The 60,948-nt window shown below is 38.8% G+C and overlaps 2 protein-coding genes and 1 long non-coding RNA gene across 5 annotated transcripts; 1 reads left to right on the forward strand and 2 right to left on the reverse strand.

Moving 5' to 3' along the window:
• Positions 1–8,081: 8,081 nt before the first annotated feature.
• LOC145775333 (SWI/SNF-related matrix-associated actin-dependent regulator of chromatin subfamily B member 1-A-like) lies at positions 8,082–28,839 on the reverse strand. Of its 3 annotated transcripts, XM_082586608.1 has the most exons (11): positions 26,130–27,087; positions 21,077–21,257; positions 20,612–20,723; positions 19,878–19,931; positions 19,002–19,134; positions 18,317–18,457; positions 17,845–17,972; positions 17,021–17,190; positions 16,362–16,552; positions 15,614–15,745; positions 8,082–8,500 (listed from the first exon to the last, which is right to left on the reverse strand). In XM_082586608.1, the coding sequence occupies exons 2-11, from the start codon at positions 21,176–21,178 to the stop codon at positions 8,470–8,472; spliced, it is 1,194 nt and encodes a 397-aa protein (XP_082442734.1). In that variant the 5' UTR covers positions 21,179–21,257; positions 26,130–27,087; the 3' UTR covers positions 8,082–8,469. The 3 variants fall into 3 exon arrangements, 2 of the variants coding, with proteins under 2 accessions (XP_082442734.1, XP_082442735.1); XM_082586609.1 differs by lacking the exon at positions 19,878–19,931; XR_014290147.1 differs by lacking the exons at positions 8,082–8,500; positions 15,614–15,745; positions 16,362–16,552; ... (5 more) ...; positions 20,612–20,723; positions 21,077–21,257 and adding an exon at positions 25,944–26,029 and having other exon boundaries at positions 26,130–26,203; positions 26,384–28,839.
• A 3,384-nt stretch (positions 28,840–32,223) lies between these two features.
• On the reverse strand, positions 32,224–32,726 carry LOC145776344 (uncharacterized). The gene is made up of 2 exons (XR_014290208.1): positions 32,410–32,726; positions 32,224–32,309 (listed from the first exon to the last, which is right to left on the reverse strand). It is a non-coding gene; the product is annotated as an uncharacterized LOC145776344 (long non-coding RNA).
• A 17,880-nt stretch (positions 32,727–50,606) lies between these two features.
• On the forward strand, positions 50,607–59,839 carry LOC145775178 (epithelial membrane protein 2-like). Its single transcript, XM_082586414.1, has 4 exons — positions 50,607–50,756; positions 54,351–54,440; positions 58,288–58,416; positions 58,695–59,839. The coding sequence occupies exons 1-4, from the start codon at positions 50,654–50,656 to the stop codon at positions 58,850–58,852; spliced, it is 480 nt and encodes a 159-aa protein (XP_082442540.1). The 5' UTR covers positions 50,607–50,653; the 3' UTR covers positions 58,853–59,839.
• Positions 59,840–60,948: the final 1,109 nt, after the last annotated feature.

Below are 60,948 nucleotides of genomic sequence, written 5' to 3' on the forward strand. Positions count from 1 at the left end.
ATTCAATGTCTATCCCTGTAGGCCTATCTAATGCCAATCTTGAGAGAATTTTCAGTGTTATGGGTAACAAATGGACAGATGAGCGAAACTGTTTAGCTGTTTATTCTGTTAAAAGTGAATTGTGTGTATTCTTTAACATAAATTTTTAGCTACTTAGAAGTTAAAGAACAAATTTCTGCAAACAAACCTTTATTGAAGGCAGCAGTCGCATGAAAAGTATGTTAAGTAAACTAAGTTACATAGGCAAGTAGGAGTGTTCTAATTAGCGCTTCTAATCGTGGGTCTCTTTTCTTGCCATTTTAGCATCAGTAGGTATAATATATGCTGTGTACACTGCAAGATACTAGCTAGCCAATTACCTGGATTCAACCTGTGTTAAGTTGAGCACTACACTTGCTAAAGAAGATCAAGAAAGTAAAATTTTATTAATTTTCATCTGTGGTATCACTTATGAACCAAATTGTTGTGTCAGACAACATCACATAGGCTATAGTATTGAAACAATTTTTGCATATTATTTATGCAATAATTCTTTGCATATTTGGGCGTGGTTGCACACATTTAGGCGTGTGGCATGCGTTAGAGGGTGCAATTGCTCGTATTTTGGCATGTGTTTGAGACAGTGGCGTAGCCAAGGGGGGGGGGGGGTTTGGGGGTTACAACCCCCTTTGGCACGCGTCTGACGTCACGATATTGAGAATGATGCTTTCAGTCTCTATGTCTCTAAAACAAAGTTTGCCTAAGCTTAATTTTAAACGAAACTGCATGAAAAGAGCGAGTTTTACCAATACCAAACATTCAAATATATCAGCCAAGAATTAGCAACAAGAAAACATAGAGACATAGCTCTATTACCGAAAAATGCCCAAGAAAACATGATCTTATCCTTTTGCTATGCCACCGTTCGTACAACACCATTTTAGAGGAATATTTATACCCACATTTTTGTTGAAAATGCTCTCAGAATGCACTAACTTCAAAGTCATTTTTCAAAATTTACTGGGGGAGGCCCCCCAGACCCCCCGCCGCTGGGTGTAGACTTTGGCGAAGACGCCATCGGGCTTTGCCCGCCGGCCATCAAACCCCTCTTTCACAATTCCTGGCTACGCCACTGCCTTGAGAACTTTGAGGATGCGGTCGCGCGCTTTCAAAATGTTCACTATTTTGAGGATAAAAATCTGGCAACCCTACCGCTAAGTAGTGCTTGAATGAACCGCCGGTGCTACCTCCTCAATCGGCCAAGTTTGGCCGCCGGTCTCTCCTAGCCAATTATTTAATTTCGCAATACAATAATCGTGGATTAACTGTCGAAAACATGCAGTATCAAAGAGTGACGCAAAGTTAGATCAGCGCGTCATAATCGCCACTGTTGCATTGTGTGGGCAATATTTGTTATTGATGGAATATCCATCTGCGATCGCCAGCGCTGTAAGTCTTGTTTATAATTCCCGACGTTTATTTTAACAAAGTCCTAATCCGAATTGCTAATTTACATCGGCTGGCAAAATTGTCGTTTTTATGTCGATTCGATGTTGTCGGACATTGAACCGTTGTTAAAAAGGAGAACAAAGTTAGTTGACATCAATGGGAAAACATTTTTTGATTATATTTTGCAAAAATTATGCTTCTTTTAGTAATGTTTTTTAGTAATGTACATCATTGAAATAGCTAAAACCTCAATTGCTAAGGCAACAGGATCAGATGTCAGTAGATTTAACAGAAAAAATATTTCGCACTTGCTAGTGCATCGTCAGTTCTGATAAAGGGCAGTTAAAGCCTACAAGTAATGTTTTAATCATTGAAATATTTATTTTATTACCTTGCCGTCATCGTCAACACATGCTGTCAAACGTTGTTTTTCGTTGCTAAAAAGAATTCTAGGGGAGTAGCGAACTTTTATAAAATCAGCCACATTGGAGACACTCGTGCGAGTGTCGTTTGAATAGTACTGGATTACAATCCCGATAAAGCAGTTATTGCGTGGTGCAGCAATTCTATTGTAGGACGTCGCCCAGGCCCAGACTTCAACAACGCTAAGTGATCATTTTAGCATTGTTGCAAGTTTAATTCTATTTACTTGTGCTATCGTTATTTTTATTTTGTATTTTGGCCTCCAAGCACGCAGATTTGGCCGCCGAGAAGGAGCTCCCGTTAGGCCACGATGGCTGTCGAAAAAAAAAACGAGTTTTAAGGCCTGTACTGTGTTGCAAAATTTTGTGCCGTAAATATTATTTTGAGGCAAAAATGAAAGATTATAATTAGGCTAAAAGCGAATAGCAGAAATTGTTATATTGCAAAATGTGCAGTAGCTTACATGACTTTGAAAGGGCACCATTGCCCCCCTGCCCCTCCATCTGCAGAAAATTTGAGGGCAGGGGGGCATTCACCCCCCTGCCCCCCCCGCTTCCGGCGATCCTGGGTTCAGCACTTGTGGTTAGCGCGTTGTGCTCGCAGTCGAGAGCCTGCATGTTCGACTCCAGCCACCCGCACTTGCTGTTGTTTCTCTGGGCAAGAAACTTTACGATAATTGCCTCTACCCAGTGATCGATTTCGAGTAATGGGTAGGGGAACGTTCAAATATTACGTAACGCCTTCGAGGGGGAGGGGGGGTTTATGCAAAGCGTTACGTTGGCGTCACATCGGGGGGGAGGGGGTTCAAGCAAAACGTTACGTAACGCTTTCGAGTACGGAATGGTAGTTTTTTGTGCTGAATTCGTAGTGAAAAAGCGTTACATGGGGGAGGGGGGATTGAAAAAAGCGTTACGTTGGCGTTACATGGGGGAGGGGGGGTCAAAAATTCGGAAAACAAGCATTACGTAATATTTGAACGTTCCCTAGTACCAAATTTAAGTCATAAGTAGAGTAGACAACCGGAAACAGACATTGCAATCGGCTGCAGCGTGGGTCAGGTGTACGTCGGAAGGCGTACACCGATGCATAGCGCTCAAGTCCGCTTTTCCGCAATGCAGGATAAAGATAATAAAACAAAAAAATAAATAAATAAAACCCAGAGGTAATGTGAAAACATTTGAAGAATACATTTTTTAAATCGTTATCCCTCACGTTACTGGCAAGGCAGCAAAGTACAATTGTGTTGACATTGTCTACGATGTATATCTGAAAAATAACATCAAATCTTCTGCAAGAAACAAGCAACGATCTGGATGTTACGTGGCTGTCACAAGTAATAGCCTACTCGTCTTCCTCTCAACTGGTCTGAGTTTTTGATTGATTAATTGAATCTTTATCCTCGGACTGGGAAAGCTTCTTGTAGAGCTTAATCCTGGCAGTTTCGCATACTTGTAGAGGCTTTGAATCACTGACGCAGGCCCGGTCACCGAGATTGACAGAGTGAATTTTCCGATTGTTGAAGTCTTGTTGCCGGGGAATTATTTCATCCATTAGATGCCGCTGAACGGAGAGCAGTCCTTAACGTGCGTTGCTCAAGCGCACACCCCGAGAGTCGAACCAGCGCCGCTATTGATCTTGAAGTTTCTTCGTTCCAGAAGTGACGCGCTAACCAACTGAGCTATCGGGGCAGACATTTTTGAAAAATGACAGCAACAAAACTGCGTTAACCTGTATCAACTGGTTCAACAAGCTGTGATAACTTCAGTCGATCCAAACTTGTCTACGATTGTCGTTACATACAGCTCTTAGCAATCAAACATTGGACATGTCTGAGATTTCCTCGTGTGATCACGAAAGAGGAAGAAAACCGCTAATTTTTTCATCTTGAATTGACAGTGTTAACGTTCAGACATTGCATAATCTGGTGTCGTGTAGGCCTATTCATTTGATTTGTAGATCATAATTACGGTAGGCTACATATTATTTTAAATTTTGAAGTGGCATGGCTAAAAGGAAAATTCACCCCTGGTAGTTGTTTTTCTGGTTATACCCTTGATGACGTCATTATTGCGTCATACTGTACTGGTATTATTGTTATTGCTTGCAATTTCAAAATTTTAAGCATTTACAAAACTTATGATAGTAGTTGATCGCTTTTTTCGGAATAGGCCTACACTTACACTTGGTTCCTGAATGTCAAGTTGTCTAGTCTTAATAATGTACGTCTTAATAGTCTTAATAATGTCCGCCCCGATAGCTCAGTTGGTTAGCGCGTCACTTCTGGAACGAAGAAGCATCAAGATCAAGCGCCGCTGGTTCGACTCTCAGGGTGAGCGCTTGAGCAACGCACGTTAAGGACTGCTCTCCATTCAGCGGCATTTAATGGATGGAATAATTCCCGGGCAACAGGACTTCAACAATCGGAAACTTCACTCTGTCAATCTCGGTGACCGGGCCTGCGTCAGTGATTCAAAGCCTCTACAAGTATGCGAAACTGCCAGGATTAAGCTCTTCAAGAAGCTTTCCCAGTCCGAGGATGAAGATTCAATCAATCAATTAATGATGACGTCATAAAAGATGCAATCATGACGAAACTACTTTTAGGAATTGTGAAATGGTTGTAGTACCCCGTACTCCAACTAAAACCAACAGCAAACGACCAAAATCGGTTAAAAAAAAAATTGTTGACGTCATAATGACGTCAACAGTCAAATTATTTTGTGGTTGTTTTGTCTCACTAATTACTTCTGTGTGCTTTTTAAGGAAGAATATGCAAAAATCAAGTATGTAAATGCACAAAAATGCAGTAAAAAGAGCTGAAACGTGATTTCTGGGGAAATTTCCAATTTGGGGGTGATCACCTGACCCAAAAAGTTGCGGCACCCACTAAAATCAAAGTTGGGTTGACCAACTGCAAAAATATCCAAAAAAACAACGTGTAACACGTTTAGCCTAATGATTCCCCCAAGGGAACGTTTAAATATTACGTAACGCTTTTTTTCCGAATTTTTGACCCCCCCTCCCCCATGTAACGCCAACGTAACGCTTTTTTCAATCCCCACCTCCCCCATGTAACGCTTTTTCACTACGAATTCAGCACAAAAAACTACCATTCCGTACTCGAAAGCGTTACGTAACGTTTTGCTTGAACCCCCTCCCCCCCCGATGTGACGCTAACGTAACGCTTTGCATAAACCCCCCTCCCCCTCGAAGGCGTTACGTAATATTTAAACGTTCCCTAAGGGCCTGAACTATCAGTAGCAAACCCTGAGGAGGGAAACTGCTTGGTCACGTGGGCTCTCCCCAAAAATACATAAAAACAATCAAGTTTTTTTGTGTTTTTGAAAAATGGCAGATTTAAGGCTGAAATGTAGAAAATCGCTGTTGCTTCTTGTAGAAAACTCCCTTGATTAATTAGAACAATCTTAATGCTCGGACTAAAATAGCTTCTTTGAGAGCTTAATCCTGGCAGCTTCGCATAGCTTACTTGCAGGGATAGAGGAACCATTTTAAAAGTAGGTGGGTCCAGAGGCGCAGCAGTCAAAGTCAACTCAACTTCTGGGGCGAAGCCTCCCCGACCCCCTTTAGCACTGCTGCATTCCAAATGCTTTATACCATTTTTGCTTTGAGTTTTCATAATTGCCTTTCGTACCAACAAGCGAAAAGTTTCCATTTTTGGGCCCAATTTGGCCAAAACATCTACAAATTTGTTAAATTGCTTTATAGTGATAAAGCTTTGGTAGAGAGCAGAGGTGGGCACCCGCTACCGCTACTTGGGCCAAAGTAGCGCGCGGTACCGCTACCAATTTACAAAAGTACGCGCTACCGCTACTCGGGCCAAAGTAGCGCGCGTTACCGCTACTTCTTCCGCTACTTTTGTCCAAAATGACACTAGGAAACACTCAAGTCCCTAGTGACGCAAAAATGACCTTGAAAACGAATGTTATCATTCGTTTACACTGTCATTTTAACGTCGTTATAGAAAACACATTCCAAGGAAAATTTATTGTTACGCATCTTTCAAAAACACGAGCATTTCAAAATGAGAGTCACTAAGTCCTGCCCTCTTTCGCTTAAGCACATCTTTTCCAACAGCAAAAAGTCTCTCCACCGCAGCACTGCAAGGAATGGGGGTGTTGTATTTAATGAACAGATGTTTTAACTCGGTATTCGAAAAGCTCAAGGACTTGCTCTAGTCAGAAAAAAAGGCGTCCACAATTGCTGCTTCCTTCTGCACCGACGTTTCACGGGATGGCGCAAACACTCCAAAAAATACATCCTCGGAGTCATGACTGGTGTTGGTGTCACTCTTCTCGGTATCAACCTGGCTTGATGTCTCCCGCAACAGTCGAATTACAGTAACCTACACCTGTCTTGAATTTTTCTCGCAGTGCGTCAGCATCATCCGTCGAAACGTAGTGCAGAAATTGTAGCCACGACGTCTTGAAGGAGGAATGAAGACGTGATGTCATAACGCATTTCATGTCGTTGAAGCACTTGTTGAATCGTTTCTTCACCCCTTCCAGGACTTTCACTTTCAACTCCTCACAAGTCACAAGATCACTGATCTCGGTCAACTTCTTCCCGCAAATTGTGATGGTTGGAAGCAGGTTTTTTTTAAGGTTTGGTTTGGGTGACCGCTAAGTAGTTTTAAGAGACCGCAAGTGTTTCATTTAAATACCAAAAAATAGCCATATTTGCTCAAGACACAGCGAGAAACAACCATTACTTTTCTACTGTAGTTGCAAGTCCAAATTTTTGGAAACCGTTTCGGTCCCCCAAAACACTTAAAAAAAAACACTGGTTGGAAGCAAGACTCCGTAATACGCCTTCGACTCGCCCTGGAGCATGTCAAAAGCGTGGCAGATAGGCTTCATCACACGGAGATATTCGCCGAAGAAGTTGACGTCAGCTAGAAAAGACCGAAATTTGCAATCAAACCGATTATATAGCTGCTTGACCACGCCAGTATTGCAAAAAAACAAGCATTTTTTTCAATATAAAATTAAAAAGTAGCGGGTTGCGGGAGTACGACTGAAAAAAAGTAGTGCCTCTCCCGCTACTTTGAAAAAAAAATAGCGCCGCTACTCCAACTAAAAAGTAGCGCCGCTACCGCTACTTTTACCAAAAAAGTAGCGCGCTACTGCCCACCTCTGGTAGAGAGTTTGCTTTGTTGAACCATAGAGAAATAAAACATATAGTAACCTTAGCGGTAGAAATAAAACATACAGTAGTAACTTAGAGAAATAAAACATAGTAATCTTAGCTTAGAATGAAACGTAACAATCCATCTCTCAACCGGCAGTTATTCGCCTGTGGCTCATCGTTCCTTTTGTGTGTGTTCTAATTGTTTGTCCAATGCCCGTAGTCTACACCTCATGTGATCTTGTTCAACGCCGCTTGATCTTGAAGCTTCTTCGTTCACGAAGTCACGCGCTAACCAACCGAGCTATCGGGGCGGATAATGTTAAATGTTGCTCAGTTATATCTGTTTATGATTCCATGATCTTTGGCAATGAATCTAATGTAGCTTTGTAACTATTCAAATGTTTTTAGTTTAAATGATTTTACGGGACAATCATTTTTTATCTTTTCGTTTGCTTATATTATGCAGGGATGATATTATATACGGAATAAGCCGCCTATACAGCAGCGAAAGCTTTATCAATAAATTAAAGGTTTCCAAACTGCTGATCGTATTTACTTATGTTTGATTGCTTGGTTGCATCTTGAATAGAGAATCCTTGTGCAACTTTTAGTTTTTGGGAACATCGAAAAACTGGAATTGAGGTTAAGAGCCAACATGGTCTGTTTTATCATTCATTGTTGAACTTTGTTTTTCACAACCAACTTTGTTTTTTTTTTTCCTTTTTCGAGCTTAAGCTAAATTGATTTTAGTAAAATGAAAATATTTACGTAAAGTTCGAACAACGCCGTACAATCAAGTCCTTATTCTGAATTCAACAAAAGTGTGTTGTGATATGCCAAGTTACCAATACACACAGCAAAACAACAACATTCCTACCAGTGTAGTAGACAGAAACAATTTACTGTTTTTTCGCAACCATACTAATGCAATATGGACAGCATGGCTAACGCGTGCCGTGCTTTCGCGGTCTGTTTTCAGCTTTTCCAAAAGGGATACTCAACACGAGTGGTTTATAGGGCGAAGAACAAATCACCTCATAGGGACTTGATGAGCCAGCTGAGACAGAAAAACGCGATTTCAGTGTTTTTGTCTAATCAATCTATTTCAAAATAGCGAATAAACGGAAAAATATAGGCAGTTCTGGCAGCTGCGGAATCTTATTGCCTATTAAAGAAGCCAAGAAATAACTGGCACAATTTTTGTGAATAGAAAAGTAACAGGTGCAACACAACAAAAAACTACATTTTGTTTTTTTTCTGGCAACTTGTCAAGTGACAAACCGAGCGCGGTCGATTCGAAAAGGTTCCAACGCAATTTAATTCTTACACAGATGATCCTGAGTATAGGCTATGTTCCATTGTTCCTGCGTAGGCAAAAAGTCGCAAATTTGATGAAAAATTTGAATAGTGCAGCAAGAGGGCGCTTCCCAAACCAGTGTCATTGTTCGAGAGAGCAAAGTTGCCCTTGCTTCACCAAGCAGCAGCGAGTCGCCTCATTCGTCTGCAAGAAATATTAACAAATTAGTGTTTGCATATTATCGCCATACCATAAAAGCTAATGTTAATGTAGCACAATGCAATTGGAAGAAACCGAGGTTGGATGGTAAGCTAGCGATCAGATGCTTGACATAAAATATTCAAAACTCCAAAATAGCCAAAAGCAAAGCCTTAAATTTCAATAACTTCAATTAGACCGGTTGTGCTTTCACATTTTTTACGCTTGACTTGAATTTTTTGTTGGACAATCAATCGATCATACTAGCTTACAAAAAAAGCATTTTTTTTTCTGCGAGTCTGGACTTTGAAAACTGGTTCGGGATAATTTTGGGGTTGCTGAATCCGAATCTGAACTCAGATTTTCACTATCACATCAGATTTTGAGATATAACAAAAATACTTTATTTTTTCCAAGAGTGGAAGATTTAGCGTTGCCTTCACCACCAACATATACTACAGTGCTATAGCGAAACGGAATGGCCCGTTTCGGCGAGTCCGATTCGACTAGTCCGATTCGGCGAGTTCCCTATTCGGCGAGAGCCTTTTTCGGCGAGTGCCCTATTCGGCGAGTTTTTGAAATTTTTAAAAGGAAATTATCGGGTACGTAGCCTAATTGCAATTGCCGTTTTTACATCGTTTTAACGTCGCTAAACGTTGAAATCGTGCAGAAAGGAATAAAAAGAAAATGTTTGAACTATTAAATTAAAATTCGTTATGTCAGTTCAGTTATTTTTATTTTTGACCATCATATCAAAAACAATACACGTCAACATAGCAAAGGTAGAAGCGACAAAACGCGAACGTTACCACGTGCTTGAATTCGTCATGTCAGTTCAGTTATTTTTATTTCTGACCATCATATCAAAAACAATACACGTCAACATAGCAAAGGTAGAAGCGACAAAACGCGAACGTTAAAACGTGCTTGAATTCGTCATGTCAGTTCAGTTGTTTATCTTTCTGATCATGATATCAAAAACAATTCACGTCAACATAGCAAAGGTGTAGAAAAAGGTAAAAGCGACAAAACGCGAACGTTAAAACGTGCTTGTGACCGAAGTAAGTTATTGAGTTGAAAGAAATTTGGCAAGGTTGCATCACCTTCAGAAAAATTTAAGATATGAAGGAAAAATATAACAAAGAAAATGTTACAAAAAAAATAATGTTTATATATGTCTATAAGTTAGTACTTTTGAATAGTTAAAATCATAGGCGCCTAACTATTTTTTTGGCCGTGGGGGCGAAAGCGTGTTTCATCAGCAGCAACGTAAATTCAGCGAAATGTCACGCAGATGGATGACGTAATTATGTCGCCACACTAGGATTGCTTTTATTGCCACACTCGGAGTTATCGCTACGTTCGACCTGCCGTTAATTATTATAAACAAAGCTCGACCAAAACACAAGCTATGCGTCTGCGTTGGCTAGCGGTTGATGGACTGCGACTCTTTAAGCTAAGCGCAACATAAAGTTTAGCAACAAACTAGATTTATTAGCATGAAACAAGAGACGAAAAGGTTTACTAAAAGGTATACTGTAAATGGAATGAAAATACTAACTTGATCATATGCTTGAAAATATACCTGTTGAAAGCAAAATCATTCATGTTTACAGCAATTCAACAGCACGTCACCTTTAATAAATTTAAAAGTTGCTGACATCCGTAAACAGCCCTTGAAAAATAGTTACAGAGATACGTTTGATTAAGTTTTTGACTTGACATTGCTCCCTTTTCACTACAATATCGCAACTTATGGCTGTTTGGCTGACCAGCTTTCAAGTTTCAATTCGCTGTAATACGCCCGTTTTCGTGTTGCAGATGAAACAAAAGATGCGCATATTCCCCGCCTTTGATCGGGTTTCTATGGCAACGGACGTGTGTGCACCATGCAGTTTGCGCGAGGCCGTTGTTGTGTTGATTATGCCGCGTGTGCGACTGTGGGCAGTGCGGTTTGTACCAGCCCTTGTTACGTTGGTTAGTGGTAACCTCGGGCCGAGACTTCAAGTTCATTTTCACAGCAACCGATTCACTGCCGCGACAATTCTCTGCAGAGGTTTCAACTTTTCAAAGCGACAGCGAGGCTGTTTGCAAGCGCATTAAGTTAAACGCACGCTGCGTCAACGTAGCAAATTATGTTGTTTTTGGGTGCATTCAACATCTGATGACATTGAATCGACGCAAAATGGTAGATTTTTGCTATGTCACAGGCAGCAAAATTAGTCATTTTTACATTGATTCAACGTCTGCAGACGTTAAATCAACGTAAAAATGACAGATTTTTTTGTCTGGAGTGGGATTGTAGCATCGCTACTCGTTCTAGTGATTATTTACTGCGAAGCTGTTGCGGTTTGCATTTAAAAATGTTTTCCTGCCGCAGATCGCTAGTTCATCTATTGTTTTATGTATCAATGCAGCATAAAAAGTTGCTTCCACGCGGAAATGTGCGTGGGGGCATGGCCATGTGCTAATGTGTGAAATGTGCTACAGTACACGGCTTAGGCGCCTATGGTTAAAATGATTAGTTTGGATCAACAAATGTGTGACCTACACTCCTACAGCTTAGATTGAAAGGAAATTATCGGGTAGGCTACCGTAGCCTAGTTATCCCGACCAGCAAAAATTTGTTCCAAGAACCCAGTTAGCCTAACAGTTCATTTTTAAATTGTAGTAACAGAATGAAAAGGCTAACCAAATGTGTGGCCTATCGTTTTAACGTCGCTAAACGTTGAAATCGTGTAGAAAAGGGTGCTTTTGCTGACTAGGATACTTTGAAACTGAGAAACATTCACAGAAGCCCTACGATACGTTGCATTTTTAAAATAATGTATTCAGACGTTGATTCAATGTACAAATGAAATGTTATGCTAAATGGGTTCTTGGAACAAATCGTAGGGCTTCTGTGAATGTTTCTCAGTTTCAAAGTATCCTAGTCAGCAAAAGCACCCTTTTCTACACGATTTCAACGTTTAGCGACGTTAAAACGATAGGCCACACATTTGTTTAGCCTTTTCATTCTGTTACTACAATGTAAAAATGAACTGTGTTCTTGGAACAATTTTTTGCTGGTTGGGATAACTAGGCTACGGTACCCGATAATTTCCTTTCAATCCAAGCTGTAGGCCACACATTTGTTGGTCCAAACTAATCATTTTAACTATTCAAAAGTACTAACTTAGTTATAGACATAAACATGATCTTTTTTCTTTTTTTTGTAACATTTTCTTATTTTTCCTTCATATCTTAATTTTTTCTGAAAGTGTTGCAACCGTGCCAAATTTCTTTCAACTGAATAACTTACTTCGGTCACAAGCACGTTTTAACGTTCGTGTTTTGTCGCTTTTACTTTTTTCTACACCTTTGCTATGTTGACGTGTATTGTTTTTGATATCATGATCAGAAAGAAAAACAACTGAACTGACATGACGAATTCAAGCACGTTTTAACGTTCGCGTTTTGTCGCTTCTACCTTTGCTATGTTGACGTGTATTGTTTTTCATATGATGGTCAGAAATAAAAACAACTGAACTGACATGACGAATTTTAATTTAATAGTTCAAACATTTTCTTTTTATTCCTTTCTGCACGATTTCAACGTTTAGCGACGTTAAAACGATGTAAAAACGGCAATTATAATTAGGCTACGTACCCGATAATTTCCTTTCAAAAATTTCAAAAACTCGCCGAATAGGGCACTCGCCGAAAAGGGCTCTCGCCGAATAGGGAACTCGCCGAATCGGACTAGTCGAATCGGACTCGCCGAATCGGACTCGACGAATAGTAGCAGACCCATAGCGAAAGGTTCGCGTTAGACAGGCCAAAATAGCTTAAATAAGGTTACTAAACAAGCATTGGCATAGGCCTGATTAAGTCTTTGCGATTTCAAGCCAATCCTTGACAGAGGATGGTCATTGGTCACTCGTACTTTTAGCTTCCATTTTAGCTTGTCATTACTGCTTCGGTAATAATGTTGCGTAGAAAACAAATTGGTATCAAAATTGTAGTTTGTGGATGTTATTTATGAACCCAATGGCCTGGATTTCTGAACACAGCACAATGCGCAACATAGACATAACTTAGACATATTCTGCTATATGTTACACATAGTGACACTTGTTACATTAACATAACGCTTTTGACAAACGTAGCAATTTGTTGTTATCATATCTCAAAAACCTGACGTTATAGAATAAATCTGAGGTTAGATTCGGACTCAGCACCCCAAAATTACTCTACATCAGTTTTCAAAGTTCAAACCGAAAAAATCGTGCAGACCAGTGCTATAAACACTACAGTTTAAAATCCATCCATGGGCACTATAAAAAGTTCAAATAAATAGGTTTGCGCGAAGTGCAATTTGTGATAAGAACAATCAACACACAATTCAGGCCTTAAAACTCGTATTATTTTCCGGCAGCCATCGTGGCCTGCCGGGAGCTCCTTCTCGGCGGCCAAATCTGCGCGCTTGGAGGCGAAAATACAAATAACGATAGCACAACTAAATAGACTTAAACTTGCAACAATGCTAAAATGATCACTTAGCGTTGTTGAAGTCTGGGCGACGTCCTGCAATAGAATCGTTGTACCACGCAATAACTGCTTTATCGGGATTGTAATCCGGTATTGCGGGACCATCTAACGCAGAGGTGACGAACCTGCGGCCCGCGGGCCGCATGCGGCCCGTCAAAGAATTTTGTGCGGCCCGCAAAACAATTTGACAATCGCTCATGCATTAAAGACAAAAGACATCTCAAGGCTGTTTTATGCCTTCACTGGTACACTTTTCCTTTGCTATTTTCTTGCCCTAAACACTAACTTTCAGGGTTTAAAGTTAGAAAATAGGAAAGCTATAAGGTAAAGTTGTGAAAACACTATTCACCAACTTCACCTTGTATTTTTGGTCGCTTCCAATCTATGAATCTTCTTCAATGTTACACCTGCTTCTACACCCTATGAGCTCCAACTTGAACTCATAAAACTACAGAATGATGACACGCTAAAAGCGATGTAGCCTATGTGAACAAGCCGTTGCTTGAATTTTATCGAGTTAGATGAGTCCCATATACTTGATCCAAGCATCAGGGGATGAGAAGATAAGGTTCTCATTAGGGTCGGCCGCTTTTCCTTCAGCAACTACGTCCACCCAATTTATTACACCCTTGGCCTTGGGTAGAGGTGAGCGGTGTTTTTCAACAACCAGCTTAAGCCGTGAGTCGAACCAGGATTGCATTATTGGAAAGTGAGTGCCTCATCCGCAGTGCCATCTCACCACTGCTTTATCGTGCTGTATGTTTATCAAAGAAAGAGTTTCCAATCGTGAGAGCTCACGCCCTCAAATGGTTATCTGTTTTCGGCAGCACGTACCTATGCAAACAGTTCTTTTCTAAAATGCACTTTACAAAAAGTCGTTACAGGTCGAGGCTGACAGATGAAAATCTTAGTATGCAGTGGAGAGTTGCCACATCGTCTGTTCGACCTAATATTGAACGCTTATTTAAGCAAAAAACTTTCCAAAAATCCCACTAAGCAAAAAAAATCAATGCTTCAATGTTATTTTTTAATATTTTATACTTCAATGCTGCTTTAGATAGCTTCAACTGTATGATTCGCATGGGCTTTTGTTTGATGTTTGAAAAAGAAATTTCATTAACTGATTTGTTGTTTCGGAGCATAATGGTTGAAACATTTAGTCAACTTGAGCAAAAAGAATAGAGCCAGAAAAAGAAGAAATCATACTCATATGAAAACAAACGCTTCGAAAATTAAACTGTCGTCATTATCAGTGCAAGTAAGCTACTGTTGTTCTATTCTTTTTGCTCAAGTTGATTTGTTTTTATTTTTTACTGTTGTATGTTTCGATTTTGCGTAAGATAATTTCAACTGTGTGGGTTTTATTACTTTTATCTGCCGTTTGTTACTTTTCATGAATAATATCTTGAGTCGCTTCTAAAAGATTTCATAGTAGGTTACGATTAAAAAGTTGTGTGGCCCGATAACTCATGTGTAATTGACAAAGTGGCCCGCGACTGCAAAAAGGTTCGTCACCCCTGATCTAACGACACTAAATTGTTTCAGCTGCTCAGTAAATTGTTTCAACTGCATTACCGAATATCGCCTTTCATAAAATCTAACCATTTATACCGTTATGATGTCACCACATAGGGTGTGAACCCATAGCGGGAACATTTCTCAACTATGAATACACGTGTTTTCCCTCGGATGTCAACTAACCTAGTTCTCCTTTTGAACAACGATTCAATGTCCGACAACATTGCATCGACATAAAAACGACAATATTGCCAGCCGATGTAAATTAGCACTTCAGATTAACACTTTGTTAAAATAAACGTCGGAATTACAAACAAAACTTAGTCAAACAGACAAATGCGCAAAGGTTTTTAAAAACTTTATTCTAGATCATTTAATAAGCGGAAAATTTGTCTTGTTTTTGTTCAGTTATGTTCGTCTCGTACTGCTCTATGATCATGCAAAAAATCACAAACCTGCGACTTGTGGTTTCGCGTCACGGTAATTAACGCTATTAATCGCGCACAATGGAATGCACGTCACGCATTTGCGAATGCACGGGTACAGCTGGTGATCGCAGTTGGATATATTTCATACATACAATAGCAAATGTTTCCGCACAATACAACAGTGGTGATTATAACGCGCTGACCTACTTCTGCGTCACTCTTTGATACTACATATTTTCGACAGTTAACCCACGATCATTCTATTGCGAAATTAAATGATTGGCTAGAAGAAACCGGCGGCCAAACTTGGCCGACTGAGAAGGTAGCACCGGCTGTCATTCAAGCACTACTTAGCGGCCATGGCCGCGATGGCCGCCGGCTGCTTTAAGGCTTGCAATTAAAGAAAAGGAACTGTTGAGATATAGTATGGCGCTCTTGCAATTGGGAGTGGAAGCTGGACGGTGTAAGAAAAGCAGAACATAGCATATTTGTCAAGTGATTATGTTTTTTGTACAATCCCTAAGCTGAGAACAAGATGCCAATAAAATAAAAGATTGATCAGATTTGGATGAGACCAGCAAAAAATCTGATTGACATGAAAGTATTTGCGCAACAGGGAGATACGTGGATGAAGACACTGTACCTTGTGTTCCTGTCCTGGTCTCGTATTTTCTTTTCCATTTCCGCGTCTGTTAGCGTTTCAAGGAATGGGCACCATTGGTCAGCTTCTCCTGTGTTCCGCAGTGCTACATCAACGGGGGGCAAGGGGTTTTCACTGGAATGATAAACGGTCTATTTGAGAAATGCGTACGATGCTTTTAAAGTTACTGAAACGGTATTTCAAGAAATCACCAGCAGTCAGACAGACCGTGCCTTGTATATTCCCACGATACCATCAATGCTTGCTGAGAATATCTGCGCGGCGCTCGAAAGGACGTCAGCTTGACACCGCTCTAGAGCACGCGGCTGTGTCCCGACAAGACACTATTAAACGGAATGCCAAAATAACAAGAGCAGTCTAGTCGATAACTCATGTCTCTTCGCTGCTTCCTGTAGCCTGTTGTATTTTATCGGTGATAGCACTATCCAGTATTTTGTCACAATAGGCACGGAAACAACATGATTACTATAATTACTACTACATAGAGTAAAAATATCATTTCTTGACTTTGTCGTTTTTTTTTTGTTTTTTTTTTTATACGGCAAGGAGTTGACAGGTCCTATCAACTGATGAGATGAAATTTATGTTTAGTTTTGATTGTGTTACAATGTGATGAGATAAATATGTAAGGCAGTCACACAAAAAAACCTCACATAACTTACTCACACGTTGAAACGCACTAGAAAAAAATAACGACGCTAAGGCGTCTTCCAAAAACTGAACGATTTACCTAAAAGCATACGTTCGTTGATGCCAGCTCAGTTGGCCCCTGACACTGTATGCGATGGCGGTGACGAATTCCCCTCCCAAGCCAAGCTCTTGACAAAGCTTGATGGCAAACTTCTCTGGGCTGTTGTCGGGATCCGACATGTCCCATTCAAACTGATCGACAAGGCTTATGTTCCCAACGTGAATATTAAGCTGCATACAAACAGACACAGTTTAAGTTTAAAACACGAGAAACCAATTTAGAAGTAGGCCATGTGTGTACCAACGCTCAGCACCGTTACCGGGGCTATGAGTACTGTACTACAGTACCACTGGTATTGTAGTACTGGTATTATACCAGTGATAAGTTTCCTCGATGAGTTTGCGAGTATTTCTCTCTCTTAGGTAGCCAACTTTTTAAGAGATATCTTGTTTTAGCAGTGTTTTGCTCAGAGGGCTTGAAAATTGTATTGGCACAAGGCCCACATCAGTAACTCAGCGGCACTGCTGCTAGAAATAAGCACAAAAATGATTAAAATTGACTTAAAGTCTTATAAACAACTTTAATACATTTCAAAATATATTCGTTGTTGCTCTGTGGCGATGTTTACAGTTACACACTTATAATTCATCAAGAAGAAAACATCCAAAGTCCAAACACATCTCTGGTTTCAATCCCACCTTCAATATCACTCGTTGGTCAGTTTGCTCGGAAAGGATTCCAGAGTCGGATGGGAAAGCATCAATTTGTGTCCGAATAGCTTGAGCAATCAGTGGAACAAAATTTAAAGAATTCAAGTCCAAGTCGTCGCAAAGCACTTCAGCAAACATCTCGGGAGTGATTAATTGTTCTGCGAGAGACGTAGTCGTTGTGAAATTTTTCAGTAGAGTTAACACTTGAACAACGTTGCAATTGAAAAATACAAACATAGGCTAATCATAAAGTAACATCTGAAAAGATAATAAATTATACAATATGAGTGAAGAAGCGACGCTCTTCCCGGCCATCAGCACAAGGCTGATGAGCCCAGCCTCATGGGCGAAACACGTGTCTATCGCTGTCTATTCGATGCTACAAATCGGCTGCACAGAAAATTATACAATGTTTAACTAAAGTTCCAAATGGTTTATTGCGGTTTCAGATATGGCATTTTTCGGAGATGACCGTTTCGGTGCGGATGTTTTCGAAAATCCGGTTTTGGTACCGGTAATGCTTTTGTATATTTAAAGAAATTGCAAAGATCATATAAGTAGGCGGACTGCTCGAACTGTGTCTGTGAGGTGATGTTTATTAGCTGTTATTTTGCGACTACTTCTTGCAGTTCGATTATTATAGAAAAGGTAATTTTTATAAACAAACAGAAGCAAGACCGAAACAGGATTTTCGAAGATCTTCGCACCCTACCGCCGTGTCAAATTGTCATAGACAGTGAAAACTTGAATAGTGTTGCTGTGTTTCAGTCTTTCAGAGTGAGATAATACAATTTGTATATACAGGTATATACCGTTCTTATTCCAACAAAAAGTGTCTCGCAACTTCTGCCCGTCCATCTCCATGTCCAAGCGAATGGGCACAAGAACTTCGGGTTGTATGGCATTGCTGTTGATAGCTGCAGGACTTCTGTCGTCGTAGCTGTATCAATGCAAGGACGTGAGCATAAAGCATAATACACGACTGTGTAAAAGATAGTTCTGTGAGATAAGTTTAATTAGTTCACAGTAGGACAGTACAGTATTTTAAATACCGTACACTAGTTGGAGGTTATAAGGTTCTGCAAATCAAAATAACACATCACAATTCGTCTATGTAGTGTTAATTTATATGCACTTCTAAATATTTCAAAAGTACGGTATGTGACAAATTATTAAGTCTAAGTAATGAGTTGACTCTAAACTAAAAAAACAAACAGTAAAACATAATTCACAAATTTTCTGTCAATATATTTCAATACACGTAAACACATGCATGTAGCATACCAAAACGGAAATGTCCGGATTTTTTTCTTGCTTTTCGGAATGTGTGTGATAGCTGTGGCGCAGGGGACAGCGTCCAAATGATGAGAGCTATTCGGCAAAGTCGGCACCCACTGACTACTGCGCTTCTGTTTGCTGTTATCCCTGAAATGATATCATCATTGTTTGCATACTATGCTCAAACACACTTTCGAATAGTACGTATTCTCCAGCATAGAGAAAGTGATAATATTGACACACACTTGATCACACAGATTCGAAAATTTGAACGCTTTGACGCACAACTACATAATCAATACAGCATTGAACTATTGAGCAAATACATTCCACTTCCACCAACTGTTCACTCACGAACTGTAGGAATGACACAAAGACACGGTCTGAAAAGCTCAATTTGATGCTTTTGTTTCAGTTAAATGTGTTTTATTTTTTAATGGTTGTAATTTATGGGCTTTCAAAAATAAATCAGCTGGTGGGAAGCATTGCCGGTCCGAAGTCACTAAGAACAATAAAATTCCACTCACAACTCCCAGAGGTAAAACATTTTTAATTGCAGATAAAATCGACAAAAACTGTGGAAGAGGGTAAGAATTCTGAATGAAAGTGTTTTGAAGTTTGGCCACTGTTGTTTAACTTCACCAATCAAACTTAGAAGTGTGTATAATTTTGAAAAAATAATTAAGCTCACCTCAGCGTTGAAACATCAAGCGTGTTGGACATTGAAGAGGCTTTATATTGCACATCATTTCCTTCATATATATCTTGAACTTCAACTGCTTTTAAAAGTGAAACATTGGTAGCCAAACTGCTGTGTCCAATATCTGAAAGTGCACTACATGTTCACTTTGTAAAAAGAAAGTTAAGTTACAAAGTAAAAACAATACTTGTTCATGCCAAGAAAATTATCTTTTCTGTGACTAATGCTCATTAACAATTTTCGTTTCTGCATTGCTCCACGAATTCACAGAAAGTCAAGCAACAATGGATGAATATGTTTAGAACTCTGTTAAAATTTAAATTATATATTAGCTTTAATCTCCCAAAAGATATTCCAATTTTTTATCAATTCTGGAAAAGAATTAACAAACCTTGTTCTATGAATTCACATCAACTGTTGTATAAGTGAGACAGTTATTAGTGAGGTACTATTCAGCTCATGTTCATCCAAAGTATTGCCAAGGTAATATAATTCTTTTAAAAAGGGAAACATCAGTAATTCAGTAGTATAATGTATGCTGGGTTTGTGAAAAGTGAATAACTTGAATAAATATTAATAGTACGTATTCACAACAGTCCAACAAGAACCTTTCTTGCTACAAATTCTAGACAGACTGTTTTCTTGAAAATAAAAACTAATTCGAGTCAATTAAAAACTTAACTTTAATCAATTTATCTTAAAAACTTTACCAATGTTGCATTTTGTCAACTAGATCTAATTCTCTGTGACTGAAGCTTGGTTCACTATCTAATTCTCCTGAACAGTTTAAACTTTATGCTAATCTCATGTCGGATATATACCTATCCTAACAATAAAGTAACATAATACTAAAATGTAAAACCTTACATCCTCGCTTGTATCTTTGACGCATTGCTCTCTTTAATACTCTTTCCCACACATCTGACATATGAATACATTTAGGTAAATTGATTTTTGACCAATCTCTTTGATTTAACTTTCTGCATATTCATATCTTGGTTAATATTGAATGAATCGTGCATGAGGTAAGTGGAAAAAATCTAACACAAACTGCAATAAAACTAAAAACTTGCTCAAAAACCACCATCTATTTCCAGAGCACATCTTTTAGGTGCAGACAGTTAGGTGCCTGGCAATTACGTGCACACACACTGTGCGCATAGTGCAGACAGTGGGGTACACAAGATTTTCTCAATAGGAGGGGGTATTTGAAATGCTCTTAACAAAAACAAATTAAAAAACAACCATTTGCTAATTATAACCAGCAATTCATCCTGTATCATATACGATTAGTCTACCATACTCAGCTTGCATGACGATATTTTGTTAGTTTGCAACAGCTACCGGTAGGTTACTCGAAAATTATCTTTTCTGTGACTACTGCTCAATCTGCTCATTAACAATTTAGTTTCTAGATTAGTATTTAGCCAATTACAAAATAAACTGAAATATCATAACCACTACACAAAGTTAAACTCACAATACAGCAATCAGTTATAAAGGTTGCAATTTTAGGTAGTATTATATATGATATATACAGCTTTTATTCAACAATAATATATTAATTATTAAAACTGGGATTTGCGTAACATCTAACAAACCAGGAGAACGTGATGCTATCAGTTTTCTTTCTTCTGCTGATGCCATTCTCCTCCATAGCGATGGATAGCGTTTGTATAATGATCCTCGGAATAAACGTAGATAATTTCCAACCTATACATGACAGTAACACTTCAAATTTCAACTAAAAGATTATGAAAATACCAAACATAGCTACTGTTAAAAATAAAATCTCATCTATATTGACAGTAAAGTTAAAACTTCAGATTAAATTCCTATTGTAGACTACGGTGTTTAAAACATATTTTTATGGGAAAGAAGCCTTGTTTCATATTATGAGTTATAACAATGTACAACCTGCGAGACCCTATTTTTCACAGATAACAGTTCAGCTGGCAACAACCAGAGAAGCAGATGAAACATATATTTGTTGTAAGGTTGCAATCTAGAATAAATGTTTACAGAATCAAATTGTACATTTTATTATAACAAAGTTGGACTGGTACCTCAGATCCAATCATGTAATATTCTCCGTCTTCTTCCAGTTGAAATTTGGTTGGTTTTTGACCAAATGTTCTTGGTGAGCTGGCGTCATTTGACTTTGACATTATTATGATTGTCAGAGTTGACAATGAGTTAAGTTATATTTTAATCACGAGTTTCACAACAAGCTAACAGTATAGAAAGCTGAAATAGGATTAAGCCAAATAAAACATTTACCTAAAAAAAATGTACACTAGAATGACGTCACTTTGCTACTGGTAGGTGTCCAAAAAGTGGTGGACGGATTTTAGAAAAGAGCACCTTGGTTTGACACCTTTTTAACAGTGAAGACATTGTGGAGAGAGATAAGGAGCTGGTATACAAATCCCCCCACCACCCTTGGCAACTCATGACAGAGAGGAATTAACCAAAACATGTAAATTGAAGTGTGTGAACAGTAAAGCAAAGGTAAAGTAGTTTCACCCAATATGTTTGGTTGAGTCCTGTCTTTGTCATGAGTTGCCAAGGGTGGTGGGGGGGGGGGACTTGTATACCAGCTCCAGAGATAAAAATGAATACAAGAAAAGATGAGTTTGGAATCAAATTTGAACTGGACTACATGTATATATATATTGAAACAATTTGACAATTGTGGTGTGATTTAAATTTACTTTGTTTGTTTATATATTAACTCTTGTAAAAATCGAATTTTTCTTCCATGCAAATTTATGTTAGGTATTAATGTTAAAAGGTAGTGCACTCCAAGAGCTGTAAGGTTACAATTTGCCCCTTCTAAGCTATGAGTTCATTGAGTTGTACATTGACAATGTTTAGCCTACTGGCCAACCTTAACCACCGATTTGCAAAACCATAAGAAAAAAAGTAACCCATAACATAATTCCAGAATCCAGAGGTGGGCAGTAGTGCCACTACTTTTTTGATAACAGTAATGATGCTCCATTTTTGATTTTTGTTTTACGCAGGGGCTGCAGAAGTAAAACTAATTTGTTTCCGATGTGGCGGCAGTGAATAGGGGCTCCATTTGCTTCAGTTACACTTTCGCTATTTTCCAATTTAAAGTGAAAAATGAATCATTTTTAAAAATTATTAGCTATAGCTAGTCAACCATTTGTGAGAATAATACATATACACAATTACACATACGGTACAGTACGGTATGCCTAAACTTAACTGGTACCGTATATATCAAATTTAGGGTTGCCAGCACTAGCAGAAGCACTGAGCTAATGCATGAAATAGCCTATGCAATAAGTTAGATGTAGTGTAGTACAACTCAGTTGTCGCAAACAGCAGAGACAAAAAAAATCGAAAAATTCTATCTGCCCTAGTGCAATTTAACCCCTCAGCATTCTGTTTGTTCAGACGACAGGTGGGCAAGGGCAAAAGAGGCAGAGGAGAGCAGGGCCACAGACATCTTATTATAACTAGACTGCGCTTCTCGTATTTCGATTGAAGAAATTGAAAAAAGGCGGCGGCCATTGTTAGTGTCTCAAACTCGCGTGAAAGCTGCGCTGTTAACGATAACATTTCTGAGCTGGTTGCGCTTCTGCAGAAAACTAACTTGTTAACTATAATTTAGAACTTTGGTGTAATAGAGGTTTTATTCATCTATGAAATGAATAAAAGCATGTGTTAAATTGCACAGAATTATACATACAGTCTATAATATAAAGCATAAACACTGCGATGCGAGAGCACGTATACGATACACTGAATGCAGCAGTTCAGCAGAACTCTTACCGTATTCAATTTGGCGTTACAGCTGAGCTGATGATTAGCCTATTGTAAAAATAGCAACAAACAGTTTATTACATCAAACCTAAGCGAATGATACGCTATATTATAGCGGCTATAACGTAGGCCTATAGCTCAACAAAATCAAAACAAATTAAATATTCACCAATACTGATGTGATGTCGAAAGGAAGTGGTTTATTGGTGTTTGAAAACCACTGTTTTGTTAAGCGTTTTACGAACCAATTTGCCTTGTATTTGCTTGCAGGTTTCCTTACCAATGTGGTAAAACCTAATTTTTAAATAACATTTGGACACAGTTTTGACTAGCGTAAAAATGTGATTATCGGTAACGGTGCATTCAAACACATGATCCGTGAGATTAGTAAATATCTTGGAATGATTTATATTTCCAAGCACAGCTACCGCAATAGCTTCCACAATGCCTGGACAAAGAGGTAATCTCCCAGCTGTGGTAGTTAGTAACCGTTTAATGCATAATTCAGTTTCCTCACAAATATATACAACACTGAAAGAAGGTTTAAAAAGTCCACTTCTATCTTTAAACGATAAGAAGCTGGGTTGAACAGGTAAAGTGTGTGAACTCAGTTCAAAGCGGCACCTTGCACATAACGTTATCTTTGCGCACATTTTGGCAGCATAACCAGCAATGTACGAAATTGCAGCTTTTTTGTAAACTGACAAAACGGCCTACTATATTATATGTAAAACTTGTTTGTGCGGAGGTATATAAAGCACTTTCAAAACAAAAAAAAAGGAAGCAATTACGTAATTTAAAATTAACAAATTCCAACAATATGTTTGCGATTATAGAACAGCAAAGGTGAAATCATATAAAGATTTCGTCATACTAGGTGAATTGCGGAGATATTTATTAGTTGTTATTTCACAGCAACTTGAAACTGAAGCTATTTCTTTAAAAGTTATTGTTGATGAAATCACACGAATTTACGTCATAATGCAACGTTTTGCTACAACGGAGAAAATCGAAAGCCATCAATCTCTATTGAACAGAATCCTGGTAAAAGCTGCGGTTGTGTTGTTGCATAGAAAACTATTTGTTTTGTCAATTATTTGTTCACAACAACTGAGTTTTTTAAGAAACGCAAATAATTATAGGAGAATTACATTTTGTAGAAAGTTAAGTTGTGTTCAGTCGTGTTCTCATTGCTTTAAGAATTGGCGCTCCAGTTGTTTCAGGAACGAGGAGGCGACTGATTCTTAACTAATTAATTCATCTACTTCTACTTGTTTTAAAGTATCAGGTTTGGTGGCCGTGCTTAACTACTGTATAGGCCTATTTATCGATTCATATACCGCAATATTAGATCCTTTCATGCACGTCTTAAACAAACCATTATAGTTTTGCCACCTTTTCCTTTTGTTGGTTTTGTTCCTGTATTTCTTTTTCACAATATCATTTCTTTTTCATTCTGACAAGGAAAAATGAATTGAATTGAATTCAAAACAATGAAAATTCATTACGGGTCCCTACAAAAGCATTGGCAAACGCGCGGAATAGGTACACTAATAATGGCTGACGTCTGAACCTGCTTTCTTCAAAAATCGTAAACGAGAGAAGTGACGATGCGCGGTCTAGTTATAATAAGATGTCTATGAGCAGGGCGCACAATTTTACAAATGTACAAAAGACAGAGTTGCCATTTTTACGTTTATATATTTATTATTTTGAAATGTTATTTTGCATCTAACTTCAATTCAATTTTATTTTTTGCTGCTGGCGCAAACATGTAGGCTACAGAACGGCAAAGTAAACATACGAATTCGACACCAACAAAAGAGAAAGAAAGCAAAACCCAAAAGTTTAAAATATACATCGATAAAATACCACTATCTTAAAATTGCACATAAATTATTATATTTATTGAGTTTCATAAAGGCAGTGTTGTACGCGTCGATGAAATAAATTGACGGCGTCAGCGCGAATTGCCTAAAAATTTTACGGCGGAAAGTACTGCATCAGCTCTTAAAGAAATTGACAGCGTCAGCGCTAATTTTTAGCGCTATTTTAGCCAGGGTCTCACAAAACGGAAGTATTGCAACCAAGTTTAGGCTAAAAATAGCTATAAATAAAAAACAGGTTTTATGTTTTGAGACTGTATTGTAATTAGCTGCTTTAGCTTAATAATTAATTATTTCCTTGTAGAAACACAAGCATTTCAAAACGATTGTCTGACAATCTGCTGCGTTTGGGACGCATAATTAATGCCCTTTCGAATTGAAAACATGCGTTCCACAGCAGCGCTGGATGGTATTGGTGTGTTGTATTTCAAAAACAAGTCTTGACAACGTTTACTCAGAAATGTACCACAGTTCCAAGCGTGCTGTGATGGTTTAGCATATATAAATCTTTTAACGAGGTCCACTGCACCAACATCGTTCTTTTCAGGAGCATAGAGCTCTTGAAATAAAATATCTTCAACCTCCGCGATGACATTCATTGATTTTTCGCTTTCTCTCTCTGATCCCTCGTTCTCGATACTGCTCACGATATGAATAATCACCATTTGGCGAACTTCTTCCGCTTGTTTTCCAGGTAGCTATTCCAACCAACGCGAAATAGGGTAATTCGGATGAGTCGCGCTGGCCAGAACACATTGTGAAACGAGATTTTCCATGAAAACAAAAATTGACGCATAGCGCTTGACGCTTAAAATCAGCAAAATAGTTGACGGCGCTATCACTTCCGTCCAGTGGCGTAGCAACGCAATATGCCGCCCTTGGATTTTTGCACGAAGTGCCGCCCCCCCTCCCCCCCCCCCTTAACACCGTCATAAAAGCTGATAAAAATTCCACACAACAGAAGAATTAAAGCAGTGTTTGTTTAGTTTTTATTGAAAGTTCAAAATGCAATACGTCCAGCTTTCATTGAAACAAATTCAGCAATTAAATCATCAACATAGATAAAGTCTCGACTAAATCACTTTCAATGAACAGTAGGCTATTGCCAGAGATGGGCAAGATCACCAGTATTGGTGATCTTGAAGATCAAGATCAAGATCACCAAGAATAAGTAATCTTGAAGATCAAGATCAAGATCACCAAACTATGTGATCTTGAAGATCAAGATCGTTGTAACGTACGAACACGCACACAGAGTGACGGTTATTGTATTCAGCTGTCGACGACAACGACAGCTACGACAACGAACAAGCGAAGGTCAAACGAAGAAGAAGGTTTCTGTGACAACACAGAAAAACAACGATTAGCAAACAAAACTTACGAATTAGGCCTAATGCGGAATTACAGATGACGAATTATAGGCCTAATGAATTCTTACCGACTATTTTGTGGCGCACGGAACAGCACAGGGAGAAACCCAACAATTGAAAATTCTACCGTTGTAGATCGAAACTGAACATATAAACGGTAAACAGTAAAATATTATGCTATAAATTTCACATCATAGGTGAGTCCCGTACTTGATTTAAACATCGGGAAATAAGACGAGGTACTTATTACACTTAACCATTGACACTAAAATTCACATTGGCCTAGTCTATCACAAAGGTTGCAGTAGAAGGTTAAGCTTACCGTGAACTGTGATAATCACTGATTTGGCCACATAGGCCAACGGCAACGACAGATGAAATTGCTGCACAGAGTTCAACTATGCTTCAACCACACAGTACATTAACGCAGTAGGCTAACTCTTATTCAACTAAAAAACAGCAGCACCGTTAATAGCTCGAATTAACTACCAGTCGCTAACTATAGTTGCTGTAAACGTTAAGCTGATCTTTACATGTAGCCTACTGCCACTTAACAAAACTCAAAGCACAAAGAAACGTAGTAACGAACGCAAAGGCGCAAATGTAATTATGACGTAACGATCACACCTCGAGGTGAGAGCAGGGGTTGCCAGGTGCTACTTAGGGAATCCGAATTTAGTTTTTAAACATAGAAAAGGAGGCGGACAAATACGACGTAACACCCCCACACAAAAATAGGAACTGAGTGAACATTTTTTACGATCAAACTAAGTCGTGTTTGGAACGATATGTTTCACAATCCAATCAGCCTTCAAGAGGACCCTCATGAACAAAGGGTTGCAAAATGCAGTCACTTATCACAATTAAAGGCAAATTTCGAAGCAGGTAGTGTGTTTTTCACTATTCTCAACAAGAAATGTTTGTTTTTGGCTTTATTAGCCAACAGAAATTCGTTCAATAGTTCATAATACACAATTACACATTGATCAATGCCTTTAACCCGGCGACAGGTAAACAGTCCATTTTGTTCTGCATTAAGCAGTTTCCAAAATCAAGCACAGTTTCGAAATTGGTCTCTTGACCACATTGTACCGAGTTTTCACCGAAACTGTGCGTACAGTCCCTTTATTGTCTGGGTATGTGTCAACCACTCGCCCCAACAGCCACTTCGAGCGAGGTTGGGAATCGTCGACGAGGAGGACAACATCATCTTTTTCAAAGTTCTTCTCTCTTTGAAACCACTTCTGTCTCTGAATGATGAATGGGAGGAACTCACGGGTCCAGCGCAACCAAAATTGATTGGCTAGGTATTGCACCTGGGCCCAGCGGCGTCGAACATAACAGTCTTTTCTATCAAACAGTCCAGGGGGCAGGTTTGATGCTTCTCTCAACAGCAATAGGTGATTGGGAGACAACGGCACATCATCTTGTGGGTCAAAGGTGATAGGAACGATGGGTAGCGAATTTATGATTGACTCCACTTCGACCATCAGAGTAACGAGAGCTTCATCTGAAACGGTTTGCTCCTTCATTAGAGCAGTTAGGATTCTTCGAATGGAACGGATCATGCGCTCCCATGCTCCACCGAAGTGGGAGCCGGTAGGCGGATTCCAATGCCAGGTCACATTTTGTTGGCACAGGTATTCATTAATCTTCTGTTGGTTCCACAGTTGTAAGGACTCACGCAATATTCTTTCAGCACCGACAAAATTCGATCGGTTGTCACTATAAATGTCGGTTGGGAGACCTCGACGACCAATGAATCGTCGAAGGGCATCAATAAACGAGTCAGTAGACATGGTGTGGGTAATTTCAATGTGGATAGCTCTAATTGACATGCACGTGAATACGCAGCCATAACGTTTGAGTGAACTGCGGCCTTGCTTCACCATAAAGGGTCCAAAATAGTCGACACCGACATGAGAAAACGGAGGCTTATCGGGTTGGAGTCTTCCAGATGGCAAATCAGCCATAAATTGTTTGCCAACTTGTGCATTCCTTTTTTTACAGAGCAAGCACTTCCCGAGGACACGTCTAACGGCGACGCCTCCCTTCAAAATCCAGTATGTTTGTCGAAGAGATGCCCATGTATGGGTCATGCCAGAATGGCCCACTTGAGCATGGTGACTTGTAATCACAAGATCTGTAAGGTGAGAGTCAAAAGGTAACACGATCGGGTGCTTGGCATCTACTTCGATTGGTGCTCGCTCCAAACGGCCGCCAACCCGAAGGACCCCAACAACCAATATAGGGTTCAATTTAACCATGGATCGTGAGAATGTCCTTTTAGTTAGCATGGCACTTCCAGATAATACGTTTAGCACCTGTCCAAAGCGACTTCTTTGCACATATTTAATCAGTTCCATTTCAGCGAACTTCAACTCACGGACTGTGATAGGAGACCGGGCAAGTGGGGCTTGGCAAAACGAAGGTCGAGTCTTCATCATGAGGAACCTTTTGTAACGCATCAACCATGCTGTTGCTTTCTTCAAGCGTATCAGCTTGGAATATCGATGAATCAATCGGTCAGTAGAACAAGAAGCTTCTGAAGCGGCACTCACGTAAACTTGTTGTTTCTTGACGGGCGCAAACTCTGCTGGAAGATCAGGTAGTTTTATTGGAGACTCTGGCCATCTTTCTTCGGCTTCCCACAAAAACGTTGGGCCAGACAACCAGAAACTGGAGCTAATCAGCGTACTCGCATTCATCCCACGGGACGCACAATCGGCAGGGTTTAACTTTGAAGGCACATGTCTCCATTTCGAAAGGTCTGTATTTTGTTCAATCGTGGACAATCGATTGGCAACAAATGTAGGGAATCTTTTCCTTGCATTACAAATACTTTGTAAGACAGCGCTCGAGTCTGTCCAAAATCTTGATGTGCAATTGGGTAGGTTCAATTCTTTTCTCACTATTTTATCTAACCTCACGGCCATAACAGCAGCAGTGAGTTCCAGCCTTGGAATGGAAACTGTTTTCAGTGGGGATAAACGGGACTTTCCCATCACAAATGCACAGTGAATCCTTCCTTCATCATCAACAAGACGGAGGTAGGACACAGCTCCATATGCCACAGACGAGGCGTCGGCAAAATAGTGAAGTTCATGCTCCGTTACCACGCCAAAGTGGGGAGGTTTGAAACAGCGAGGCAAACGTATGTCGTAAAGTTGGTGTAGCTGATTTATCCATTCATTCCAAGTGTCTACTTCAGACGCCGAAATTGGGTCATCCCAACCGAGACCTTGCTTGCATAAATCTTGCAACAACAACTTTGGTTTCAAGGTCACTGGAGCAACAAACCCCAGGGGGTCATATAGCGAGCTCGTCGCAGACAAAATACCTCTGCGGGTCAGGGGTCTCTCAGGTAATGGGAGTTGATACTTTCCATCAATCTGCTTGACTGATTTTGTCATCATGTCATATGCCATTCTATCCTCACGTGAGTTGGGCATGTCAGGTATTGATTTTTCATCGCCAAAGTCCATTTTCCATAAACACTCGATTTGCTGCTCGATGGCAATGTCTCTTGATCGAGCAAAGTTAACTTGATAAGAAGAAGAGGAAGTTGGTGACAGAGATGGGCCCAACAAGGACCAACCCAACGGGGTTTTTATAGCGATCGGCTGATCACGTGATCCCTTCCGTGAACGTTGAATGCAAAACACTTCTGGGTTGTCAACACCGATCAACAGTGTCACACTTCCACCCTTCACACAGGGAAATTCCAGATCATCTAGGTGGGGTAGTCCAGACAGTTCCTTTTGACTCGGAATGGCATTTGGAGTAGTCGGAATTTCATCAATTGACAGGACTCCAGACAGCTCAAACTTTCGTCTGTCATCTAGGGAGGACACAGACAAGCTTACAGATATTCCATCATATATTTTAGACGTGTTAGAAAGAGTCTGTAGTGAGATCTCTCTTTTATCCCCAGTGATATTCAAAACGTCTATCAATCTGTTAGCGCAAAAGGTTGCTGTAGAACCTTGATCGAGGAACGCGTAAGTCAAAACTTCATTTCCATTGTATCTAACCTTTACTGGCACAATGCACAGGTAGGCCTTGCAGACACCCGCGTCTTTATCTGGCGGCCGCGGTTCCGTCACTGAACAAGAAAGAACTCCCCTTTGTTCTTCATCACTGCGTGGCTGAGATGAATTAGGTGGATTGGGGTTGTGGAGCAAGGTATGATGGAAACGTCCCTTGCACCCTTCAATGGTACATGTGCTGTCAACTTTACAGTCGCGAGTTTGATGCTTTGTGCTAGTCAGGCACTTATAACATAAGTGTGCATCGTAAACCAGTTGTCTACGCTGTTTGTACATCATGTTTTTAAACTCGTCGCAATCAACAAGCTTGTGCGACTTGCGTTTACAACATAGACAAACATTACTGAAAGATGGCTTTGACACACCTTTGAGCGGAGGAACGTCCGTGTTAAATGTTGAAACTCGATCCTTCCGACTGGGTTTCTTTGCCAGGGTCTGGTGAGTTTCCTTCGCCTTATGAATCCTACTTCCATAGAGGGAGTTCTGGATCTCTGCTCGCATGCCAACAAATTCTGCAAGATCTCTGAATCTTGCTTCACGACTTGTGTTGTGCAGAACCATAACCGATCTCTCTGCCCATGCCTCTTGCATACGGAATGGCAACTTCTCAATCATTACCATCATTGTGTCCAGAGAGTTCAGTCCAGCAAACTCATTAATGTCATCCAGGGTTGAGAGACACACATCCATGGCATTGGCTAGATCCTTTAAACCTTGAGGATCGTTATGCCCAACCTTTGGCATCCTCTTCAGTTTTTGCTCTGCTGCATTTGCGATGATATGAGGTTGGCCATACTCCAGGTACAACTTCTTCCTTGCCAGCTCATAGCCATCGGGTTTCTTCACAAGATGTTCTATTGAACGCTTTACGTCACTATGACAATGCTGTAACAAATAGACCAACTTTCTTTGATCGTTATGTACCAGCGGGACGATCTGTGCGTCAAACGTCCGCACAAAATTTTGGTAAGTTAAGGGGTCACCCTTAAATGAAAGTATTTCTGGTCGTGGTAAGAAACGTTCGTCACTATACGAGAAATGTCTACTTGGTAGTTGGGGCTGCTGATAGGAGCACCCTGGTTGTTCACCGACATGGGACTCAGATTGGTATTCTGGTCCATATGAGTCACGTTTAATTGTTTTCGGTTGCCAAGACAAATTTGGCGAACTAATATTTACTTGAGGAGTCGAGCGTGCTGCAGGGAACGTAGAATTAGGCTTGTTAGCTTTAGCCTCATGAGTAGCATAAGGAGATGAAAGGACAGGAGAAGATGTCTCTTGAAATTGCACAGAAGGTCTCTTTGTCAAACGGGAGGAAACATTCTCCTTGCTGTTTGGCAGACCAGGTGACGTGAATCCAGTTTTATCGACAGTAACGTAAGATGAATCAGCGTCACTCATCGCCTCTGCCCGAGATTGCAATTCCAATTGTAACATTTCAATTTTGTGGTCAGCTTGCCTGCTCTTCCTCTCAGCTTCTATTCGAGCTTCTTCTTTCTTCCTCTCAGCTTCTTCTTTCTTCCTCTCAGCTTCTATCCGAGCTTCTTCTTGAATATGAAGCTTTTCCCGCTGAGCCAGTTTCAGTTGGATCAGTACCTCACGTTGCTTGGAGCTAGCCGTTGAGCGGGTGCTTCCAGAGCGTAGGCTCACGGAACGATGCGAGGAGCTAGACTTCTTGCAGGACGTAGATGGCCCCGGCAAGTTGGCAGTTCTTTCCAACCACTCCTTGCAACGAGTGTCAAACTCGACCTTATTTTTTTCCATTAGGGAGCGTTCGGTTTCCCTATCATCTCCAATCAGATGGACAACTTCCTGATATTTTCGGTCCACTTCGGAGCAGTAGGACCGGAATGCCTCCAACTTAGTACTAGGATGAATCATTAGCCGCTCTCCATGCAGATAGGACTGCTGCAAAATTTTTGCGGCCCCATCGAACTCAGCTTGCTTGGCTGCAGACGCATCCTCGAGTGGACTACTGCTTTGGACGCTCATCATAAATAAACAAATGTAGAAACAATTATGCCTACGGCAAACCTTCGGGACTTGAGTGCTGCAACTCCGAGGACTGTCCACAATAGTCGAAACGCTTCTATGTAACGTACGAACACGCACACAGAGTGACGGTTATTGTATTCAGCTGTCGACGACAACGACAGCTACGACAACGAACAAGCGAAGGTCAAACGAAGAAGAAGGTTTCTGTGACAACACAGAAAAACAACGATTAGCAAACAAAACTTACGAATTAGGCCTAATGCGGAATTACAGATGACGAATTATAGGCCTAATGAATTCTTACCGACTATTTTGTGGCGCACGGAACAGCACAGGGAGAAACCCAACAATTGAAAATTCTACCGTTGTAGATCGAAACTGAACATATAAACGGTAAACAGTAAAATATTATGCTATAAATTTCACATCATAGGTGAGTCCCGTACTTGATTTAAACATCGGGAAATAAGACGAGGTACTTATTACACTTAACCATTGACACTAAAATTCACATTGGCCTAGTCTATCACAAAGGTTGCAGTAGAAGGTTAAGCTTACCGTGAACTGTGATAATCACTGATTTGGCCACATAGGCCAACGGCAACGACAGATGAAATTGCTGCACAGAGAGAGAGAGAGAGAGAGAAACCTTTTATTTTGTCTGTTGCGAGAAAAGTATACGGTACAAAATATAGACAATGCAAATAAAATAGCACCATAACTAGAATCTACAACAGACAGGAAGCAGCGAAAGACTATATTAGTCATCGAGTCAGCTGCTTCCCGTGTTTTTAATGTGACAAATGTCAAACATCGGCATTACGTTGAAACCAAAATATGCGTTAAAATAGGATAAGCTTAAGTTCCGTAAAAAATGAAAACAAAAAGTTGTTTACTGCTGCGACAGTCAAGTGAATTGCTGTGATTTTATTCAAATATCAAAAAATATCATGCCCTACAAAAGTAGTAAGGTATGAGAAAAAAAACAAACAAAAAACTATGCATAAACAACAACTTCTAACTGCTAGCATAAAAGACGAAACAGAAACACTAAAAGTAGGCCTAATCATAGTATATAACTTTAAACCTTAACAAAATCAGTCAGTTTATAGGCCGACTTGAATACAGTTAATAAGATGACAGCCGTTAATAAATAGTACTTAGCACTAGTTCGTGAGTAGTAGACCTAGGTCTACGTAGTATCAACAATGTTCAATCCGAAAAATTTGCGATAACACTCGTCAATGTTGTGGCAATAAAAACAGTCACAGACAAAGTTTTTTCATATAATAAATTTTACATTTTTTTGTGAAAGTTTTTACACTCGTAGCCCCTACTACTTCAGAAGGTAAATCATTCCATATTTTTGGGCCTAAGAATTTCAAACTGCCTTGGCCTTTTCTTGAGCTGACACTACGTAAGTGAAAGTTATTTTTTTGAGAAGCTCTAGTGCCATGGCAATGTACTTCAGTAATTTCCTTAAAGTAAGGTTCAAAATAGCTTGGCAATAGCATATTTTTAAATTTAAAGACAAATTTAGAAATTTCTAATTGATGCAAGTTAGTGATGGGAAGTATGTCGAGATCTTGGTACAGTAGTGAAAGTTTTGCTCTTCTGTTGCTAAAGGTTATTGTGCGAATGATTCGATTTTGCATTGTCGAAATTTTCTTGAGCAGTTTTTGTGTGCTTGAACCCCAACATAAAATGCCATATTGTATTATTGATCGTGCAAGAGCATAGTACAGTGTTAACATGCTTTGTTTGTTTGTGTAGTTTCTAATTTTATAAAATATTCCAGATACTTTTGCCAATCTCCCAGATAGATCTTCAATGTGATAATTCCAACTCAGTTTGTCATCAAGAAATATGCCAAGATATTTGATGTTGTTTGTTTTTTGAATTTTTGTGTTGTTTAAGACTACATTTAGTTTTGAAGTTGACCCTCCTTTTCGTTCAAGTAACATGTAAAATGTCTTGGAGTAGTTGATACATAATTTGTTTGCATTGAACCAATCAGTGATACGCTGCATCTCAATTTCAGTGTTTTGCTGCAATTGCAAAATAGATGTTGCTGAAGTAAAAAAAACAGTGTCATCAGCAAATAGCTGAGAATCGAAAGTTGTTATAAGAGGCAAATCATTTATGTAAAGCAGAAAAAGCAATGGTCCAAGTATAGATCCTTGAGGAACACCACATGTGATATTTTCATGCTTTGATTTGAAGCCATCAGCAGAAACATATTGTTGGCGGTTGTGTAAGTAAGATTTTATAAGGCCTCCCATTAAACCTCTCAGGCCATAAAACTCCAGCTTTTTTAGAAGTATTTGGTGGTTAACGGTGTCAAACGCTTTTGCTAAATCAAGAAATAACAGGTAAACGTAATGATTTTTTTCTTTGAGTTCAATTAGTCTTTCATGAAGATTACTTAATGCTAACGTTGTAGAATGACCTTCCCTAAATCCAAATTGTTGATCATTAATCACGTTGAATTTGTCAAGAAAGCTCATCAAGCGTTTGTAAATAATTTTTTCTAAAAGTTTGCTGATATTTGAAAGCAAGGAAATAGGACGGTAATTAGTTGGATCTGCTTTTGCCTTTTTCTTGAAAATAGGAATAACTTTTGCAATTTTTAGAGCGTCAGGAAATATTCCTTGTTTCAAGCATGCATTAAAAAGTTTAGTTAAATGAGGTGCAATAATACTTTTTGATAACTTTAACATTCGAGAAGAGATGTCATCTGGTCCATCCGATTTTTTAACATCTAGTTTGTTTATTAGGTATTCGACTTCATTTTCATCAGTTTCATATACCGCACATGTTTGTTTTAAAGCAGGCCCCATGAATGAACCAAAGTTTGACTTTTGCTTTAAGTGTGAAGTTAATTTTTCGCCAATATGTGTAAAGTGGTAGTTAAGTTGGTTGCATATTTGTTCTTGTTTTTTGAATGAAATGTTTTCTGCAATAAGTTCATTGGGAAGAGTATTCGTTTTAGCTTTCTTTTTTTGAAGAAGTTCATTGATAGATTTCCATGTTTTTGATGAGTTGTGTCTCGATTCATTGAAGCGTTGTTTGAAGTAGTTTTGTTTTGAGATTTGTTTAATGTGAGTTAATTTGTTTCTATATTTCTTGTAAAAAGATACTTTTTCAGGACAATTTTTTTTGTAGCAAAGTTTGAATAATTTATTTTGGTGTTTGATTGAAACCAGAATTCCTTTTGTGATCCATGGCTTGTTGTACAATCCAGACTTTTTCCTACTGAGTTTTTTTAATGGGAAATGAGAGTTGATTAGTGTTTGCAAAATAAGTATCAATTTATTAGTGCTGTCGTTAATATTTTTATAGCTTGTGGTTAATTTTAGGTTTTCAAGTTGATCTGAAAGTTCACTCAAAAAAGCATCAATTTTATTTTCTTCAATTTTTCTTGTCAAATACGGACGTTTTTTCATTTTGCGTGGTACAGTTTTGATTAATAAAAATGTTGGTAAGTGATCAGATATATCATAAGTCAATACATTAGTTTGTGCACTTTCACTGTTATTAGTATAAATGTGATCAAGTAATGTTGACGAACTTTCGGTAATTCTGGTAGGCACATTAATCAAGTTTGAGCATCCCAAAGCAGTTACAGCTTGCAAATAAGAAGAAATTTTGGATTCTTTATTAGATTTGGCTAAATCAATGTTGAAATCACCCAAAACGAAGAAGTCACAACGTTCTTTTTGAATCATGTGTAAAGTATCACTGAATTTATCCAAGAAAACTTCATAATTTCTGTAAGATGGATGTCTGTATACAACGCCTATAATAATTTTTTTAGAATTGGTATGAGACAGCTCTATCCACATGTTTTCACAGTCTTCGATTATAAATTGTAGATCTTGTCTTTCAGAGTAAATGATTGAGTTATGAAGGTACATTCCAACGCCACCAGCAGTGGTTGGAGAATCAGCTTGTATGAATTTGTATTCAGCAATATTAACTAATGGATTTTCCATTTTTAATTTTGTTTCCGTTATGCACATTATATTAGGTTTAAAATCCAACTGAGTCATTAATTCTTCTAATTTAAATTTGTTTTTTATTAAGCTAACCATGTTGAAGTGAAATATTGAGAATTTTTTTTTTGATCCATGCTTTAGTTTTGTACGTATTTCAGCAACGTCTGCATACTCAGAGGTGGTGACGATGGTTTTCTTTGACGTGTTTTCAGTGGCAAAATTTGCAGGCGTAGTAAATGTGTTCTGGTCATGAGAATATGTTTTGTTACTAGAGAGGGAGTTTTTTGAGTAAGAATTTACGTAGTCAGCAGACATTGCAAGAAAGAAAATGTTTCCAATAGACAAACAAACAACCAATGATATAGGATACAAAAGATAACGGAATGATTGTACAACAAAACAAATAAGTGAATAAACCACCAACACCTGCATTTATATCTTATAATCAATATAACAGAACTGAGAAATTACTTAGGCTATGGGTGACAAAAGAGACAATTTAATGCAAGAACTTGCAATTAATTAAGACTAAATAGAACGTACAGCAAATCAAGTCGAAGTGGTGTGAGAAAAAACTTAGAAACAAAATCACTATTAATACGTCATAATAAACAAGTTTAACAAGGAAGTTAAAACATCAGCCTTCTACCGTACGTACCAAGTTAGTGTTATTTAAGTAGAAATTTACAATAAAAAGTTAGTGGTGAACTACAAACTATTGGCCTACAAAAGAAAATTAAAGAAAAGGCAGAGTTGTAACATACAGTAGGGCGACAATGAAAAAGTCCAGATTTAATCCTTTAGAATATTGATTTGGTAGGTCATAAACAACCTTTTTCTGAGTCAATGGTTACAGCACCAAACCTGGACAGGGTTTTCTCTTGTTCTGGGTGAGAATGAAGGTTGACAACGGTTAGGTAAAATATAAAGACGTCCGAAAAGATTTCTTGTTACTTTTCTTCAAACTTCAATTAACTCTGAGCAATCCAACTCAGAAAATGCAACTAACAGAATGGCTGCCAAATTCACTGATAGCTTCTAGCTTGCCTAAATCAAGGTTTCTTTATAGTGACCTCTTTCTACGAGTTCTTTTTCAATTTCGAAAGTTTTGCTACTGAAATGATCACAATTAAATACCTTTCTTATTTTGTCCGAATTTAGTTATTCTCCAGGTCTTAGTTTTTCTTGAGTCCAATTTATATATTTAGACCTGGAGAGCAAAATCTTTGCTGTTTACTTTATAAAAGCGCGGGAAAAAAAAAAGAGAGTTCAACTATGCTTCAACCACACAGTACATTAACGCAGTAGGCTAACTCTTATTCAACTAAAAAACAGCAGCACCGTTAATAGCTCGAATTAACTACCAGTCGCTAACTATAGTTGCTGTAAACGTTAAGCTGATCTTTACATGTAGCCTACTGCCACTTAACAAAACTCAAAGCACAAAGAAACGTAGTAACGAACGCAAAGGCGCAAATGTAATTATGACGTAACGATCACACCTCGAGGTGAGAGCAGGGGTTGCCAGGTGCTACTTAGGGAATCCGAATTTAGTTTTTAAACATAGAAAAGGAGGCGGACAAATACGACGTAACAATCGTGATCTTGAAGATCAAGATCACTTTCAAGATCACTTTTTGTGTACTTGAAAAAAAAATGAAGTTTTTGATCAATGATGTTGCAAAAAATAATTACTATAAGCAACCTGGGTAAAGGTATATAGTTGGTATTGCTAACTTTTACTTTTAACTACTCGATCGCTGGCCTAAGAATTGTAATAAGTTAGTGACTGTTGCTATTAGGCCTATCAATTGTTGACGTAGTTTGCGTAGAATCGCAACGTCACACCCAAGGCCGAGGTTAATTACAGTAGTTCTGAAAAAGTCGCAAAATATGCAATTAGTTTTATACTTTTTATTTATAATAAATAAAAATAAACTTTGAACTGCATCATTTTTTACCAAATTTTTGTCTGGATCATGTGAGAGTTTTTATTCGTGTTACTAAGTAGTTTTAACTTTCAGTGTATTATGTCAATGTTTTTTGCACCATTTACCCATCTGGCAACTTTGATACTGTTGTCTGGTATCAAAAAAGTTCAGAGGTTTGCGGTCAGACAAACCACTCCATACTCAGACCCTAAATAAGTCTTGGTCTGGTTGATTTGCTGCAATAAACCATTTTACATGACCAAAGTCGGCTAGAGTCCAGATTTTTTAACACCGCCATTCTAGACTTTTGAAACATCTAAAATTGGGTGAAAGAAAGCAAACATTTCTTTAAAATTCACACATGGAAATTGTGAACAAAGTTAAATCATTTTTAATTATACGTCAACATAAAGTACACGGAAGTTGACTTCTTTATTATGACCAACAGAGAAAACTTTTTCAATTTTGAAATGGCAACACTGACCAGATTAGATGGAGACTTTAAATCGTCTTTTGTTGGGCACGTATCATATTAACAGTGGCTTAATGTTGGTAGTTGCCACTAACTACTTTGTACAGTACGAGTTCTGAAAAAATGCCTCTATCTAGGATGTAAAATTCAATTTTAAAGTGATCTTGATCTTATTGTTCTTCAAGATCACACAAAAAAAAGTGATCTTAGATCAAGATTACCAAAAAAAAGTGATCTTGAAGATCAAGATCACTTGTGATCTTCAAGATCAAGATCACGCCCATCTCTGGCTATTGCTAGCGCAGACCGCCTGCTTTCTCCCATAGTCGATCTCAAGTTAGATTTTATCAACTTAAGTTTTGAAAAAACTTCTTTCACTGCTTGCGATAAAATCGTCAACAGTGAGGTAAAGCTTATGGCTCATAAATACCCCTTGTCCTCGTGCATCAATATTTTCATTATGATCACAAAGTTTGTTTAATGCACCCACCACATCAATGAAATATTGCTGAAGCGCTTTCACAGCTTCATAGTGCGCACTTCATCGTGTGTCAGTCACTCGTTTTACCACATTTGGCATATACAGTAGCCTACTTAAGCAACACCTCCCATCTGTGAGTAGAAGCAGAAAAGAATAAATAAATCCTTTTCACAACAGCAAAAAATGGTTCAAAAACTTCCGACGATCCCACTGCGTGAACTCCTGCAAGGCTATGTGAGTGGTTTCCACATGGGATAAACAATGCCCTAAACTAATATTTTTTTTATTCGGCATTGTAGGCTACTCCAGTAGGCTACGGAGTCCTGCCATGGTGGAAGCATTGTCGTATGCTTGGCCTGTACACATCATTATGTCTAAGCCATTTTGCTGAAGCTCATTGAGAATAGACTTAGTTATTTCGTCTGCATTTTTTCCGTGCAGTGGAGAAAAATTCAGAAAGGATTCCTTTATTTGTAGCCTACCTCGTTATTGCTGTCGATTTTGAGGTATTTAACAATAAAAACCATTTCATCGATATGAGAGTCGTCAGGAGTACAGTCAAGTAAAATTGAGAACTACTTTACTGTCTATCTCCTACAACATAAGATCTTTTATAGCCTACCTTTTTTCCAAAAGCTCAATTAATTGATTTTGGATAGCTGGTGAAAGGTATGTTATCATGCTCTTTTTGGGGAGTTTGGTACTAAAATGTGCTCGTAAATGACTGTAGGCTTATTGTAATTTGCAAGGAGTTTTAAAATTTCAAGAAAATTTCCCTGGTTCCTTGAATTAAGAATCTTCCAGATGACCACGAAAAGGAAGATTTATTGGTTTACTAAGACACTTCATGACTGCGATTAGGCTCTGCAAGATTTCTCGCCATCTATTTTTCTCCTTATTCATACGAATTTAGATTTCTTTGTCAGTTGTTTGAGAATAAACTAATGTGAACGTGCCGCCCCTGGATTTATCCACAAGATCCAATGGGTAGTTACGCCACTGCTTCCGTCAACTAAAAAATAAACTGACGGCGCTAGCCTCAGTGTCAACAAAAAGTTGACGCCGTCAAATGACGGCGTCAACGTTTAACACTGCATAAAGGATAGGACAGGGTTGCAAGTATCGGTTCCAAATCGCTATTCGATAGCGCTATTCTCTACTTTTTCAATATCGATTACGTCCAAGTCTTTTCTTTTTTCCGCCAATATCGTTTATGGTTCTTTCTTTATTTTTTTTGACTGAATCGATATTCTTTAGGCCTATTCGATAGTTTTGCGATTTTTTTCAAGCCTTTAATTCTACTTAATAACATACGACGGACAAACATATCACAGCATATTTTGACGCTCATGCGAAAAAAACGATATAATTGAACAATACCGATCAAGCGGTGTTGTTGAAAGAATCAGCGTTTTGTTTGAAGTTATGCATGATTGAGCAGAAATAAGGGAACACTGGTAGGCAGTATAAAATCAGATACAGTAACTTCAGTGACGATCGGTGAGGGAAAGCAAGGAAAGCAGTGCTTACCTTAGCAAAAACTATGCAAAATATAATGACTGAATTCTAGGTTTAACTTATTATTTTTATCACGTCTATTTTAACTTGAAAATTACTGTATTCGTGACTAGAATTACTCGTAACGCTTGTGAGTAGTCTAAGTCCTCACCAAACCGCATGTCTTGCCTATAAATGCCAATTGACGCAAACGCTTCTGTCAGAAACAATCACTGAGGCTCCAAGGTAAGCAACTATCAAACTTGCTTTCTCAGATTCAAAAATGTCAAAAAACGCCTTCGTTTTAACCAATCCTCACCCGTTTTGCAAAACGTCACCAGCTGCTTAGCCAATCAGATGTGTTATTGTTATGGTAGGTTAGTTGTGCTTTCCCTGTGACGTCAATGCGTACATTCGCTAGAGCGACTAGACTAACTCGTCAGAATGGAATCTCGTCACGGTAAACGCACAGCATCATAATGCCAAAAAGCTTGTTGCTGTTTTGTGATGTCTCCTCGCCATGTACTTTAGCCTACTGTACTAGCTTTCATAGTCATGCCTTTGCCCTTTTTACAGCGTTGATATAACGTTACTTCGCCAATGAACGTTCAGGTGCGGATGCAATATTTAGTTTGTTAAGCTTCTATAGCCTACGCAGGAGGCAAACTTATCCAGCTTTTTGTACAAATTGCTTGCGGTTGTAATGTTTAGGCCTAAGTGTTAGTTTTTGTAGTGTAGGCTTAACTGAATATCTGAGAATGAACATTCGTGACGAATTAAACATTTAGACAACTATTATTCCATGTCTAACACAGGATTTTGGTCCTGCAACGTTAAAATTAAGATTGTTCATGACTTCTAAACATTAAATGGATGTATGTTCACGACATAGGCGAAGCACAATTTGACAGATTTTTATTTTTGATTTGTTTTGGAAATGCTCTCAGAGCGCACGAAATTGGAAGTGTTTTTCAAAAATTTCTGGGGGAGCCCCCCCAGACCCCCCGCTGGGAGGTTACGCCCTTCGTGCCTACTACCTTGCTGCAGCATATTTCCAAGTTGCTTTCCAAACGGTTTAAGCCACCGAACGTCACTGAGTAACTTAGCCTACTTGATTTGTATTTTTTTTAATTGCGTTTACTATCGATTAGCCTATTTTTTATTCTCTACTTTTGGGGAGGCTATTGAAATCGGATATTTCTCTACTTTTTTGGAAAGCTATCGAAATCGGATATTTCTCTATCTTTTTGGGGAGCTATCGAAATCGGATATTTCTCTACTTTTTTGTTTGACTATCGATATCGATTTATCTCCTACTTTTTTCAATATCGACTTGCAACCAGGGGCGCCGCAAGCGGGGGGGGGGGGCAGGGGGGGCGAATGTCCCCCTGCCCTCAATTTTCTGCAAATGAAGGGGCAGGAAGGCAATGGTGCCCTTTTAAAGTCATGTAAGCTACTGCACATTTTGAAATATAACAATTTCTGCTATTCGCTTTTAGCCTATGTACAATCTTTCATTTTTGCCTCAAAAGAATATTTACGGCACAAAATTTTGCAACACAGGCTACAGGCCTTAAAACTCGTTTTTTTTTGGCAGCCTTCGTGGCCTACTGGGAGCTCCTTCTCGGCGGCCAAATCTGCGTGCTTGGAGGCTAAAATACAAAATAAAAATAACGAAAGCACAAGTAAATAGAATTAAACTTGCAACAATGCTAAAATGATCACTTAGCGTTGTTGAAGTCTGGGCCTGGGCGACGTCCTACAATCGAATCGTTTTGCATCACATAGGCCTAACTGCTTTATTGGGATTGTAATCCAGTACTGCGGGACCATCTAACGACACTCGCACGAGTGTCTCCAATGTGGCTGATTTTAAAGAAGTTCGCCACTCCCCTAGAATTCTTTTTAGCAACGAAAAACAACGTTCGACATGTGTTGACGATGACGGCAAGATAATAAAATAAGTATTTCAATGATGTGAAGGACATTACTAAAAGAAGCATGATTTTTGCAAAATATGATCAAAAAATGTTTTCCCCTCAAATGTCAACCTAGTTCTCCTTTTTAACAACGATTCAATGTCCGACAACATCGAATCGACATAAAAACCACAATATTGCCAGCCGATGTAAATTAGCACAATTAAGACTTTGTTAAAATAAATGTCGGGAATTACAAACAAGACTTACAGCGCTGGTGATCGCAGATGAATATATTCCATCAATAACAAACATTCCCGCACAATGCAACAGTGGCGATTATCACGCGCTAACCTAATTTTGACTTTTGAGTCACTCTTTGATGCTACATATTTTCGACAGTTAATCCACGATCATTCTATTGCGAAATTAAATAATTGGCTAGAAGAGATCGGCGGCCAAACTTGGCCGATTGAGGAGGTAGCACCGGCGGTCATTCAAGCACTACTTAGTGGCCATGGCCGCAGGCTGCTTTAAGGCTTAACAGTAGGTTACATCATCATAACATAGCATGATGTCCTTCTTTGTATACCGGACACTTGTAGGCTATCATTACTCAATGCATAGTGAGCTGATAGATCAGCATTATCGCTATATCTTATCTTAAAATTTGAAAAAAAATGGCCTTTTAGTAAAAAAAGTGCCCTTTTTCGTAATCTTGTCCCCCCCAGTCAAAAATCGTTCCGGCGCCCCTGCTTGCAATCTTGGGATAGGGGATCTCCTGACTAAGAAGCAGCAGGCCAGCGAATCTCTATGAAGTATCAATTCAGTATTTTATTTTTGAAAATGCATGGAGAATCAGCAGAGCCCTATTTATACAACTGATACAACTGTAGAGGCATTACCTAAAAAACTATTACTAAATAAATAAATGAAGCTGCAGTAGCCTAAGATACTCGCCAAAACTAACTGTCTCTCATCACTATTTTGTCATGGTAGTTAGTTAGTGTCGTGTAGCTTAGTTTTAATTTGAAGCACAACAACTACTTAAGAACGTAGAAGAACTTGGTTTAAGTGCGGAACACTGGACCAACCACATGTGGAACACGGAGTGGCAAAACCACACCTCCACGCTCCGTGACTTCATACCGGACGCCGATCCCCGTCCACCGGAGATGTCCCTCGCAAGGCTTGCGTGGGTCAAGCTTAACCGCCTGCGAACTGGCGTCGGCCGCTTTCATTCGGACATGTACAAGTGGGGCCTGGCTCCTTTATCACAATGCGAGTGTGGTGCTACTGAACAGACCGCAGACAATGTCATCCACCACTGCCTAACCCACCGGCCTCCAAACGGTGCGCATGGTCTGAGGGTCCTGGACGACAAGACTGCTAACTGGTTGATGATTTCCTGCCCTCCAATCTAGCCTGGAAAGATCTGCTCATAGCCTACGCTGATGATGAATTTGCAGTAGCCTACAGGGACAGTAGCCTATAATTTTTTACGCAGTATTGTACCAGTTAGTTTTGGCCAGTAGCCTATCTTAGTTAGGCTACTGCAGTCTGCAGATTCATTTATTTATTTAGTAGGCCTAATAGTTTTTTAGGTAATGCCAGTATGTTTGCTTTTTAGGCACTAATGATGCTCGCTCTACAGTTGTAGAGAGAAATGCATATGCCATAAATAGGGCTCTGCTGATTCTCTATGCATTTAAAAAAACAAAATACTAAATTATTAGCCTATATTTTGAAAAATGACTATCGTTTCAGACAAATATGAATTTATGTATTGTTTTGAAATTGAATTCTTGATTCTGATCCGGCTCCTGTTTCAATAAATCTTAAGACTTCAGATCCAGCTCTTGTTTTGTAAAAAACACCAAAAATCCCGATCCGTTCCGGTTTGTGCATATCTCTAACCCAGAGTCCCTCAGATAAAAAAAAAAGTTAGCACATGACCATAGATTTAACAAAGAAGAAAATAAGCATGAGCTGGAAGAAAAAAGAATGTGGCTTACCAGAAAGAAAAAAATATGTTTGAGAGAATAACATTTTAAAATGAGAAAAAGCAACCCTTTTTATTTACAACTTTTAAAATTAGGCTACTGCATTTTCTGAGTAAATTGCAGGCCCCCTAATTTGCTGGCCCTGTGCGATCGCACGGTTTGCACACCCTAAAGAGCGGCACTGGCTTGAGCAACGCATTCTAAGGACTGCTCTTCATTCAGCGGCACCTAATGGATGGAATAGTTCCCCAGCAACAATCGGAAAACTTCACGCTGCCAATCTCGATAACCGGCCCTGCGTCAAGAGCCTCTACATTAGTCTACAAGTATGCGAAATTATCAGGAATAACCTATCAAGGCTTTGTCAGTCCAAAGATAAAGATTCAAAACCAACCAACCAATTTACAATCAGTGCCGGTCTGTAGGGTGTGCAAACCGTGCGATCGCACAGGGCCTGCAATTTACTCAGAAAATGCAGTAATTTTTGCTATGCCCCCGACAGCACCAATATTCATACCCCAAAATTTTGTTGAACATGCTCTCGGAATGCACCAAATTCAAAGTAATTTTTCAAAATTTTCTGGGGAGGCCTCCAACCCCCCCGCCGTTGGGTGTCGCCTTCGGCAAACACGCCGTCAGGCTTCGCCCGCTGGCCGTTAAAAGCCCTCCTCTTTTGGGTTGCCAGATTGGCCTTTTTAAAGTCTGTTGGCCTTAGAAATTATACATTTGGCCTTTTTTAAATTTATTCATTAAAAAGCATAATACAGTAATCAATATTTCTCATATATCGTAACCTTACCAGATGAAAACCATATTCACCATTCAGTGGCGTAGCTAGGGGGGGGGGGCGGTCCGCCCGGGGCGGCACGTCTGGGGGGCGGCACTTTCAGACAGGACGTTTTTGTTTTTTTTTGATAATGCAAAAGTACACGAAAAATAAAAGCAAACAGAATGGCAACGTTCAAAACATCTTAAACATCTAAAAACGTTTCAAATTTTCATGAAGTTTTCTGCCGTTATGTTTTTAATACGTTACAAAATTCCTACTAGCCTTTATTAAGCAGAGGCGGAAACATGCTCTTCAAACTTGGGTAGCCTTGTAAAAGGTTACAAATTGATTATTTTTATTCTGCAGCAGTTTTTGTGCTTTTGCATTCAGTATATTACTAAATTATAGTGGTCAGTGGTGTAGCCAAAGGGGAGGGGGGGAGGGTTGGGGGTTTAACCCCCCCCCCCTTTTGAGAAAAACTAAATGGAGAAAACTGAATCACTCTTTGAATTTTACGAAGCAGATCTGCCGTGTATAAACGCCCTTGCTATTATATCTGAACTGCGTATATGTGGTATCGATGTCTTTTCAATTCTTCCCAAACCACCTTGCCAAAAAGTGCTGTAACTGCATTGCCATTTTGCCCGCAGTCAACGTTTCCAAACAATTAATATTTTACTCCGCATTCTGGCTACTCTTCCAGTTAGCCTACCACTTGCACCAATGAAAGATCTTTTTCTGCTCTTCGAAGACTTAAACTTATTTAAGAAATTCAACCTCTGAAAACCGATTAAATGGTTTGGCTTTGCTTAATCTGTATAGAAAATTGGTCCCAACTGTTGAGGATGTCATTAACAAAATGTGTGAAAAGGTTCGTCGACTTCCTTTTTCCCTTTAGTTTCATCAGTATCAATGATTTTTTTGCATTCTTATTGCTTGTGTTGATGAATTCTTCATAGCTGTTACTGTTAGCTGTAAGCATGATTCTACTAATTCGACATGTTAAAGCAATTCTGGTGCTTTATCTTTTAAAATGAGTAAGAACTTGTGTGTCATATGCTTTATAGACCTTTCATATAGCAGGGTGTGACCGCTCTACAACTGTTCAGTATCCATGGTGTGCAGCTAACTCGTGCAGTCGATGGAAACACCGCAATATCTACAGCTGTGAAAAATTGCACTAACCTTTTATAGCCTATACCCGATTCCAGTGATTCGTTATACAAAACTTGAATATATCAGAATTAAAGTAACTTCTTTGTCTCAAAGCTTTTTGTCTGACACTCATTAAGATGTATGACGTCTATGACGTTACATTTTTTAAACTTCTGATTTTTTCTCTGACTGGGCTATAAAACTTTAAAGATGCCACAAGCTTACAGATAATTCAATTACTCCATAAATGATAAGACATTTGAACAACGCCGTCTGTAGGCAACATTATGAATTCCAACTAGATTTAGCCTAAGCAACAACATCCATAAACAAAAAACTCAAATAAAGAAAAAACTCAATACCTTCCAAAATCACATCATGAGAAGCATGACCAACAAAAGGCTACTTTACCACACGAAAACAGAAGATCTTTTAACTATGACAAATTACATCCAATTGCAGCAATGATAAAATCAAAAGTTTTAAAACTGTTCGGCCACACTAAAAGATCACAATTCGGAATCAGCAAAGTTTGCACAGAAGGAAAAGTAGAAGGAAAAAGAAAACGTGGCAGACAACCAAAACGATGGCAAGACAACATCCAATCATGGACCGGACTTAACTTGGCGACACTGGGCGAGCTGGCTCAAAATCGCCACTCTTGGAAGCAAATAAGCCATGTTGATGCGCAATCTGCTGCAGGCGGAGATGATGACTGATGATGATCCATAAACAAAAAATATACAGGATTTACTTTCTTTAATCGTGCTTGGACTGATACCTTTAACTTTCCCAGATAACAGATTTTGAAGTTAAGGTTCAGTTGTCAAGCAAAAATAGTTTCCGCTCAGCTAAAACAGCACCAGTTTTCAAGTTGAAACTATCAATACAATCGAAACCGTTCAGTGATACAGAAATCATTTCAGCTTCAGATTTTACGTCTTGAAGCTGTTCAACATCGCCTACCTTAACACGAAAATGATTTGTTCTTGATGAGAAGCATCGAGAGTGACATTTACAATGCTTGAGAAATACTTGGAACTACGCATTTCATTTAAGAATTTGTTGATTATTTATTTGGTACATTTTTACTTTAGTACTAAAAATGGGCCCCCCTCAAAAGTGCAAAAACAGAAAACTACTCGTTTTTCCTTTACAATGTTTTGCTAGGGGGAAAACTGGCCCGACTTCTCCCCCTCTCGGAGCCACTGAGTAGGGTAATACCCATGTTTGGCGTATTTGAAGAGGGCTTGTGGTCACGGTTCCTAAACAACTTCAGTGATCAACAAGGTTTTGTCAACAACATGCAGGGCTGTTTTCAGTCAACAGAGTTCTGCATCACTTTTACTGGAAATGGTCGCACTATATGATGAGTGGCAATACAAAACTTCATGGTGTGATGTAACTTAACTCTATGATTGTAATCTATTATATATCGAGCTTTTATAACAGTAATTTTTCCTATAGTAAGTAGCCAAAAAAACGCAAGACAGACTAAAAATGAGTGGGCATTTAAACGGCAATGTCTCCACCCACTAAGACGAGACTGCGGATGGGATCATTATAATAGCCTCTAGTTGCGCTAACAGGGGGTCCACACTAGGGATATACTTTTGGACCAGAGACCCAGATCCTGGATGAGTTTAAGAGTTAGGGCCATTTTTATATGACCTTAAAAAATCAATAATATGACTTTATTTTTTGGAAAATATGACTTTATATGACATTATGTGAAAATCGTTTATTTTTACATACGAACAACGTCACTCACGGAACTAAAGAGTAAAACATACGCAACATAACAGTAATACACATCCATTTTTATTTTAAACCACTGTTGTAGTACAGTTTCATGTAGTGTGGAATGTTAGAGTCTTTGAAGTTACGATTTGGACGTAATAATGACTTTAGTAAGGAAAATGAGCGCTCCACAGACGCTGATGTGGGTTGACACTTCTGCAGTTTTGCATAAAGCGCTGGTGAAATGTCTTGTCTTTGTAACTCCATAATTTGTTTCACATCGTTTTTGTCCAATCGCTTTTTAATGTAATTTTTGAGCTCAAGCGGATCTTTTCCGAAATCAAAGGCATTTAGATCAGCATGGGCCTCTTTGATGGTGTACGTACAACTTTCCATTTTGAGTGTTAAGTTGACCTCAATGTGTGACCTCATAAAATATAGGTCTGTGACTGTAAGTGTTATGTAGGCTAATCCTACAGTTTGCCTTCGTTCCATCAGAAATTGCCTTACTTTCTTAGTGCTTAATTGCTTCACCGCTTAAATTGGTATTTTTTATTTAAAGTATACAACGGTATGACTTTATAACTCAAAAATATGACTATATAACTTAAAAAGCTGATTTATGACCTAACCAGGAAAAATATGACTTTATATGACTTCATAACTTTCTTAATATACCTCATAGGGATGCGGTTTTTGCGTTAAAATTGATTTCACGACTTACTGATGCATAGAAAAAAATATGACTTTAATGACTTTAAATGGCCCTATTAAGAGTCCTTAAATCTTTCCAAGGGGCACGGCAACTTGAAGAAACCGTCTGGTATTCTTTAGATACAATGCATTTTTCTTTGAAGTGACTTGATTTGAGGCCCGAGTCAAGGATCTCATTTGGCTACTGAGCCCAAATTATCTTCTGAACCGGCCTGATGGCCTCGCCTTGTGTTACGTGAACTAATAAATATTGAGAGTATGTTGCAGCATTTTCATCTTTTTTCTTTTTAAATTTCCCATAAATGATGGAACAAAACTAAAATGGGTGAGGCCTTGGACTTAGAGGCTTAAACGAAGGTGTCCTCTCCTGCTAAGGGGTACGGGAAGCGGTTAACATGGCCCTAAGGATAATTCAGTTTTTCCATGCTTTTTCCCTTTTCTGATTCTCTTCATCAATGATCTTAGTTATTTTTTTTAAATAAATAGAGTGAAATACCGTTAAGTCTATGAGCAAATTGCAACTAAGCTACATCAGTTGTCTTTCTTTAATGGCGAAGCGAAGATTTCGACATGTTTTTTATCGCTTCCCAAACAGCAAATCAGTCGTTTTTTTACACGAAAAAAACGGCTGGTTAGCGCTGTTTGAGTTACGATAGCCTATATTTCGTAGTTAAGTTTAGTCCACGAAAATATGTTGTTGTTTTGAAAGAATTATAGATTCACTAGAATTGTAAATGAATTTTGGTCGGTAAATGAGTCAATGCTCACATGGCTCACCCATGAATCAATTGAATAAAAAATGAGCACTATGTACCGTGGTCGGATGTTCAGGATAGTTACAAGCAGGCCGTAGAGATGATAGTTTGGGCCTGGTAGGATTGAGATCCTCTGGCCCCAAACTGAAGACACTTCTAAGAAATACGCACTACACTCAAAGAATACAAGGTGGTTTCTCCTCGGACGGATAAATCAGCTTCTTTGTGCCGTTTTATATAATACGTACTTGTAGAAGCTTTGAATCACAAACGCAAACTCATTTGCACATTTAACGTTGTTCAAACCGCCTTATACGTTGAACGGTTACAAATGGCTGAGGCCAATGGATGCGCACAAAAACTGTTTTTCAGATCAGATATGCGCTACGCAGATAGGACCACCAACGTTTGTTCTAAAAATTATGATTTCAGTTCCTATTATCTTGTTTTCTATGTTTCCTTGTTGTCAGATTAACTTTAATTACGTTTTTCGCGCTCAGTTGTGCAACATTACAATTACATTTATAGATTTTGTTGTGGTTGATTTAGTCACGGTGAGTCTGGAAACTTGTAAACACAAGTGCTCAAGCTTCTGCTCTCACAGCAGTGAAGCGTGTCAGAGAGACTTGTTTTTATATAGCTTCGGGCAAATCTGCTCAAGCGGAATATTTTCATCTTTTTATTGTTCAGCGTTTCTCAACTCGTTCACAATGTAGGCTCAGAATATCAGAATATTTACCCTGAGACACTGAGATTATAGCAAGGCGTTGTCTTTGTTAGAAAGGCAAAGCGTTATTACTTTCATAGTGGAACAGAATAGGTAGGCTATTTGGATTGGTTGGAGGATCAGTAGAACTAAATAAAACTAAGTTAAACTATATTGACCACAAAACATTCTTATATTATTATTTATTTGCATCAGGCTAAGCTGTCCATATCCAAAACAACGAAATAATACAAACTGCAAATTCATAAAGATCACAAAGAACCACTTTTGATGTCAGTTTAAGAGCTCACTGAACATCTACTGTTACAAATTCAAATTTTTAATTTATTTTTTTAGTCGTTTATTTGTTAAAACTAAAACTTGGGCTCATTTTTTGTGTTTTGCAAGATGAAAAAACGAACAACTCTCAGTGCAGTGGCGGCCGGTTTTGGATTAATAGGATTTGCTTTCATACTGGCTGCTGTTTGTACCAACGGCTGGTTGTCAACTGGTGAGTTAAAACAACAAATCAGTCGAATTTCTCGGCTGCTTACAACACGTTTTGAAACCTAACTGAGTTTTTTTTTTTATTATTGTACGGTAACCTCTATGACGGTAACTCATTAGGCTGTAACACATTTTGTGAACTGTGGACACGAAAGAAATACAAGCAAGATCGAAAAATGTCACCTGCTTTACGCAATAGGGCTAAAAGCAGGGTTGCAGGTCGATATTGAAAAAAGCAGGGAATAAATCGATATCGATATCAAACAGAAAAGTAGAGACATATCCGATTTCGATAGCCTCCGAAAAAAGTAGAGAATATGGAATAGACTAATCGATATTAAACGCAATTCAAAAAAATACAAATCTAGTATCTGATTTTAAAGTTAAACTGCCTACCAGTCACCAGTGTTGCCTCTAAGAATTTAGCCATGGGGACAATCACCTGACTGAGTTTATTTCCCAACTCCTCCAAATTTGAATTCTTTGCATGCAGTGCCAAAGAAACAAAAAAGAGAAAACAAAAAATAAGCTGATCAAAACTATTATATTTCCAATTGCAACTTACGGATGCGAAACATGAACAAAACAGATAGAAGAAAGATTGACGCAATTGAATTGTGGGGCTGGAGAAGGTTACTGCGTGTTCCTTGGGGACAGTCAAAGTAACAAATGAGAAAATTCTCGAACAAATTAAACCGGACATTTTCCTAGAAGCTAGAATCGTCAGGCAAAAACTGTTATATTTTGGCCACATAATGAGAAGCAAATTAATGGAAAAAGACATCATGCTTGGTTTGATCAGCGGAGGAAGAGGAACAGTTTTATGAAATATTGGATACATAATTCAGTAATCAGGCCAATTACAAAAGTACCCTAACCTGAAATATTGTTTAGAATTGCTAAATATTATTTTCTAAATTGTAAAAACTTGTTTTGAATGGTCGGTCCGGAGCGGGCGAAGAGGGCGGTTGTCTTTCTTTCGGCGGCCGCTCGGCGGAGCCGCGGAGAGGCTGTTCGGGTCGGTCGCCGCCGAATCATTGACAAACGACCTAGTTGAAGACCGGTTGTCGTGATCGCTAGAGCAATATTTTACCTACGATTTGTTGAGAGTAAGCCTTCTGGTCTGTGATTCGTCTTGTCTCCCATGACAAGGGCACTGCCGTCGTCGCGCGGTTGCGGCGTGCGTGCGATCGCTCGGGTTAGGGTTAGCTACAGTCTAATATGCAGCTATATATACTTAGCCTACAGTAGGCCTACATGCCGACTTCGAATAAAACTTCTTTTTGGTTATGGTGTTTTGCCACTCTCAAATTCGCACTTTCCACCAAACTAGCCGATGACTTGTAGGGCCGAAACATCGGGACGAAACATCTCAGGGACGAAACATCTGGCACCCAAGAATGATAGGGTTTTGGTTGTTTGAGCTAACCTAGTACTCACTAGGCCTAGCCCTATCATAACTTTCTACGCTTAATTTGAGTAAACTTTATTATTCGTCACTGGTCAGTTTGTGTCACAGACCTAAACAAAGTCTGCTTGGAATGATAGCTGATGCCGCATACCGGTAAGTTCGGTAACGAACTTTCGTTGCCTAATCAGTACTCACACACCAAAAGAATGATTGGGTATTGAGTAGGCCTATCTCGGCCCAATCATTATATCTTTCTACACATAAAATACATTATTTTTGTAAAGAAAGCCTGCTGAGGAGTACTATCTGCTAAGGGCTAACTCAGAACTGTTGCTCAATCCTGCATAACTTCAAACAAAATGCGTATCCTTTCAACGCCGCTTGATCGGCATTGTTCAATTTTTATTGTTTTTCTCGCATCAGCGTCAAAATATGCTATGATAGCTATGATATTTGTCCATCGTATGTTATTAAGTAGAATTAAAGGCTTGAATAAAGTTGCAAAACAATCGAATAAAGAATATCGATTCAGTCAAAAAAAAGTAAAGAAAAACCATAAACGATATTGGCGGAAGAAAAAGACTATGACGTAATCGATATTGAAAAAGTAGAGAATAGCGCTATCGAATAGCGATTTGGAACCGATACTTGCAACCCTGGCTAAAAGTTTTGATACCTAGTAATAGACTATAATTATGCAGACAAATTTTGAAGAAGCAGGAGACAAAAGTTCAAAGTGTACAAACCTATTAAATTTTATCTTAGGGTCAGCCGTTGCTCGAATTGTTTCTAAGCGAGTCCGTCAACATGGGTTATGTGTTTCCATGAGTCACGGTTTTGAACTACCTCAGCGGTTCTCAATCGGGGTCTTCGCACCCTCAATGGGTCTGAGAAGATTTCCGAATTTGCAGCATGATTGATAAACTACGACATTTTAAAAAGGGTTATGTTTGATTTGTGTAGGTAACCATGGCTATCTAAAGATATGGCCTGATTTGTCACATTTTGCAAAGTTTTTCAGATTTTGCAAACTTTTGGCGAATGTTTAAATAAAATTTTCTAAAAATTATATTTTTACGCTTTTTTTACTGTTTTCCCCAGATGACACAATAGGTTTTAACATCCTCATATGTTGAAAAACAAAAAAAAATTTGAGTTCGAAGATTTTAGTCAGACTGTTAATTTTTCAACAACAGTCTGATTCAGCGATTTTCCACTTTTTCTTATTTTCTACTGCTTCCCCAAGGCAACAAAAAGCTTTTATATCATTAGGAGACAGCAAAAAGTTAAAAAATCTTAGAAAATGTCATTCAAACACTAGCAGTAGCTGTAACCAAAATTGCAGAATGTGACAAACCAGGCCGCATCTCCAGGTGGCCATGGTATAATTGTGATTTTCAAACCGTGCGGCGCGACGCCCTGGTGCGTCGTTTGAAATTTCAAAGGGCGTCGCTTAAAGCTTCAATTTTGTAACTTATATAGGCCTAGAAGAGCAAAATAATTTTTATAAAGCTATGTATGCCTTCGCTTAGCAGTGGGCTAGCAAAGGCTGAAAATGGTGATGATGATGTTTAACTTTACTCTTTTGAGATTGCAGATTGATGATTAATGCTTAATTTATAAATAGGCTACAAAACGTTAGTCAGCACCCTATAGGAGTAGGACAATTTGTCACGACTTTGATTACAATAAAATATTGATATAATTAATATAAAAAGGGGAAAAACTCTTTGTCAAGGTTGCAATTAATTTTTGATAGAATTTATAAAAAAAAAAATAAACCAGCATAGCTACTGTAGATTATTGGTTTTTGATCCTGTGTGACAACATATACTGTAGTTCATAACATAACTTCGTCAATGTCATCAATCGTCCAAAGTGCGTCGCGAGCTCAGCAAATTCTTCTAAGTGTGTCGCTTCGAAACTTATTACACATTTGTTTCCGTTATGAGACGCAATATAGCCTACTGAAAATTCAGATTCTTTTAGGGGTCCGCGACCGATTCGAGAGTACCAAAACAGGTCTGCCAAGACAAAAAGGTTGAGAACCACTGATAGCTCGCTAAGTGTCGCCCAAACAGAGTTTGTTCCTTGCCTGAATCTGGATGTTGTCTTGCCAAGTTCCTCATCCCAAATTTTGTTGAATACAATAGCCCACTAACAGAAACTTTTTTAATTTCTCTTAAGGAGTTTCCAATTCTGGTTTGTGGAGAGAGTGCTCAAATGGAATCTGTGAAGATCTCGTCATTGGAAGAAAACGCAGCTATGAAAACTACGGTGAGTATATAGACAGAGCTAAATTGCTGTAGTAGGCTACCTTAGTAGTTTATGCTGCCAGTCAAGGATGGAGGAACCATTTTAAAAGTAGGTGGGCCCAGAGGCGCAGCAGTCAAAGTCAATCCAACTTCTGGGGGGCTTCGCATTGCTGCATTCCTTAGCATTGCTGCATTCCAAATACTTTATATCATTTATACATTGAGTTTTCATGATTGCTTTTCGTACCAACAAGCAAAAAGTTTCCATTTTTGGTGTTTTAGACACACAGAAAGACACCAATAAATTTTGCAAATCGTAAATCGCGCAAAATTTACTCGATTTACGTTTCTTTTAACTAATTTGTGGCAGCAATTTCAGAATGGCTTACTCTGTTGGGTTTTTGTGTAGTTGAGTTTTTGGTGTTCTCTAATTTTAGCCGCAGATTTTGCCCGTTCGTGTGTAAGAGCTACCTTTAATAAGTTAATAGCTGTTTATCTGCTAATAAATTTCATACAAATATTACCCTAAAAGTGTTTCAGGAAAGCGCTATAATCCATTATTTAAGTGTAATTTGCAAACATCTTCCGGGGGGGCATGCCCCGGATCCCCTAGAATACGCGTGCCTTCGGCACGCTCTAACCTCCACCAGTTTCATTGCTTCCCCTTGCTCAAGCCACCAGGATACGCCACTGCACATCAGGTGGCGATGTCTTAAATCAAACACTTTGTCGTGCTCATCAATTCATCAAATATTTGGCCCCTCCCCCAATTTTTTTTCCTGGCTACGCCACTGCTACTGGTATCAAACAACAACAAGGTTCCTTCAACTGTCACTATATAGGTGACTGCTACTGTATTACACTTGAAATTTTTTCCTAAAAAAGTTAATAATACAATCATTGAAAGCAATAAATTATTGGCAAATTGAGATGAGATCAACCTGATTGATCAAGTTTTTGGGAATGTGTTCAACTGTTCATCCTATGGTTCAAGTGCTCTTGGGTTAATCTGCTTTTTAAGTAATTTTTCACCAGTCTGTGGCACGAAAAAGACCTTTTTGCAGTAGCATTAAACATTGGGATTTTCAGGTAAAACTGTATCAGTTTTAATAGATTTATGTAGGCCTATATGTTTTCTCTATTTTAACAGCTTGAGTTCGTTTTCGAGAGAATTAACATCAATATCCCCATCTAGCCTGGTTTAAGTGCCTTCGTTTAGAGACAAAATTGCTGCATTCTCTACCCTTGCTGCAGCTAAAATTACTTTCTCTATGTCACAAAAAACTGCAGGTTATCTTGGTCAAATCTTTCGCTACCTTTTCAAAAATATTTGGCTTTCAAAAGTGGGTGGGCCAGGCCCACCCAGAAAATAAAGTAGGTGGGCCCAGGCCCACGAGGCCCATGTGGTTTCTCCATCCCTGCTGCCAGTAAATAGGAGATGTTTAGTATTGTTGATAGTAATTTTGCTACTTTGGTAAATCTTATAACGCTTCTCTAAATAGTGTTCAATTACTTTTACGGCTGTTCGAAGAGCAAACATATTTCGCAATGTTTTAGCTCCTTTGGATGCAAACTTTTTGTCTTGGTTTCGTATCAAATGAATCGCAGTTTTGATTTTACTTGTGACTTCGACTGTTCGACACGAATCGGCTTGCCGCTCTTATTCAAAAGAAATCCCACAAAGGTAGGATTTTTTTGTGGGATTTGTCTTTGTCTGCCTTGCTTTTCTTTAGGCAACTAATGAGCTAAACGCATCAAGATACTTGATGCACGAATCAAGCACTCTTGATAACACACTATGGCCGATCTTCATAGCAAGTGTCTATTTAAACAAATCTTAAACATAGCCTACCAGCTAAAAGGTATATGGGCTGAGAAAGCATGCATATATGTTTTTGTTTGTAATTTCTTTTTACTTTACTTCTTGTCCTAAATTTTTCTGAAGGTGCTGTGACCGTGCCAATTTTGTTTCAACTCCTACTTCTTTCGGTCACAAGCACGATATAACGTTTCCGTTTTGTCGCTTCTACCTTTTTCTTGACCTTTGCTATGTTGACGTGTATTGTTTTCGCTGTGATGGTCAGAAATAAAAAAAACAACTGAACTGAGCTTACGAGTGCTCACTGCTCAGCCTATAGTATTTTGTTTTGTTTCATCATAGGATCGTTGTTTGGAATTTCGTTTCTGACAAAACGTAAAAAAAAAACATTTACAGATTAGCAATGCAAATATAAATTTCCACCGCAAAATTATTCCCAAGAATTTCAGGTATTGTTGTATTTCACTGAACATAATGCCACTTTTTACTTGTTAAAGCCTAAGCATATCCGATAAGGCCAGTAGCGGATCCAGGAGAGGGGCGATCGCCCTGCTAAAACACAGAAAAAGTAACTTTGTTCACGGTGTATTTGCAAGGTGGGATTAATGTAGAGTAGACCAACACATCAATGTTTTTTGTTCAAATCTCAACCTAAGAGTACTTGCTGGATCCGCCTCTGGACAAAGGAACAAATCACCCTTACAACCAGTGGCGTAGCTAGGAAATGTGCCGGAATGTGCCGACCGGGGCGGATTCATATTTTGCCGCCCCTTCAAGAAAGAGCATGTGAAAATGAAATGCGTTTTTTTATCAGATTAAAATCAAAATAGAAAATCGTAGTCAGAAAGTGCCGCCCAGGGCGGTCCGCCCCCCTAGCTACGCCACTGCTTACAACTGTTGCGATAAATCTGTAGTAGCCTAAACGCCGAGCTTCTATTTATCGCTACTCAACAACATGACAATGCAACAAACATGTTGCCACTAAGGAATTTTTTGTTGTGGTTGGCATCTGGAAAAAACCTCAAGTCACATCACTATTAACTTAGATCAGGAAATTGATCATTTTTACATTCAAGAAAAAGAGATATTTTCTAACAGGTGTCAAACCCACAACAATTCTTGATATGAACGACTCTTAGGCTACATATCTTGTAAAATGCAAACAAATTTATTTTTACACGAGTCAGTCCAATCATAAACATCTAAAAATCGATTTCGATCAGCTAGATCATTTTCAGTTAAGCTTATTCAAATAGAAGAAGCTCAAATAGATTATATTTGAATAACCTTAACTGAAAATGATCTAGTTGCTAGCTGAACGAAATCGATTTTAGCTGTTTATGATTGTACTGACTCGTGTGAAAAATAAACTCGTTTGTATTAATTTTTGCATTAGTTCAATGTCAGCAAATATTGAGTCGACCTAAAAAGAACGAATGACGAATGAAAAATGCATGTCACAGTCCATCTGTAGAAAAAAAGTCTACAAAAGAAAAGAAACAACTGCAACACAATTGTACATTTCGATCCCGTTACCATATTTCGCATAGGCCTATTTGTATTCTTCTTTTTATCTACTTCTTCTCTCGTGTTGTCGCTATATGTCAGGGCATCCGTTGGTTAGCCACTGCCTGGTGTCGTCATCGATAAAAACTAGGCCTTCTATACCATGAGGTGGTCTGTATAGCCGGCAATCCTTGATAATGTGGGCTGCCGTCTGCATTTCACCACACTCACAAGCAGCGCTCTCTGCCAAGTCCCAGCGCAACATGTCTGCACCATAGCGTCCAAAACCAGTGAGCAAACGGTTACGCCTTGATGAGGCAAGTCTAGAGAGGCCATGGCCCAGCTGGTTCTCGGGCGGGGATCTGAATACTTGGCGAAGTGGGGATGTGCTGCTTGACCATTGTTCACACCATGCCGCGTGGCACCACTGTTTGCTAGGGCTTCCACCAGAGGCTGTAAGTTTTTATCCACCAGAGTTATAAAGTTTTTATCTACTGCATAAAGGACACGATCGAGCAAATGCCTTACTCAATTTTATCAACAGAAATGGTACGAGGTTTTGGCGTCTTGACTGTCGCAATGGCACTTCTTGGAACTGTAGTCACGGTTATGGACATCGTCATTAAAAAGAAAATTGAGCCTTCGGTTATGGCTACGTTATTTTTAATGGCAGGTAACGGAATTAAAATCGAAGCGTTTGGTTAAATTTAGCATTGTGAATAATTAAATAAGGTTTTGAACAATATTTCAAGTGCAAACATTCAATGCAGGTCTGGATATGTTCTTACTCACGGCTGTATCAGGGATATTGCCAGTTCTTATGAAATATTGGTTATACACTATTTAGGTGTAAGAAATGTCTATCGCTCACAAAAGCGTGGAGGTATCGAAATGAAGAAAACTAAATTAAAAATAGTGTTTGCAATTTGATACAAAACCATTTAATTTCAGCTTTTTTTGGACTTACGTGCATCAGTCTCTTCACCAGCTTGTCCATCAGTGGATCATCCGACAAGGGATTCGGCTATTCTTTTGCTCTTGGATGGGCGTCTTTTCCTGCTACGCTGGTTGCTGGGTTAATTATGACATATTTGGAACTTGCTTGCTAAATAAGTTAAAAGATTTAGTGTCCTGCAAGAAAAAGGCACTATTGGACAACTCGTTTTAAAAATACATGTCAATTTACTTTAACGATCGTTACCAGCAGTGTGTTTTCTGTGAAAGCTAATTTGATATCAACAAGCCTGCACAATATATGACTCTTATATTGCTGGCGAATTTTTTTAATGCTTCCCTGATATGATTATACGTAGTTAACATTGCATACAATTGAGAGGTCATTGCAATGATTGTTATCCAGACAACAAAATCCGTCATTTTTACATCGATTCAACGTCTGCAGACAAAAATGACGGATTTTGTTGCCTGGGTAATTGTTATTTCTCACGGTCTACAGAAGGTTCCTATTTCTTAACATCGGTTACCTGGTTTTTGTAAGACGATGGCAACGAATCCAACGCTTTATTGCAGACAATTTTTATAACAACAACCAGATATTGTAAAACATCAACCTACGCTGATTTCTTGTCACGGTAAACCTGTTCGTCATTGGATTTTCATTCTTTCGATACCTCGATGTACGTAGGCTACGTCACATAGTACGTATAACCTTTTCAACAACGATGACATGCGAACTGCAAAATAAGCTAGGATGTAGCCTATATACTTTTGGATGATCTGTAGTAGAGTTTTACAATCAAATTTGCATATATAAATCCCATCTACTGCTCAGTTGGCTATACTAACCGGTTTCTCTGTCGTTTCAAGTATGAAACGATGTTGGCCTAATTGGTTTTGCTCATTGAAACTTGTCATTTTTCGCGTTGATGTTGCCAGCAAAGCTGCCGTTTGTAGCCTACGTCGTTTGATAACGTTTACATGAAACGATGTAGTCTAACAGTTGCTAGTTAACTTTGATTTGTTGGGTAGCCTATAAATACTGCAACTTTTAACATTGTCTTGTGACACTTTGATGGTGGGAAATGAAACGCATTTTGTGGTTTGATTTTTAATAAAGCAATCACAAAAGGCTCCAATTTATTGTAGCCTCTTTTACGCCAAAATAACTTGGTTTGCTGAAGAAAAAAAATTAGTCGACCGACATGTTTGCACAAGCTAGGCAAAAGTGACTTGAATTACGCACTAGCAACACCCCAAGCCTTTCAAAATAATGGAAAAACGTGACTGGAACTTTTTATTGGCCAATCCCATGTGGAGCCTTTCAATCATTTGTGTTTTCGTTAAGAAGAGTTGTAATTAGACCAAACACATAGGGAATTGGATCACCTCTCATTAAACTTTTTGATTTTTTTGAAATTGGCTTCTCGTATTTCATCTTGCATTCCCGGGTTATTTTACATTTAGTAGATAACAGACGATTTTTTGAACCGAACGTTTAATCGACAATGGCCCTGGGCCATAATCATTCCTGGCCATAATATACCAAACTTTAATTTGTAGCCTATTCTAATATTGCTTGAAATTGAACAAGAAGGATTCCTGGGAGATCGTGGCACAAGGAATGTTGTTTTATCTAAAAAAAAAAAAAAAAAACTTTGCAGAAAGATCGGTAGAAATGAAAAAAAGCCTTGTTTCCATGGATTAGCCTACAGTATAATGAAGCATGTTAAATTACTGGAGATGGAATCTGACACTAACACTGGACTGGAATCAATAAAGATGTACGCATTATTGAAAACCTTTATTTTGATCAAGTAGCAGCAGTAGGCTAAACAATTACCATCAATCAGGTACCAAGCAAGAGGCAATGGTGTATGCATTCTCCAAACCCTTTTTTACTAGAGCCTACAATAAAATCATCCTCATAGCCCACTTAAAGTAACAAACCATAAAAAACATCAGCTCTACATACTTAATACAACCATTAAGAGATGAAAAACTTGGAAACATTACGTAACCCACATGAGGTAGTCGATGCCCGACATGAAATATGACAGTGAAAAAAGAATTCTACTTCCAAGGAAACATTTGACTTGGGCCAAAAAACAAAGATATCCATTTTTAGGCTTTGCTTAACGCAAACATCGATATACATAAAATCAAATCGGCAAAGGTTTCACCTGAGGCTCACTCCACTCCAACCTTACATTAATTGACAATAATACGAGGGTTGCTCACAAGCAGC

This window comes from Aplidium turbinatum, chromosome 8 (genome assembly GCF_918807975.1).
Source record: "Aplidium turbinatum chromosome 8, kaAplTurb1.1, whole genome shotgun sequence".
NCBI lineage: Eukaryota > Metazoa > Chordata > Ascidiacea > Aplousobranchia > Polyclinidae > Aplidium > Aplidium turbinatum.

Coding starts and splice junctions, on each gene's coding strand:
- LOC145775333 (XM_082586608.1), bottom strand. CDS start 21,178: ATGTCAAAGTCAAATGACGCCAGCTCACCAAGAACATTTGGTCAAAAA. Junction 19,932..20,611: donor GATAGCATCACGTTCTCCTG/GTTTGTTAGATG, acceptor TTCATATGTCAG/ATGTGTGGGAAAGAGTATTA. Junction 15,746..16,361: donor CAACGAACGTATGCTTTTAG/GTAAATCGTTCA, acceptor TTATCATTCCAG/TGAAAACCCCTTGCCCCCCG.
- LOC145775178 (XM_082586414.1), top strand. CDS start 50,654: ATGAAAAAACGAACAACTCTCAGTGCAGTGGCGGCCGGTTTTGGATTA. Junction 50,757..54,350: donor CAACGGCTGGTTGTCAACTG/GTGAGTTAAAAC, acceptor ATTTCTCTTAAG/GAGTTTCCAATTCTGGTTTG. Junction 54,441..58,287: donor ACGCAGCTATGAAAACTACG/GTGAGTATATAG, acceptor TTTTATCAACAG/AAATGGTACGAGGTTTTGGC.